Source organism: Bubalus bubalis, chromosome 12, assembly GCF_019923935.1.
Source record: "Bubalus bubalis isolate 160015118507 breed Murrah chromosome 12, NDDB_SH_1, whole genome shotgun sequence".
In the NCBI taxonomy this organism is placed as follows: domain Eukaryota; kingdom Metazoa; phylum Chordata; class Mammalia; order Artiodactyla; family Bovidae; genus Bubalus; species Bubalus bubalis.
In genome coordinates, this window is record NC_059168.1 from 96479670 (window position 1) to 96551758 (window position 72089).

Here is a 72089-nt window from a genome sequence, read left to right on the forward strand (position 1 = left end):
TCAAGGCCAGGCTCTTCCAGCCCTTTGGACATGGGTTTGAACAGCTCCCCGTGCAGCCAGCTGGCCTATGGCCAGTCCAGGTCCTGAAATATGCCCCCTTAACTCCCCCAACCCACTGTGTCCAAACACCCGTGCCCCTCCTGCTCCCAGAGCCAGCCCCCCCACCCCCATTTCTGTTGGATTTGACATTCGCCCTGTGGCCCAGACTCCCCAGACCCCCCCGCAGCCCTGCCTGGGGACCCTGCCCGGGTTCCAGCTGGCTGGCGAGCCCAGCCAAGCATCACGGCTCCCGCGACATCCCTGAGTGACAGGAAACAACTCGCTCCTTCCAAGAGGCGAAGCTCTGACAAACACTCACTAGGAAATAATAAAGTGGCAAAATAATTCTGCATCGGACACACTTACCAGAGCAGAAAGCGTCTGTGGAGGAGACAACATCTTGTACCATCTATCTTCCTTAAATCCCCACGCTGTGACAAAGTGGAGGGCAAAATCATGATGAATGATCGGACACATTTAGCCAGTACCTGTGTTCTGTAACGAGTGCGCCCGGGAAAGGGGCCCTAATGAAGATCGGTGCCCCCGCCCCAAACCGGGCCTCGTCAGAAACAAGTCTTTATTATGAAATTGGCGCCTGGTTTTCATCCCAGAAAGGATGGAGGCGCGAGGTGTGACATGAATTAACGCTGGCACCTGCAGGGTCAGCCTAGCCCTTGCTGGCGGTACAGAGACAAACGGGTTCGGCTCCCGCCACCACCCTGCGTCTGGTTGACAAGGCGCCAGTCGCCTTCCGATTGTGCGGGAACACGCCTGGGTTTTGTTCCTACCCGGCCCACCATCATTTATTCTGCTGCCTCATTTGAATATGATGAATACTGTAGTCCTTTATTTGTTCACAACAACCAAATAATTGTAGATCCATGGGCTTCAGGGCAATTAATCACATTTTTCCCTCCACCAATCCACTATAAACATGACATTGAACAATAAAGTACATTAACCTCTGCTTTGCACAAAACTTTGCTTATTTAAACACCGCAAGGTTATTTGTTTTCCTTCTTGCCAGGCCCCTGCCACCAGGGAAGGGTGGTGAGGAGAGAGGGCCCAAGCCATACCAGCCAAGCCATTCCAGCCCATCCTGGCCCCCAGCTCAGCCAGGAATGAGGCAGGGAGCAGGCAGCTATGGCTGCAGGTGTTGGAGTGAGCACCTCTGGGACAGAGTTTCTGGCTGTGAGCTTGTGTGTGTGTGTGCATTGGTGTGCCAGGTAAGGCTGTGGGTGAATGTGTGTGAATGTGTCTGCATCCCATGTGTATTTGTATACATGTATGTGTTTTTCTAAGTCTGCTCTCAGAATAGAGCTTCTGAGGACAAGGCCTGAGTGTGTGTGTTCATGTGTAGATGTGTATTGTGTGTATATATATACATATATGTGTGTGCTCAGTCACTGAGTCGAGTCTGACTCTTTGCTACCCATGGACTATATGTAGCCCACCAGGCTCCTCTGTCCATGGGATTCTCCAGGCAAGAATACTGGAATGGGTTGCCATTTCCTCCTCCAGGGGATCTTCCTGACCCAGGAATCGAACCCTCGTCTCTTGCATCTCCTGCATTGGCAGGCACCTTCTTTACCATTGCACCACCTGGGAAGACATGGATTTGTGTGTGTAAGAGTGTGTGCAGATGTGTGGCCTTTTAAAACATGGTTGCACAGTATTTCACATTTCTCCCATCGACAGAGGGGGTCTGTATTCTCCTCCCATGAATCTGGGAGGACTTCTGACTGTTTTGACTAAATAGGAGGACAGAAGTGATGCTTTGTGATTTCCAAGGCTAGGTCATAAAAGGTCACACCATGTTCACCTTGAGCACTCACTCTTGGAGTCCTGAGCTGCTATTTAAGAACCCCAACTACTCCAGGCCACCATGCTAGAGAGGCCACATGGACAGGCTGTGAGATCTCAGAGAAAGAAAGAGATGCCTGATGAGCACTCAGCCATTCAAGTGGTTCCAGGTGTCAGAGATGTGAGCAAAGATGCTTCCATTTATGGGATTCTTCCCAGCTAAGGTCTTGGTCATAGTGGAGCAGAAACAAGCTGTCCCTTGAGAGCCTACTAAAATGGTTATTGCTTCTTGCCACCAAGTTCAGGGTAGTCTTGCTGTGCAATCGTAGATAACCAGAATAATATGTATGTGTCACACACACGTATGTACTGAGTGTGTACATGTGTCCCAGTGTGTCTCAGAATACTCGTTCCTAGGGCAGGGTCTCAGAGAAGGCGATGGCACCCCACTTCAGTACTCTTGCCTGGAAAATCCCATGGACGGAGGAACCTGGAAGGCTGCAGTCCATGGGGTTGCTAGGAGTCGGACACGACTGAGCGACTTCACTTTCACTTTTCACTTTCATGCATTGGAGAAGGAAATGGCAACCCACTCCAGTGTTCTTGCCTGGAGAATCCCAGGGATCGGGGGGCCTAGTGGGCTGCTGTCTATGGGGTCACACAGAGTCGGACACGACTGAAGCGACTTAGCAGTAGCAGCAGTAGGGCAGGGCCTGAAAGTCTAAGCATGTGTGTAGGCGGTATGTTCATGTGGGCATGTGTATAGGAGCAAATGCTGTATATCAGCGTGTAGGTGAGTAAGGTGAGTGTGTATAAGTAAGTCAGTGTGAATGTCAGCGTGTATATTTGGATGCACTGTGGGCTCAAATGGATCTGGCGTTTTTGTAAATCTATGGACAAATATTTTTGTCCTTAAGATCCTGAGTGGGTATCTACCTGTAGATGCACATCGTTGGAGGGACATTGCTGGAGAAGCCAGCCTCCCTGCCAAAGGGCTTGTCATGGGTGGGTGGAATGGAAGTGGGTTTCATAGGCAGGGATGTGCTCAAGAAGCTCATGGAAGCAAGACCCCAGGGCAGGGAGAACCCATTCATGCAGCACCTCAAGGAGAAGGAGATGCCGAAAGTGGAGGGCCTCCCAGGGATGTGGGCTGAGCACCAGCTGTACCAGGTGGTGCCCGTGTGTCAAAACAGGGGATCGGTCAATTGACTGGGATGAGATGAAATATGAGATTGCCTTCAAAAATGGCATCTTCAAGAAAATTCTCCCCCAGTAACGATAAATGTAAATGGCAATTCTTCATAAAGGAAAGAGAAGCCATCAGATGCACAGCCGCTCCGCTCAGTCACCCAACATCTTGGTTACAGGATCTGTACTCTCTTCTTTCCCACCAGGTTGAACAGAGGAGCTGCCCTTTCTCTTTGAGGCAGCCTCTTCCCACCCCCCACCCCCAAAAGAATCTCATTCCACCTGTCAGTCACTGTGGTCCTGATTGCAGCTGTCATGCCAAGGGTGGTATCACTGGAGCAGATTATTAAAGCCTTAGGTTTGTGATGTGCGGCCATTGACTTGGTGAACTTCTTTTCTACTCCAATCCAAAAAGAGGATCTGAAACAGAACAGCAAACATAGTTATTTATAGTTTTGCCCCAGGGTAATATTGTCTCCCATCCTCTGTCATCAAATAGTCCAAGGAGTTCCAGCCTTCTTCTTGATTGCACAAAACATCTCATTGATCTGTTACATCAATGACATTATGCTGATACAGACAAGCAGAAAGTGGCCAGCTCACTGAAGGTTTAGGGAGGATACATGCATACCACAGGGTGTGCATGTATTTATAATTTATGTAAGTGGTATCCTATCTTATTACTGTTCTCTTATTTTTCCAATTGGCACTGTTTTTTAGGATCCATCTGTGTTGTTATCTGTACATTTGTTCCTTTGCTTCTTAATAATAGTGAGGACCAACCCAGATTGCTATTTTTTCCCTCCAAAAACCTGCAGCAAACATCCTTGTAGATTTCCCATTGTGCACATGTGTTAGAATTTCTTTCGGGTGTGTGTGTATGTGTGTGTGTGTGTGTGTGTGTGTGTTAATTTGCATAAGTAGTTTGGGATCTCTCTCCAGAAAGGCTTTACCAATTTACACTCCCATCGGCCATGTGTGAGGGATCCTATCTTCCTCATTTCTGCCATTAATTGGTATTACTCAGCTTTGTAGCCTTTGCCAGTCTAAAGGTGTAAAGTGCTATCTTGTTTTAATTTGCATTTCTTTGACTACTAATGAGTTTGAGCATCGCTTCATGTGCTTATTAGCTTTTGGGGTTTCCTTTTCTGTAAATTGCCTGTCATATCATTTGCCCATTCTTCTATTGGAGTTGATGTCCTCTTCTTGTTGCTTTACAGAGTTCCTTGTAGATTCTAGATGTTAATCCCTTGTCAGTTTCAGACTCTGAAAAAAATCTCAGTCCTATTGTCTGACTCTTAATTGGTCCACGTTATTTTTTTTTTTTTTGAACACAACCTCTTAATTTTGACATAATCCAATTCAGCAAATTTGTGCAGTATATGGTTTGTGCTTTTAAAATTTTGTAAGATAAGCTTCCTTACCTTTCCATAAGCCCAAAGATATCCTCCCACATTTGTTTCTATTAACCCTATGATTTTTAACTTTCACACTGAGATCTTTAGTTCACCTAGAGGCCGCTTAGCATGTGGGCTGAACAGGGACCTAGTATGATTTTCCTAACAGAGTTCGTTTTCGCTCCTCTGGGTGCAAAACAATCCATCCTTTTCCCATTGGTGTGCAGTGTCACGTCTTTTTGCCCTCTTAAGTTCCTATATAGACAGAGGTGGGTCTTTGAGGTCTCCATTTTTTTCTGTTGATTTGTTTATCTGTTCTTGTGCGAACACTACAGGTTTTTATTATTATTACAATGACTTTATCCCTGATCTTATTCCCTGGTGGCTCAGATGGTGAAGAATCTGCCTGCAGTGCAGGAGACCTGGGTTTGATCCCTGGGTCACGAAGATCCCCTGGAGAAGGGAATACCCACTTCAGTCTTCTTGCCTGGAGAATTCCATGGACAGAGGAGCCAGGTGGGCTACAGTCCATGGGGTCGCAAAGAGTGACTGAGTGATTAACACTTTCACTTTACTATTTTGTAGGAAGGTGTACCCCCTTATTCCTCCCCCCTCTTTTTTAAGTTGACTTAGTTCTTCATGTACCTTCCATTACTGCATGTAATTTTTTGGAGCAGACTTACCAAGTTTTTAAAGCAAACACACACACATATACACACATACATATATTAATATATATATGGGGCTTCCCAGATGGTGCTAGTGGTAAAGAATCTGCCTACCAATGCAGGAGACACAAGAAACTCAGGTTTGCTCCCTGGGTCAGGAAGATCCCACAAAGTAGGAGGTGGCAACCCACTCCAGTATTTTTGCCTGGAAAATTCCATGAACAGAGGAGCCTGGTAGGTTACTGTCCATGCAGCTGCAAAGAGTCAGACATGACTGAGCACGTATATATATGTAACTGTAATTATGATTGGGATTGTGGTGAATTTATGAATTAATCTGGGAAAAGCTGACTTGATTATAATGTTAAGTCATCCTATTCAGGTGGTCAATTACTCAAGTTTTAAAGTTCAAGTCATAGAGTTCTTATAGGTTCTTAGATTAATTCTTAGATACTAAATAATTTTTGTTGCGATTGTGATGTATTTTATTTTTAATTACATCCTCTTACATTTATGATTTCATTACATATTACATTTATTATGTTTTTTGGTCTTTCACTTTTTATATTTTACTAGTTGGCAATTTCTGGTATAGAAAATTCTGGGATTTTTATTTTGGCTAGGTAAATCTTGGGTCTGAGCAATCTTAACTGAGCTTTCATATTAGTTCTAATAACTGATCTGTTAATTATTGGTACCTTAGATGGGTAATCATATCTACAAATAATGACAGTCTTATGGCTTCCCTTTCAAACCTCACAATCCTACTGCCTTATAGTATTATTTAGAATTCCTAATATGAATACTAGTCAAATGATCTCAGTTATTAGGGACTTCCTAAAGTTATGACCAACCTAGATAGCATATAAAAAAAGCAGAGACACTATTTTGCCAACAAAGTTGGCACTGTTGGACTGTGAAGAAAGCTGAGCGCCGAAGAACTGATGCTTTTGAACTGTGGTGTTGGAGAAGACTCTTGAGAGTCCCTTGGACTGCAAGGAGATCCAACCAGTCCATTCTAAAGGAGATCAGCCCTGGGATTTCTTTGGAAGGACTGATGCTAAAGCTGAAACTCCAATACTTTGGCCACCTCATGTGAAGAGTTGACTCATTGGAAAAGACCCTGATGCTGGGAGGGATTGGGGGCAGGAGGAGAAGGGGACAACAGAGGATGAGATGGCTGGATGGCATCACCGACTCGACAGTGAGTTTGAGTGAACTCCGGGAGTTGATGGACAGGGAGGCCTGGCGTGCTGCATTCAATTCATGGGCTCACAAAGAGTCAGACACGACTGAGCAAGTGAACTGAACTAAACTGAATAGTACATAAAGATGTATACTATATTATGTATATTACTTGTTTGGGGATGTATAAACTTTATCAAATTAAGTAGATTTTTTTCTGCTCTAAGTTAAAAAAAAAAGTATCTATTTTTTGCTGCTGGGTCTTGACTGATGTATGCAGGCTTTCTCTAGTTGCGGTGAGCAGAGACTACTCTCTAGCTGTGGTGCTCGTGCTTCTCATTGTGTTGGCTGCTCTTGTGAAGAGCATACGTATTCTGGAAACGAAGTCTTAATTGCCCCAAGGCATGTGGAATCTTCCCAAAGCAGGGATTGAACCCATGCCCTCTGCTTTGTCAGACACATTCTTTACTGGACTACCAGGGAAGTCTTCCACTCCAAGTTTTGTAGGAGTTGTTTTTCGAATCATAAAAGAGCCCTGTAAGTTATCAAATGCCTTTTCTGTATTATTTGAGATTATCATATATTGTTTTTCTCCCCCTATTAATGTTGAATTAAATGGTAACTTTTTCTGATGCTGAATTGTCCTTGTATTCCTTGAATATGATTATTACTTTTAATACATTGCTGGATTTAGTTAGCAAGTAATTTGTTTTGGACTTTTGATCTGCCTATAAGTGAAATAGGCCTGTGATTTTTCTTTTTTGCTTTTTTCCCATCTGATTTTGGAAGTAGCATTGTATCACCCCAAAAAAATCAGCTGGGCCAAGTTCTCTATTTTTCTGTCTTCTGGAGCAACTTGAATAAAATAGAAGATAGTTTCTTAGAGGTTTAGGAAAATTCTTATGTGCATGCATTTAAAATCTTCTGGACCTAGGTTTTTTGTTGGGTGGAAGGGTAGAAAGAGAAGATTTCTGACTGCCTGTTCACTTTCCTTAATGTTTATTTGTTCAGGTTTAATATATCTCTTCAGGTTTGCTTCCTTTTGAACAAATTTTGGCACTTTATGTTTTCCTATATAGCTAAGTAGTTTTCCTATATACCTAAGTACTTGTTAGCATCTAGCTCTTCATAATACTCTTTTATTATTACTAACTTCTCTCTCTTTTAATTATTTTTTTCTAGAACATTTTGGTTTTGTTACTCCTCTCTGTTTTCTCTTAACTATTTCATGACTAATATCTCTACTGTTTTTTCCTTTTTTGATTTGTGCTGGTTTATTCTTATTCATTTTCTTATTTCTTGATAATTAAACATAATTTATTTGCTGCCATAAATTTCCCACGAACTATTGTACTTAGCTGTGTCCATGGTTTTAACAAGCCTTGCTTCCATTTTCATTTACTTCTGAGCACATCTTCAGTCCTTTCAGGGCTGTGTTATAGCGGCTAAAATTCAGGGGCCCCGGAGCCTGTCTACCTGGGTTTGAATCCCTCCTGCACTTCACTGGCTGTTTGACCTTGAGAAAATCACTTAACCTCTCAGTGCCTCACTTTTAAAAAAACAATTAATTAATTTTTGGTTGCGCTGGGTCTTCGTTGCTGCGCACAGGCTCTGCGTAGTTGCGGCGAGTAGGGGCTACTCCTTGGTGTGGTGGGCAGGCTTCTCATTGCGGTGGCTCCTCTGTTGTATAGCACAGGCCCTAGGTGCATGGGCTTCAGTACTTGTGGTTCACAGGCTGTAGAGCTCAGGCTCAGTAGTCGGGGTGCATGGGATTAGTTGTTCCATGGCATGTGGAATCTTCCCAGACCAGGGATCAAACCTGTGTCCCCTGCACTGGCAGATGGATTTTTATCCACTGTACCACCAGGGAAGCCCCATGCTTCACTTTTTTCATTTCTATAATGGTAATATTTACATGAGTACTAACTCATGTAAGGGCCACCGTAGAACATGCCTGCATATAGCAAGTGGACATTTTAGCCTTCCTTTAATTGTTCCACTGGGATAGTACTCCTAGACAGAGGACACTTTCCTAATTCCTCTGAGAAAGACAGAAGAGAGAAACTGTGGACCTGGAGGTATACAGGAGACGTTGATCTTCCAGAGGCTCAGTCCTTGTGGTTGTCGCATTCTCCCCCGAAGGTTTTTTTGTTGGGTGTATTCAGGAAGGCGGGCTTCCCTGGTGGCTCAGCAATAAAGAATCCACCTGCCAATGCAGGAGGCACAGATTCGATCCCCAGGCCGGGGAGATCCCCTGGAGTAGGAAATGGCAACCTACCCCAATATACTTGCCTGGGAAATCCCATGGACAGAGGAGCCTGGCAGGCTACAGTCCACAGGGTTGCAAAAATCTTGGACACAACTTAGTGACTAAACAACAAGCAGGAAGAAGACAGGTTGCTCCCAGGGTGCAAGACTGCAAAGTAGATGAAACAGAACAACAAATGCACAGGAATGTCAAGGATACGGACAAGAAAAGGTTCAAGAGGTGATTCATGAAAGATACAGCAAACTAAATGTGGGCCTTGAGGGAGAAGAGACAAGAATGACCCCAGATTTTTACAGCCAAGCAGACAGGAGTGCTGACCCCTGAGAAGGGAGACTAGGAGGAGGTGAGTGTGGAACTGGGGTTTTGTTTGGGACATGTGATGCTCGGGTTTGGGTTGGCCAGGGCCTGGGGTAAGGATGTGGAGCAGGAGAGAAAGAGATGAGAGAGGAGAAAAGTAGGCCGGCTGAGGTAACCCGTCTTATTATGCGAGAGTGATGGGAAGGGGAAGGGGTGGTGTTAAGAAGGAGGTGGGCATGGTTAATTCTGTGTTTTAGGAATACATTGACTCCAATATTGAGAGTGGGGTGTTGCAGAGAAAGCAGAGGAGGGAGACAAGGTGGATGGTTCACCAGACACTAGGCATCACCCAGAGATGGTTTCATGTGCTTGTATAACCTGTGTGATCACAGAGGGTCCTACACTGCAAAGGGGACCGTGTTTGGCTTAATGCTCTGCTTTTGCTATCCTAAGATTCTTAATGATTTTCTCTTTGAATCTGCTTTTTGTAAGTCAAGTCTGATGGGACTTGAGCCTGTGCATGAGCGAAGGAGACTTGCCCAGTATGTCCATCTGCACTGGTCCTCATGATGTCCATGAGCACAGAGTCTTTGTAGACCCACAGTCCATGGGGTCTTGCACATTCATAACTATTTGATTGGTATTCTTTATATTTGAAGGAGAATTTGCCCTAATCTAAAGTCTTTGGCCATTCCCCTCCCCGCTTGCTGCTGCTGCTGCTGCTGCTAAGTCGCTTCAATCGCGTCCGACTCTGTGAGACCCCATAGACGGCAGCCCACCAGGCTCCCCCGTCCCTGGGATTCTCCAGGCAAGAACACTGGAGTGGGTTGCCATTTCCTTCTCCAGTGCATGAAAGTGAAGTCACTCAGTCGTGTCCGACTTGTCACAACCCCATGGACTGCAACCTACCAGGCTCCTCCATCCATGGGATTTTCCAGGCAAGAGTACTGGAGTGGGGTGCCATTGCCTTCTCCATTCCCCTCCCTTAAATATCCTTAAAATGTTGATCCATTTTTAAAACATAAAATGGTACTGTCTAGATTCTTGATGCCATCTAAATTTTCTTTTCCTTAAAAGTAACTTTGGGGACTTCCCCGGTGGTCCAGTGGTGAAGAATCCGCCTTGTGATGCAGGGGACATGGGTTTGAGCACTGGTCAGGGAACTAAGATCCCATGTGCCACAACTGAGTACTAAGCCTATGAGCTACAACTCGAGTCCAAGCACGGCAAGGAAAGATCCCAGACAAAGCAATGAAGATCTTATGCCTCAACCAAGACCTGATGGTTACTAATAAATAAAACCCATTTGTTGGCCATAGGAAACCATTCAAGGACTTAAAAGAGTAACTTGGACTTTTAACTTGAATACCTAAAAGATTTTTACTTTAAGGAACAACAGTATCACTAAGCTAAGTGTTGGTATTGACCATTGTAGATTAATTCTCATAGGACTGAGTATGCCCTTTCAATATTTAGATTCAATCTTTTTTTTTTTAATATTTTAATTCAGTTTTAAAATACTTATTCTGCTTCTGTGTTACTTTTAGGGGCCTCAATTATGCGTTTGTTGGATCTCATTTGCCTTTTGCATTTGTCACTTTCTCTCAAATCCTTTTTAGCTCTTTTATTTCTGTTTTATTTTCTTCACTTCTATTTTGTATCCTTTACTACCCTTGTGTTCCTTCTAATTTAACTTCATCTGATTGCCCTCCCTCTTTATTTTCTGATTTTCTCAGATTGTTTAAAATCCTCCTGTTGTCCAGCCATCTCATTTCTGAGTGCTTCTATTTCTCATATGTGCTGTTCTCTTAAAGCTTCTCACATTTTCTTAATTACTTTCAATTCATTTAGCTTAGCATCCACATATGTTCTCTTTGTCTGCCAGACTAGTAGTCAGTTTGTTTCCATTTCTATTTTTTTCCCTTGCAAAAACCTTTCTGTGGAGTTTTATTTTTCTTCTATTTCTTCAATTTAAAAGGTGGGTTTTTCCCTAGGTTTTAAAAGAAGGTTGCTGTGGAAATGGCAGAAATGCGCCAGGTGTCTTTCCCTACATTTTTTGTTGTTACTGTTAAAAACTCAAATGGTAGTCTCTCTGTGTAACTTTTTTTTTTTTATTCTCAGAAGTGAAGTGAAGTGAAAGTTGCTCAGCCCTATGCCACTGAAGGAAAGTTACATGGGTCAAAATAGCCTGGAGTTAAAATTTCCCTCCAGGTCCTCCCCACCATTCTATGCAAAACAAAGAACTCTCTCACCCGAAGGAAAAATTGGACATTAGGTTCATTACACCCAGCTCCCAGCCGATCCAGCCTCTGGCCGATCTCCAAAGTTTCTTGCCCCAGCCATTTAAGAGATAACTACTCCCAACAACCCTGGAGAATAACAGGCCCCCTTACGACAGTAGCTTTCCACATACATGCTTATATATACTTACTCTTTTCTTGGATAAGTGCAGCAGCTCACTAATCTGACTGCTGCCCCTTCTCGCCTCATTAAAGGTGATCTGTTCCTGTAAAGTGCCCGTCTCATTCTTATTCTGAACCTCACCTTCTCTAACGCCCTTACGTTACACAACTCTTTGCAGCCTCATAGACTATACAGTCCATGGAATTCTCCAGGCCAGAATACTGGAGTGGGTAGCCTTTCCCTTCTCCAGGGGAATCCTCTCAACCCAGGTCTCCTGCATTGCATGTGGATTCTTTACCAGCTGAGCCACCAGGGAAGCCCAAGAATACTGGGTAGCCTATCCCTTTTCCAGCAAATCTTCCCGACCCAGGAACCAAACCAGAGTCTCCTGCATTGCAGGTGGATTCTTTACCAACTAAGCTATCAGGGAAGCCCCTGATTCTCAGAAGTTAGCCTGAATTTTTTCCTGGGTTTCTTATTGTTCTATGGGCCTTGTTCTCCAATCTTTAGACTCTCACTGTCAAATGTGGTAACCACTCTTGAAATGAGTCTAAGTCCAATTTGAGATGTAAAATACAGCTTAGTATGAAAAAAACAAAATAACACATTAATAATTTTGTATTGATTACATGTTAAAATAATATTTTGAGAATATTGGATTAAATAAAATACATGATTAAAATTAATTTCATTTACTTTTGAATATGGATACTAGAATATATAGGCTTCCCTGGTGGCTCAGTTGGTAAAGAATCTGTCTGCAATGCAGGAGACACAGGTTTGGTCCCTGGTTTGGGAAGATTCCCTGGAGAAGGAAATGGCAACTCGCTCCAGTATTCTTGCCTGGGAAATCCCATCGACAGAGGAGACTGGTAGGCTGCAGTCCATGGGATCACAAGAGTCGGACACGACTTAGCGACTACACCGCCACTCCTAGAATATATAAAATCACAAAAGCGGCCTGCGTTGGTGGCTCATGTCATGTTCCTATTAAACAGTACCACTTTGGACTTCACATTTTGCTCTTGCAATAACTGCAGAATTTGCTTCATCTGGACTACTTCCTTCCTATTACTTGAACCTTTGCTCTTACTTCCTCTTACCATTCTTTCCTTGTTCAATTCATTTTTGGTTTCTAGCAATTTCCTTTCAGGCTTTAACACCTTGGAGTGTGTTTGTTCTGGATATTTATTAAATCCTTGAGAACTTAGACCCATCATAGAATTCACTTTTCTGTATCACCTTTTCTGTCCTCACCTATAGCCTGCATTTCAGGAGGACACATCCCAGATTATTCAGTGACTCTCAGATCGCCTTGCTCAGAGGATGGCATGTTCATCTGCTCAGGATGGATTATTCTCCTTTTGAGTATGCAAATATTTTAGAGATCTTTGGGGCTCTGTGCCATGGGTGGTCGACTTTTAGTCCCTGGTGCTCCTGATCCCCAGCTCTCATGTACTTCCTGTTATTCTCAGTGGTTGGGCCGCATCTGCTCGTACACTGGCATTCATGGAGGATCTTTAGCACTCAGCTGGTTCACCCCTCCCTCCCTCTCTCCCTCCTGTCCTTCCTTCCTTTGTACCCTGCTGTGTGGCATACAGGATATTAGTTCCCTAACCAGGGATCAAACCTGTGCCCCTTGCATTGGGAACACGAAATCTTAACCTCTAGGTTTCCAGGGAAGTCCCTATCACCTAATTTTATTGAAGAAATTGAGTACAGATTTTTTTCCCCTTTTGCTGCTGTGTTGATTTTCAGGGAACGTTTTAGGGATCATTGAAAAAACTACACAGATGCCATAGTCTCAGGATGACTAGACTTCCCTCATTTTTTTATATATACAATTATGTAATCTATCTGGGATTAATTTTGATGAACAGCATGAATTGGGGGATCTAACTTTATTTTTTCCTTTTTAAAAAGAGCAATTCCTCTTTTTCATATTATAAAAGTTATATGTATATATTGAAGAAAACATACAGTATGGAAGAGCAAAAGAGAAAAAACTAATTATAATCCTTACACCCAGAGAGAACCATTTTAACATTTTGATCTATAGGCTTCCAGGCATTTTTAAGTTGGCTGACCTTGAGCAAATTACTTAACATCTTTGAGATTCAGTACCATAATCTATGAAACTGGGGAAATAACATATTTCACTGAAACTAGTATGCCATCAATTGTAAGAATTACCTTTTTTGCCACTAAGAAAGAAAGAAAAAAAAAACACTGCCAATTAAACTATGACACACACGCAATTAATTTTAGGTATGTTGATATATAAAAATTTAATCTTAGAATCACTTGAAAATGGTAATAATGACCTTACAGGACTGTTATAGAGATAAGATGATATAATGTGTATAAAGCATGATAAATGGTAACTACTATCATTCCATTCTATTAATATACTGAAAGTTTATTTATCTAGCTTCCTATTGTTGACTATCTATGTTGTATCTATTATAAACATTAATGATTCATTAATAGATAAGTGAAAATGATAAAATATTAAATCTTAATGCTAGCCAAGAAATGCAGATCAAACAACAATACTATTTAGCACTTTTCAAATTAATAGGATTCTTTCACACTAAAGAAAAATTAGGAAAACCTCAATATCTGACAATACAACATAACTAAATAAATTGTGATTCAGTGGTATTCTTAGCCATAAAAAAAAGGTGATTTACGAAGGTGAGCAATTAATAATGTCAAACGCTACAATTCATAATGAAAGCCCAATTATGTATATCCATGTGCTTATACATAATTGTTCAACAGGAGATAGAAGAAGAGACAAAGACAGACAAATTAGTAGCCGGAGGCTTTAATTCACCTCTAAGTTCATGACATTTACATTAAAGAGTAATAATATAAAACACCTAAAAACATAATTAATGAGGTAGGTCTAAAATATAATCACATCGACTTATCCTTAAAAACAATGACTGCACGTTCCTTTCAAGTGGTCCTATTAGTTTACAAAACTGACAATGTATTCATTCAAAAAGAAAACAAAGGTAGGAATAGTGAGACAACATTCTCTTATCACAATGCAACATAACCAAAAATTAATAAGATGCAAAAAGCATTTTCCTGCCTATAAAATTTAGCACTTTCAAACAAGTTTTGAGTCAAAAGAAATCAAATTCCAAATTTCAGTGTTTAGAAAATGTGTATGTGCCCAGTCATGCAGCCTGCCAGGCTCCCTCCTTTGACCATGGAGTTTTCCAGGCAGGAATACTGGAGGGGTTGCATTTCCTACTCCAAGGAATCTTCCCAACTCAGGGATGGAAACGGTATCTCTTGTGTCTCCTGCACTAGCAGGTGAATTCTTTACCACTGCGCCACCCGGGAAGCCCATGTAGAAAATAGTGACAGTGAATATCCTGAATATTAGACCTATAAGATAGAGGTAGGACCGTGGTAAAACAAAGGAAAATTCATGGTCTTAAAAAATCAGAAGGAAGGAATCTTAAAGAAAAAAAACAAAAAACAAAAAACCAATGAATTAGAAAAGAAAATATTTAACACTGATAAATCCAGGTGCTAGTTCTTTAGGGCAAAAACAATAATATATCAGTGCTTTGGTGACCTAATAAAAAATGAGAAAGTACAAATGTACAAAATTTGTACAAATGTACAAATGTAATCATGCCAAGTAGAAAATAAATACAAATAAATAATTATAAGCATTGTAAGCACTCAATATGCCAGCAAATTTGGAAAACTCAGCAGTGGCCACAGGACTGGAAAAGGTCAGTTTTCATTCCAATCCCAAACAAAGGCAATGCCAAAGACTGCTCAAACTACCGCACAATTGCACTCATCTCACACACTAGTAAAGTAATGCTCAAAATTCTCCAAGCCAGACTTCAACAATACATGAACCGTGAACTTCCAGATGTTCAAGCTGGTTTTAGAAAAGGAGGAGGAACCAGAGATCAAATTACCAACATCCACTGGATTATGGAAAAAGCAAGAGAGTTCCAGAAAAACATCTATTTCTGCTTTATTGACTATGCCAAAGCCTTTAACTGTGTGAATCACAACTGGAAAATTCTGAAAGAGATGGGAATACCAGACCACCTGACCTGCCTCTTGAGAAATCTGTATGCAGGTCAAGAAGCAACAGTTAGAACAGAGCATGGAACAACAGACTGGTTCCAAATAGGAAAAGGAATACATCAAGGCTGTATATATTGTCACCCTGCTTATTTAACTTATATGCAGAGTACACTTTCACTTTTCACTTTCATGCATTGGAGAAAGAAATGACAACCTACTCCAGTGTTCTTGCCTAGAGAATCCCAGGGATAGGGGAGCTTGGTGGGTTGCCATCTATGGGGTCTCACAGAGTTGGACACCATTGAAGTGACTTAGCAGCAGCAGCAGCAGCAGCAGAGTACATCATGAGAAACGTTGGGCTGGATGAATCACAAGCTGGAATCAAGATTGCCGGGAGAAATATCAGTAACCTCAGATATGCAGATGACACCACCCTTATGGCAGAAAGTGAAGAAGAACTAAAGAGCCTCTTGATGAAAGTGAAAGAGGAGAGTGAAGAAGTTGGCTTAAAGCTCAACATTCAGAAAACTAAGCTCATGGCATCCAGTCCCATCACTTCATGGCAAATCGATGGGGAAACAATGGAAACAGTAGCTGACTTTATTTTGGGGGGCTCCAAAATCACTGCAGATGGTGACTGCAGCCATGAAATTAAAAGACTCTTAATCCTTGGAAAGGCTTACCTGGTGGTCCAGCGGTAAAGAATCTGCCTGCAATGCAGGAACCACAGGCAATGCGGGCTTGATCCCTGGGTCGGGAAGGTCCCCTGGAGTAGGAAATGGCAACCCCCTCCAGTATTCTTGGGCTTCCCTTATAGCTCAGTCAGTGAAGAATTTGCCTGCAGTGCAGGAGATCCGGGTTTGATCCCTGGGTCAGGAAGATCCCCTGGAGAAGGAAATGGCAACCCACTCCAGTGTTCTTGCCTGGAAAATCCCATGGATAGAGAAGCCTGGTGGGCTGCAATACATGGGGTCTCAAAGAGTCAGGCACGACTGAGCACCTAACACTTACTTACTTAATCCTTGGAAGGAAAGTCATGACCAACCTAGACAGCATATTAAAAAGCAGAGACAGTACTTTGCCAACAAAGGTCCATCTGGTCAAGGCTATGGTTTTTCCAGTAGTCATGTATGGATGTGAGAATTGGACTATAAAGAAATCTGAGCACCAAAGAATTGATGCTTTTGAACTGTGGTGTTGGAGAAGACTCTTGAGAGTCCCTTGGACTGCAAGGAGGTCCAACCAGTCCATCCTAAAGGAGACTAGTCCTGGGTGTTCATTGGAAGGACTGATGTTAAAGCTGAAGCTTCAATACTTTGGCCACCTGATGCAAAGAACTGACTCATTTGAAAAGACCCTGATGCTGGGAAAGATTGAAGGCAGGAGGAGAAGGGGATGACAGAGGATGAGATGGTTGGATGGCATCAACGACTCAATGGACATGAGTTTGAGTAAACTCTGGGAATTGGTGATGGACAGGGAGGCCTGGCGTGCTGCAGTTCATGGGGTTGCAAAGAGTCGGACATGACTGAGTGACTGAACTGAACTGAACTGAAGAGACACTTTACTTTGTGCATAAACTTTTGACAACTAGAAGAAATTGATACTTCTATTAGGAAAAAATAATTTGTCAAAATTGACCCCAGAAGAGAAAGAAATAATAAACAAATTGCCATAGAGGAAAGAGAAAATGGTGTTAAGTATTTACTCACTTTTTTGAAAAATAATTCATCCCAAACAGTTTTACAGGGGAATTCTACCAGTGTTTTAAGGGACAGATAATTCTAATGATACTTAAACTGTTTCAGTGCCTAAAAGAAAAAAATGTTTAATGTTCAAATTGATTTTGTCAAGCAAAGATATACAAATGTACATACTCATGTACATACATCTCTGAATACTGATATAAAGGTCCAAATTAAAATTGTAGCAAATAAAACAACAACAGCGCTTCAAAACAAAACTAATACACTATGACCAAGTATTTTCTATACTAATATATGAATAATTCAATATTGTAAAATCTAATAGAATTACTTAAAATTTATTCAAATCAATATTTAAAATTATTACCTATTATGTAATAAAGCACATATAGTAGCATGTTAATGGAGGAATGTAGATGGTAGATATATGCTTGTTCACAATGTAAGATTCTTTTATCTTTGGTATTTGTTTGAAAATTTTCATAATAAAATGGGAAAATATCTATTAATATAATTCATCATATTAATAGGTCTAAGGAGAAAAATCATAAGACCATATCCATGAACATTGAAAGGCATTTGACAAAATTCAATATCTGTTCTTAATTTTTAAAACATTTAATAAAATAGGAAGAGATAATTATTTCTTTAACATATCAAGTAGACTCATTTCACCCCATAAGCTAGCATTATACTTAGTGGGAAAAAACACTAACAGCATTCCCATTAAAGTCAGGATAAAACAAAAGTGTTCAATATCTTATTGAACTATTATTTAGCATTGTTCTGTAAGAAGTAATCAATGTAATTAAGGAAAGACATTAGAGGTATGAAACTAAGAAAATGGGACATTATCTTTATTTGCAGATGATATGATAAGATTATATGATTGTATAGCTGTAAAACCCGAGAGACTAAACTGCAAAACTTATAAAAATAACATAGCTCAATGTTGGGTACAAAATTAAGAGTCAAGAGTTGTGTGTGTATACATTCTTGGTACTTAAAATAGTATTTTATCATAATGAGAAATATGTGATATTTATATAAATAAAACTTTGAAATACTAAAGATCACAAATGATGACTTTAAAAATGAAAAGTTTTTGAACAGAACACTCACATTTAGGTGTCAGTTCTTTTAAAATTCATTTACAATATTATGAGATCCCAACAGTATTATTTAATGAAACCAACTGATTTTAAAGTTCAGATAAAAAGAAACCAAAATAGGAAACCAATTTTTAAGTGTCAAGAAATTAGAAGGAAAGAGGGCGCCAGATAATAGAATATTTGAGCTACATTAAGTGCAGCACAGCAGTGACAGTGCGTGCAGGTATAAACGGGTCAGTAGTTCAGACCAAAATTCAGAATTAGACCCAAAGATGCACAGTGGTTTAGAGTGCAACAGAGGTGGCATTTCAGCCCATGTGGAAAAGATCTTTCAGTAGTCAGCCCTGAGGTAACTGCATAGTCTCTTGGGAAAAAAGTCAGATCCCTAGTTTGTACTTTATACCAAATATATTTCAGGTGAGTTAGAGATTTAAACTTGGAAATTGAAACCGTAAGTTGCAGAAGAATGTTTTTATAATGTTGGAATAGCAAAGGCCTTAGTAAGTATGACAAAAGCTCAGAAGCCATAGAAAGATTGATAAATTCAACTATCTTTTAAAAAATCTGTAAGGCAAAAAACCACCAGAAGCCAAATCCAAAGAAATTGCAGACTGAGGGGAATTATATGCAACTCGTATCACAAAGAGCTAGGTTCTGTAACATACAAAACAATCCTAAAAAATGGAAAAAATAAGAACAACAATCCCAGAGGGGAAAATGTGCAAAGTCTCAAAAGTGCACATTCTCAGTGGGTGTTAACAGGCCTTCAGGGGCCAAAAATGAATTCTTGGGAGGTAAAATATCCTGGATATTACAATGGATTGTGACCCTCCAAAGCTCACCTCTAAGGAATAAACCTTATTCCTTAAGACAGTTTTTAAATTAACTAATACAGTTAATTAAATTTTTCTCCTTATGGAGTTGATAATGAAAAATTGTTGAGAAATATGAATTTAAGCAAATAGTTGACAGAAGGAAAATATAGATGGTTGTTGTGTTTTCAGTCTCTCATTCGTGTCCAACCCTATGCAACTTCATGGACTGTATCCCTCCAGGCTCCTCTGTCCATGAGATCTCCCAGGCAAGAATATTGGAGTGGGTTGCCATTTTCTTCTCCGGGGGATCCTCCCGACGCAGGGATTGAACCTGTGTCTCCTGACTCTCCTGCACTGGCAGGCAGATTCTTTACCTCTGAACCACCTGGGAAAAATACTCTCACACGAAAACTTTATGTAAGTGTTTGAAGCAGCATTATTCATCATAGCCAAATGGTTGAAACAGCCTCAATGTTCATCAATAGATGAATAAATAAAGAAAATGTGATATATTCATGCAGTGAAATATTAGACATGCAAAAGGAAATGCTGATACATGCTACAGCACAGATGAGCCTTGACAACATCATGTTAAGGCAAAGAAGTTGGGAAAGAGACTGGTCACAACAAACCACATATTATATGATTTTATTTATATGAACTGTCTGACTCTGAGACCCCATGCACTGTAGCCCACCAGGCTCCTCTGTCTATCAGTTCAGTTCAGTTCAGTTCACTCGCTCAGTCGTGTCCCACTCTTTGTGAGCCCATGAATCGCAGCACACCAGGCCTCCCTGTCCATCACCAACTCCCGGAGTTCACTCAGACTCACGTCCATCGAGTCAGTGATGCCATCCAGCCATCTTATCCTCTGTCGTCCCCTTCTCCTCCTGCCCCCAATCCCTCCCAGCATCAGTCTTTTCCAATGAGTCAACTCTTCGCATGAGGTGGCCAAAGTACTGGAGTTTCAGCTTTAGCATCATTCCTTCCAAAGAAATCCCAGGGCTGATCTCCTTCAGAATGGACTGCTTGGATCTCCTTGCAGTCCAAGGGACTCTCAAGAGTCTTCTCCAACACCACAGTTCAAAAGCATCAATTCTCCGGCGCTCAGCCTTCTTCACAGTCCAACTCTCACATCCATACATGACCACAGGAAAAACCATAGCCTTGACTAGACGAATCTTTGTTGGCAAAGTAATGTCTCTGCTTTTGAATATGCTATCTATGTTGGTCATAACTTTCCTTCCAAAGAGTAAGCGTCTTTTAATTTCATGGCTGCAGTCACCATCTGCAGTGATTTTGGAGCCCAGAAAAATAGTCTGACACTGTTTCCACTGTTTCCCCATCTATTTCCCATGAAGTGATGGGACCGGATGCCATGATCTTCGTTTTCTGAATGTTGAGCTTTAAGCCAACTTTTTCACTCTCCACTTTCACTTTCATCAAGAGGCTTTTTAGTTCTTCTTCACTTTCTGCCATAAGGGCGGTGTTATCTGCATATCTGAGATTATTGATATTTCTCCCAGCAATCTTGATTCCAGCTTGTGTTTCTTCCAGTCCAGCGTTTCTCATGATGTACTCTGCATATAAGTTAAACAAGCAGGGTGACAATATACAGCCTTGACATACTTCTTTTCCTATTTGGAACCAGTCTGTTGTTCCATGTTCTGTTCTAACTGTTGCTTCCTGACCTGCATACAGATTTCTCAAGAGGCAGGTCAGGTGGTCTGGTATTCCCATCTCTTTCAGAATTTTCCACAGTTTATTGTGATCCACACAGTCAAAGGCTTTGGCATAGTCAATAAAGCAGAAATAGATGTTTTTCTGGAACTCTCTTGCTTTTTCCATGATGGATGTGTTCCATCTATCCAGCAGATGTTGGCAATTTGATCTCTGGTTCCTCTGCCTTTTCTAAAACCAGCTTGAACATCAGGAAGTTCACAGTTCACATATTGCTGAAGCCTGGCTTGGAGAATTTTGAGCGTTACTTTACTAGCATGTGAGATGAGTGCAATTGTGCAGTAGTTTGAGCATTCTTTGGCATTGCCTTTCTTTACGATTGGAATGAAAACTGACATTTTCCAGTCCTGTGGCCACTGCTGAGTTTTCCAAATTTGCTGGCATATTGAGTGCAGCACTTTCACAGCATTATTTTTCAGGATTTGAAATAGCTCAAGTGGAATTCCATCACCTCCACTAGCTTTGTTCGTAGTGATGCTTTCTAAGGCCCACTTGACTTCACATTCCAGGATGTCTGGCTCTAGGTCAGTGATCACACCATCGTGATTATCTGGGTCGTGAAGATCTTTTTTGTACAGCTCTTCTGTGTATTCTTGCCACCTCTTCTTAATATCTTCTGCTTCTGTTAGGTCCATACTGTTTCTGTCCTTTATCGAGCCCATCTATGCATGAAATGTTCCCTTGGTATCTCTAATTTTCTTGAAGAGATCGCTAGTCTTTCCCATTCTGTTGTTTTCCTCTATTTCTTTGCATTGATCGCTGAGGAAGGATTTCCCAATTAAGAATACTGGAGTGGATTGCTACTTCCTCCTCCAGGGGTCTTCCCCACCCATAACAAATACCATTTTATCATCCTCAGAGTTTTGGAGTCCCATCTATCTTTTTTACCTCCTTCCCCCAAGGACATCATTTTCCTTAACAATGGCATCATTCCCATATGTTTACAACACAAGTATATATCTACAAGTAACACACACAATTCTTTGGGATATTTTAAGTTTACATGAATAGTAGCATAATTGTCTATATCTTCTTTTTAAATTCTTTTTTAGATTTTATGTTTAGGTCTATGATTTGTTTTGCATTAATCTTGTTTACAGTGCAAGGTATGATCAGTGCATACCTTGGTATCAGTGCATACCTTGGTGCAAACAAGGCATGATTGTTTTTTGCACAGAGGTATTCATGTTTCTAGTACCATCTCTTATTCTGCACTGTACTGCGTGTGAAATCTTAGTTCTCTGACCAGGGACCAAACCCAGGCCCTCTGTGTTGGAAGGCAAACTCTCAACCACTGGACCTCTGGGGAAGTCCCTGTCCATATCTTTTCAAGCCTTTTTCTGAGATTTACTCATGTTGATGTACAGAAGTTTAGCTTTTTCATTTTATCTGCTCTGCTGTATTTCATTGTATGAATAGTCTTCCATTTCCCTTCTAAGGTATAGTTGTTTCCATTTTTAAACTATGACATATAGTACATGATAAACACTCTTATCCACGTGTTCTTAGTACACAGGAAAACATTTGTCTTGGGTAGCTACATGAAAATGAAATTGCTGAGTTGCAAGGCAGCTTTAACTCAACTAGGTCCAGCATTATCAAGCTTACAGGCCCACCAGCAATAAGAGCGCTTATTTCCGTACATCCTCTCTATCACCAGGTGTCATATGATTTTGAGATTTGCTGCGTGATGGCTGTGAGATGTATCTCACTGTTGCTTCAGTTGCATTTTCTTGGTTACCTGTGAGGTTGCAGAGCTTTTTACACATACTTATTTGCTTTTGGGTTTCCTCTTGGAATTGCCTGTTCCTAGCCTTTGTCCATTTGCCCATTTTCCCCTCACTGATTTGTGAAGGTTCCTTATATATTGTGGACACGAATATTTTGTTGCAGGTAGTTTCTCTCAGACTGTGGTTGGTCTTTCACTTTGTTTGTAATATTTTTTATTGTATACAAATATTTTTTGTATATACTAAAATGTATCCATGTTTGCCATTATGGTTCATGTTTTTTTCTGTCTTATTTAGAAAATTTTTCCCACTCCAGTGTCATAAACAAATGTTCCTGTATTTTTTTCTTGAAGTTTCAAGATTTTGCAGCTTATTATTAGTCTTTAATCCACCAAGAATTAATTTTTTATATGATGTGAGGAAGGGATCTAATTTTATGATTTCCTCATAGGGATAACAAATCATCCCAGTGTTGTTCTTCCTTTTCATTTTAGAAAATTGCAAACATAAAAAATAATATAGCGAAAAAGATAGTAAACTTCGTGTCTTCATCAATTAGCTTCAGCAGTGATCTAATCATGGCCAATCTTATTTCATCCATACCTTCAATCATTCTCTCTTCTAAATTATTTTGAAGCCAGATGTCATGTAATTCATCTCTAAATATTTAAACGTGAATCTTTAAAAGATCACTTTTTAACCCCAATAACACTATTACATCTAAAAAGACCCCAATAGTTCTTCAACATCAATAAGCAAATTTCTACATGTTTTATCAGTTTTCTTTTTGCAGTTGATTTGAGTCAGGATCCAAATAAAGTCCATATTTAAAGCTGGTTAAATGTTTCCTTACTCTATTATATGAGTATCTCCCTCCTCCTTTTTTCCCCCTTGATATTTGTTTATTAAAGAAACTAGACTTGTTCTGTACAGATTTCCACATTCTGGGTTTCTCTGATCGCACCTTTGTGGTATCATTTAGCATCTTCCTCTGTCGCTGTGTTTCCTGTAAAGAGTTACTCTAGAGTCGTGACCAGATTCAGGTTTGACATTTGGCAAGACTACATCAATAGGATTTTTGTACTTTAATGAGCAGGTACATCAAGTCTAACTTCACATTTGTGGGGGGAAATGTTAAAAACCACGGATGTGCCTAGATCCGTTATTTCATTAGGGTTTGAGAAATGGCAATATTCTAATTGCATCACTTCTTTATCATTTATTATAGCATCATTTATTCGAAGAAGGCAATGGCAACCCGATCCAGTACTCTTGCCTGGAAAACCCCATGGATGGAGGAACCTGGTGGGCTGCAGTCCATGGGGTCACTAAGAGTTGGACACGACTGAGCGACTTCACTCTCACTTTTCACTTTCATGCATTGGAGAAGAAAGTGGCAACCCACTCCAATGTTCTTGCCTGGAGAATCCCAGGGACGGGGGAACCTCGTGGGCTGCCGCCTATGGGGTCGCACAGAGTCGGACATGACTGAAGCGACGTAGCAGCAGCAGCATTGAGCTATATTAATAATTGACATGTAACACTGTGTAAGTTTAAGGCATTCCATGTGATGACTTGAAGCACATATAATATTGCAAAATGATTATCACAAAAAGGTTAGTTAACACATCCTCACCTCATATAATCACCAGTTTGTACTAGTTTTTTTTTGTGTGTGTGTGGTGATGGTAAAGCATTTTAGATCTATTCTCTGAGCAGTTTTCAAATATACGATACAGCGTTGTTAACTGCAGTCACTGTGTTGTACGTTTGATCCCCAGATCTTACTCATCTTACAGTGAAAGCCTGTGCCCTTTGACCAGTAAGCACCCTCATGAGACAATGTGAGCGAGCTTACATTGCCGCGGTGGACGGGGCTACTCTTCCCTGCAGCGCACTGGCTTTTCACTGCAGTGGCTTCCCTCGCTTGGAGCACAGATTCCAGCTGCTCGGGCTTCAGCAGTTGTGGTGTGCAGGCTCAGTAGTTGTGGCTTGCAGGCTTTGTTACTTCTCAGCACGTGGGGTCTTCTCTGACCAGGAATTGAACCTGTGTCTCCTGCATTGGCAGGCGATTTTTAACCACTGGACCACCAGAGAAATCCCCCTTTTCATTCTTAATATTGTTTATGGGTGCTTTCTCTGTTTTTTCTGGATAAATTACGCTTGAAATTTGTATATTTTATTAAATTTTGCAAAGAACCAATTTAGGGTCTTTTTAATTTCGTTATCAGAGTATATCGTCTGCATGATACTGGAGTTTCTGAGACTAATCTGATCTGGTGGTTGGCTGTTTTTATAACTGTTCCACGTACTGTGCTGTGCTAGGTCGCTTCAGTTGAGTCCCATTCTTTGTGACCCTATGACTGTAGCCCACCAGGCTCCCTTGTCCACGGGATTCTCCAGACAAGAATACTGAAGTGGGTCCTGTGCCATCCTCTAGGGGATCTTCCTGACCCAGGGATCGAACCTACGTCTCTTATTTCTCTTGTGTTGGTGTATATGCTTTGAAAAATTGGCTGTTCTCTAAAGTTGAATGCAGGGTTCTAAACAGCTTTATAAGTTTGAGCTTGTTAATTGTGTTGTTCAAATCTTATTTATTACTAATTTTGCTTTTCATCTGCTTGACATATAAATAAGAGACAGTACATTAAAATCTCCCTGTTTGTGGATATGGCTACAATTTCAGTAGTGTTTTGCTTTATATATTTTGAGGTTGTTATAGACGCATGTAGGTTTACGATTCTTGCATTTTAATTGTTTCTTATTATGCAACACTGCTCTTTATCTCTATTAGTGCTTTTGCCTCAAAATCTATTTCTCCAGATCTTAATATAGCTATGTGCATGTGTGTGCTCAATATGTCCAATCCTTTGCAACACAATGGACTATAGCCCACCAGACTCATAAGTCCATGGAATATTCCAGGCAAGAATACTGGAGTGGGTGAGTTTCCTCCTTCAGGGGATCTTCCCAATCCAGGGATCAAACCTGTGTCTCTTGCATTGGCAGGTGGATTCTTTACCACTGTGCCACCTGGGCAGCCCTAATATAGCTACATCAGCTTTTAAATTGGCTTTCCCTGTGCCTCCGTGGTAAAGAATCTGCCAGGAAGTGTAGGAGACTTGAGTTTGATTGCTGGGTTGGGAAGATCCCCTGGAGGAGGGAATTGCATCCCACTCCAATATTCTTGCCTGGGAGATATCATGAACAGCAGCCTGGCAGGCTACAGTCTGTGGGATCACAAAGAGTCGGATACAATTGAACATGTATGCAGCTTTTAAATTATTTTCAATTAAATTTCTCTGACATAACTTTTTCTGTTTTTTTATTTTAACTTTCTGAGATGCAATCTTTTACTATATGTAGCTGTCTACTCTCCCCACCTCCCATCCTGCCCCAATCTAAGTATCTTTGTTTTTTTAACTGGCAGGATTAGTCCGTTTATATTTACTTTGAATACTAATGTATATCTTACCATCTTATTTTGTGCTCTCTGTTTGCCATATTTTTTCTTTATTTTTCTTTTCCCCCCTTATTCTGCCTTCTATTTTATTGGTGAGATTTCTTTGTTTCCTCCCCTCCCTTTTTGTCCTCAGTGGTTTGGAACACTATTTCTCTGCTTTCAGAAGGTATGCTTAAGTTTTTGTGATGCATGCTTGAACAACCAAAGTCTGAAGTTAGCGAATACCCTTGTCTATGTTGTTGCTGCTCAGTCGCTAAGTCATGTCTGATTCTTTGCAATCCCACGGACTGCAGCAAGCCCAACTTCCCTGCCCTCACCATCTCCTGGAGTTTTCCCAAGTTCATGTCCAATCAGTGGGGCCATCTAACCATTGCATCCTCTGTTGCCCTCTTCTCCTTCTGCCTTCAATCTTTCCCAGTATCAGGTCATCATCCCAGTGAGTCAGGTGTTTGCATCAGGTGGCCTAAGTATTGGAACCTCAGTTTCAGCATCAATCCTTCCAAAGAGTATACAGGGTATATTTCCTTTAAGATTGATTGATTTGATCTCCTTGCTTTCCAAGTGATTCTCAAGAGTCTTCACCAGCACCACTGTTTGAAAGCATCAATTCTTCGGCACTCTGCCTTCTATATTGTCCCACTCTCACATCCATATATGACTACTGGAAAGACCATAGCTTTGACTATACGCACCTTTGCCAGTAAAGTGATGTCTTTGCTATTTAACACACTGTCCAGGTTTGTCACAGCATTCCTGCCAGGAAGCAATCGTCTTCTGATTTCATGGCTGCAGTCACCATTCACAGTGATTTTAGAGCCCAAGAAGAGGAAATTGTCGCTGCTTTCACCTTTCCCCCTTCTATTTGCCATGACGTGATGGGGCCAGATGCCATGATCCTAGTTTTTTTAATATTGAGCTTTAAGCTGACTTTTTAACTCTCCTCCTTCACCCTCGTCAAGAGGTTCTTTATTTGCTTTCTGCATTACAGTGGTATCATCCACGTATCTGAGATGGTTGATATTTCTCCTGGCAAACTTGATTCCAACTTGTAACTCATTTAGCCCAGCATTTCTCATGATGTGCTCTGCATATAAGTTAAATAAACAGGGTGACAATTAACAGCCTTGTCATACTCCTTTCTCAATCCTGAATCAGTCAGTTGTTCCACACAGGATTCTAACTGTTGCTTCTTGACTCACAGACAGGTTTCTCAGGAGACAGGTAAGATGGTCTGGTATTCCCACCTCTTTAAGAATCTTCCGCAGGTTGTTATGATCCACACAGTCAAAGGCTTTAGCGTAGTCAATGAAGCAGAGGTAGATGTTTTTTCTGGAATTCCCGTGCTTTCTTTATGATCCAACAAATGTTGGCAATTTGATCTCTGGTTCCTCTGCCTTTTCTAAACCCAGCTTGAACATCTGGAAGTTCTCAGTTCACATAATGCTGAAGCCTTGCTGAAGGGGCTTGCGTAACTCAATGAAGCTATGAGCCATGCCATTCTGGGCCACCCAAGATCGATGGGTCGTAGTGGAGAGTTCTGACAGAATGTGATCCCCTGGAGGAGGGACTGTCAAGCCACTCCAGTATACTAGCCGTGAGAACCCCATGAACCCTTGTCTATATCCTTTCTCAAACTGTTCATGGGTCTGATCACCACTCACTCCTTCCTACATTGTCCATGTTATTCTTATCTAGAGATTTAATTTCATATTGTTTTTTTTTCATTTTAAATGAAAGCTGAAACAGATTTATTCAGTAATCTAAAGTAGATTATATAATGCAACCAATTAATTTTATTGAGGTATAGTTGATTAATTCCACATTGTTTTGAATCTCCAAATTAAAATTCTGTAGCATCTAGTTTCCTCACCTCAGGGCTACTGAACTTCAGTTTGTACAGACCTGGCTTTTGGAAATCTCTATTTCTTACAACTTGACATTCATTTATGTGTATTTGTGTTTATGGGGAGTGATTGACTAGGTCTCTATTTTGAAATATTATAGAATATTTTATATAAGATTTCTAGAAAGATTCTAGGTGAAAGCAAAAAGGGATACCACATCATCTCAGTTTGCCATGCTGAATGGCACTTCAGATTTTTTTGGCATTTATGTATGTCAACTTAGAGAAAATACAGTTTGTGGATTTTTTTTTAACACATATCATACTGCATATGTGATACTGCATCTTCTGTGAATTATAAGCATCTTTGCCATCCATTTCTATACATCAAGCAGATTCATTTTTAACTATTGTGGTGTATTGCATAGTATGGACTTAATGTAGTTTATTCAGCTGCATTCTGTTTGATGGACTCAGGTTATTTCCAGGTTTTGCTTTTCTAGGGGAAACTGAAAAGTCAACATTCATGCTCCCTTGAAGTACGTACCAGTGTTTCCCCAAGGTAGAAGCAAAGATGTGGCATTATTATGTTATAGAATACATTTTTTCTTCTGGTCCCGCCCAAATGCCCTTCAAAGTGGGAATGGCATTTTATATACATTTTCAAATATCCATTTTATACTCCTCTCATAACATAGGAATGTATTACCCTTGTCCTGCCAGTACTTGTGATACTCTAACTTAAAAAAATCTGCTAAACTAATGAGTAAAAAATAGTATCTTTTTATTTTGCTTTGCAATTAGTCGCCTGATGACTAGTGAAGTGAAAGATCTTTTAAAATATGATTACTGACCATTTGTATCTCCTTTTCTGTGAATTGCCTGTTCATACCCTTTGTCCAGTTTCTATTAGATTGTTCATTTTTTTTTCTTATTGACTTGCAAGAATTCTTTATTCATTCTTGGCCCTAATTCTTTGTCTCTTAAAGAGGTTGTTGATATTTTTAACACATTTGTCCCTGTTCAGAAATTTTGTGGTGTCATCTGTCACACGGAACAATGGCTTATAATGTAGTCAATGTATTAAACTTTGCGTTTATGGTCTTGTGCTTTATTTAAGAAGCAGCACATACCCCAAGCTGTTAACATGTTCTGCTGTCTTTTTTCTAACACAGTTGTTTTGTGTTTATCTTTTAGAACTTTTGTCCATTGGCACTTCTTCCTCGTGGATGGTGTAACACTGTGTGAAAAGTCGCTCAGTCGTGTCCGACTCTTTGCGACCCCTGTTCTCCAGGCCAGAATACTGGAGTGGGTAGCCTTTCCCTGCTCCAGGGGATCTTCCCAACCCAGGGATTGAACCCAGGTCTCCCGTACTATAGGCGAATTCTTCACCAAGTGAGCCACAATGGAAGCCCTTTTGTAAGGTAAGGATCTAATTTTATTTTTTCAAAATGGGAGGCAATTTTTCTAATATCATTTATTGAATAGCACATAATTTCCTTATGCATTTGACATTGTATGTTATTAGATTAATAAGCCATTGGACAGACTATACCTGAATTTTCTGCTCAGTTCTGTTATCTGTCTATTTGGCTTTTCCTACTCCAATGTCATGACATTTTAATTTCTATAATCTTACAAAGTCACGAATCTTGTAGAACATTATGTTTAATACTTGTCAATTCATATACATCTGCTCTTCCATATTAATTTTAGAATCAGCTTATATAATTCTGTGAACATTGTATTGAGCTGCAATTGATATTACATTGACTTCTTTTTAAAAATTTTATTGGAGTATAGTTTATTTACAATGTTGTATGAGTTTCCGGTATGTAGAAAAGTGATTGTTATACATATAGTCATTCATTTTCAGATTCTTTTCTCTTATAGGTTATCACAGAATACTGAGTAGAGTTTCCTATGCTATACAGTAGGTCTTTGTTGGTTATCTATCTTATATACAGTAGTGTGTATATGTTAGGGCTTCCCTGGTGGCTCAGATGTTAAAGCATCTGCCTGCAATGTGGGAGACCTGGGTGTATGTTAATCCCAAATTCCTGATTTATCCCTCCTCTTGCCACTGTTTCCCCTTCGGTAACCATCAGTTTGTTTTCTATATCTGCAAGTCGATTTCTGTTTTGTAAATAAGCTCATTTGTATCATTTTTTAAAAGCAGATTCAACATATGAGTGATACCATATGATATTTGTCTTTCTCTGCCTGATGTACTTCACTTGGTATGATAATCTCCAGGTTCATCTATGTTGCTGCAAATGGCATAGTTTCATTCATCTTTATGGCTGAGTAATATTCCATTGTATATATGTACTATATCTTCTTTATCCATTCTTCTGGATGGACTCTTTGGTTACCTCCATGTTTTGGCTATTATAGTGATGCAATGAAATTGGGGTGTGTGGGTCTTTTAGAAATATGGTTTCCTCTGGATATATGCCTAGGAGTGGGATTGCTGGATCATATGGTAGCTCTATTTTTATTTATTTATTTATTTTTAAATTTTATTTTATTTTTTAAACTTTACATAATTGTATTAGTTTTGCCAAATTACTTTCAACATGTACACTTTATTATATGACAAATATATCTCAATAAAAGGTGTTTAGAAAATTTAATGCAAAGAATTGCATGCATAATATAAAGGTGTAGATTATTTTGAAGTCTGCATGTATTTTTAAAATTAATTAATTTATTTTAATTGGAGGTTAATTACTTTACAATATTGTGGTGGGTTTTGCCATATATTGACATGAATCAGCCACAGGTGTACATGTGTCCCCCATCCCGAACTCCCCTCTCACCTCCCATCCCATCCCTTTGGGTTGTCCCAGGGTACCGGCTTTGAGTGCCTTGTTTCATGCATCAAACTTGGACTGGTCATCTATTTCACGCATGATAATATACATGTTTCAATGCTATTCTCTCAAATCATCCCACCCTCTCCTTCTCCCACAGAGCCCAAAAGTCTATTCTTTATATCTGTGTCTCTTTCGCTGTCTCGCATATAGGGTCATCATTACCATCTTTCTAAATTCCACATATATGCATTAATATACTGTTCAGTTCAGTTCAGTCGCTCAGTCATGTCCGACTCTTTGTGACCCCATGGACTGCAGCACACCAGGTCTCCCTGTCCATCACCAATTCCCAGAGTTTACTCAGACTCATGTCCATTGAGTTGGTGATGCCATCCAACCATCTCATCTTTTGTCGTCCCCTTCTCTTCCCACCTTCAATCTTTCCCAGCATCAGGGTCTTTTCAAATGAGTCATTTCTTTGCATCAGGTGGCCAAAGTATTGGAGTTTCAGCTTCAGCATCAGTCCTTCCAATGAATATTCAGGACTGATTTCCTTTAGGATGGACTGGTTGGATTTCCTTGCTGTCCAGAGGACTCTCAAGAGTCTTCTCCAATACCACAGTTCAAAAGCATCAATTCTTCAGAAAGCACTCAGCTTTCTTTATAGTCCAACTCTCACATCCATACATGACTACTGGAAAAACCATAGCATTGACTAGATGGACCTTTGTTGGGAAAGTAATGTTTCTGCTTTTTAAAATGCTGTCTAGGTTGGTCATAACTTTTCTTCCAAGGTGCAAGCATCTTTTAATTTCATGGCTGTAGTCACCATCTGCAGTGATTTTGGAGCTCAAAAAATTAAAGTCTGTCACTGTTTCCACTGTTTCCCCATCTAGTTGCCATGAAGTGATTGGACCAGATACCATGATCATAGTTTTCTGAAAGTTGAGTTTTAAGCTAACTTTTTCACTCTCCTCTCACTTTCATCAAGAATCTCTTCAGTTCCTCTTCGCTTTCTGCCATAAGAGTGGTGTCATCTCCATAACTGAGGTTATTGATATTTCTCCCGGCAATATTTGTGTTTTCCTTTCTGACTTTTCACTCTTTATAATAGGCTCCAGTTTCATCCGCCTTATTAGAACTGCTTCAAATGCGTTCTTTTTAATAGCTGAGTAATGTGCATATATGCCGCAGCTTTCTCATCCATTCGTCTGCCGCTGGCCATCTAGGTTGCTTCCATGTCCTGGCTATTGGAAACAGTGCTGTGTTTTAGTTTTTAAAGGAACGTCAATACTATTCTCCCTAGGGGTTGTACCAATTTACACTCCCTTGAAGAGTGCAGGAGGGTTCCCTTTTCTCCACACCCTTTCCAGCATTTATTGTTTGTAAGCATTTTGATGATGACCAACCTGACTGATATGAGGTGATTCCTCACTGTATCACCTCAGAAAAATGATTCATTTGTAAAATATACTAAGTGAAATGTGTTAAAATTATTCTCTACATATAGATTACATATTTTTAAATGTATCTAGTAAATCATCCTATTAATGAAATTATTTATATCTTCCATATTTTTACTTCTTTTTGCCTAATTGATTTGACAAAGACAAAGTGATGCAATAATATTAAGGTATCCTATTAAGACTGTAATTTTTCCATATTTATCTTGGTATTTCTAATTGCTTTTGCTTTGTATATTGCTGTTTAAAAAATACCATTAATTAGATTTTTTAATAAAGAAAATGTTAAAGAATATCCCATAATCTCACCATCAACATAATACTTAACAACTCCCCAAACACACTAAAACGCACACATACCCACATGGTGAGGAAATTCAAACTGTACAGAAAGTCAGAAAACAAAAACTCAAATTTCCTGCTTCACTCTCCCTCCTCCCAGAGGTAACCAGTGCTAACACTCTGGCAAATTTTTTGCTGAGATCACCTTCTTTCCTTTCAGCCTTATTCCACAGATCCTTTTGTTTCTGAATTCCCAGTTATAAACTGAACGTGGGCCCTCTACGGTGGTCCAGCCTCTGCTGGTGTCTTGGAGCAGGTGTTTTCAGGGCTCCTGTTGCCAATGCCTCTTGCTCTGAAGCTGCTTAGGCCTAAGAAAGCTGCCTTCTAGAGCAGTGCTTCTTAGATATTTGTGTGCACACAGATCCCTAGAGATACTGATAAAACAAAGTTCAGTGGGTCTAGCGGAAGACCTGAGACTCTGCATTTGTAGCAGGCTCCCAGGTAGCACACAAGGTTGGTAGTAAGACCCTGTCTTTTGGCTGCACTTGGGAACCCCCTGAGAAGTTTTATACAATGTGGATGCTGGGGTACCAGCCCCAGAAATCCTGATTTAATTGGTTGGGTTGTGGCCTATGCACAGGGCGGTTTGAAAGCTCTCCAGGTAATCCTAACACTCAGAGAAGTGTGAGAACCACAGTTCCTGACCAGCTTTCTTCCTCTTCAGCACACTTCGCTTTTTCTGCAAAATTGCTCTCAGCAGTTGCCTGAGCTTAAGCTGCAATTGAAGCTTCTGTAACCTGTTCCCCTGGGGTCCCAGTGAGATCCAAGGGCTCTCCCATGTGCTTGCAAGGCACAGCCTTCGCTTTGGGCTGGTCCAGCCTCAAGGAGACTTCTTTGATCTTCTTCTACAGTCATGGGATCTGCCCCTACAATTGCATGCCCCTGTGTTTGCTTTCTCCTTTCAGCAAGGCACTGTTTTTGTCCCCTGGTATCTCCCAGAGCGAAAGACAGTGATAGCAAAAAGTTGTAGCTGTGCTAAAAGTGTCCATTGAGCAAACACGTGTTGCCCCATTTTCACATCCAGGCTGGACAATGCTGCCAGTTGTGTTCCATCAGCCAGCATCTAACCTAGGCCTGGCTCCATCTGTCATTATCCCACCTGCCCCACTGCTTCATGTATCTTTACGTCTGCAGTGCCTTCCCTTAGAAAACGTGGCTCTCAGGGCCTTCCTGGTGGCTCAGTGATAAAGAATCCTCCTGCCAGTGCAGGAGATGCAGGTTCCATCCCTGGTCTGGGAAGATCCCACATGCCGTGGAGCAACTAAATCTGTGCGGCACAACTTCTAAGCCTGTGCTGTGGAGCCCGGGAGCCACAACTGCTGAAGCCTGAGTCCCCTGGAGCCTGTGCTCTGCAACAGGAGAAGCCACTGCAATAAGAAGTCTGTGCACCCCAACTGGAGAATAGCCCCCCATTTGCTGCAACCAGAGAAAAATCTACCCAGCAAGAAAGACCCAGCACAGAAAAAAGTAAATAAATAAGTAAAATGATATAAAAACAAAAGCATGACGTCCCTGGGTGGCAGCCTCAGCATCACTCGGGAATTGGCTAGAAATTCAAAATCCTCAAGCACCACCTGAACCCTGAGTGTGGGACACGGAAATCAGTGTTTTATCAAGCCCTGCGGGGGATTCTTATGCCTACTCAAGCTTGAGAGCCCTTGCCCAAGACCATCAGTCAGAGGTTGACGGATTTATTTGATCTGGGTTGGTGCTCAAGCGTCACTATCTTGAACAGTTTTCCCAGGTGATTCTAATGTGCAGCCAGGAGTGTGCACCACAGCCTTTGAGAGTTCTAATTCCTTAGATTTATCAGGCCATTCTCTCAGGGGCTAGGCAATAACTTGATCTCCAGCGACAGTGGTCCTATTACCTTGAGATTCACCTTGTGATACTTCTAGTATTTTATGCCGATTAATTCCTCTTCCCTCTCCAATTTGCATGGATTCTCTGTAACTCCTGGGTTTAGATGCTCCTAAGGGGAGAAGTCTCAGTGGCTCCAGTGATACACTACTCTGTGTGTGTGTGTGTGTGTGTTCATGTGCGTGTGTATGTGAAGAAGAAGCCATCTCCCGATCATGTCCTGGATATGATAACCTTAGGGAGACTCATTCTGGTCTCCCTCTGAGATCGTGCTTCTCTTCTCTGGTAAGTTTCTTCAGGCATTGTTTCTGGTGTAGTCAAGGCATGGGCCTTCCTCTAATGCTGTCTTTACGTTTCCTTTTCGTATTCGTCTATTCGGCTTCAGGATCACATTTGCTGTCTCATATCCATCTAGTCCTTGAAAGTGAAAGATGCTCAGTCGTGTCTGACTCTTTGTGACCCCGTGGACTATACAGTCCATGGAATTCTCTAGGCCAGAATACTGGAGTGGGTAGTGGTTCCCTTCTCCAGGGGATCTTCCCAACCCAGGAATCGAACTGGTGTCTCCTGCATTGCAGATGGATTCTTTACTAGCTGAGCTACCAGGGACTCCATCTAGTCTAGTCTGGTCCCAAGGTCTTAATCTTTCTCTTCCTCCAGCTTAGTGGGGCTGTTTTAAATTCTTTCTTTTTTTCCCACTGCTCCTGATCTGATAGTTTGGGGATACTTCTATCTGTATACCTCAGTTTTCTGGACAACTTAGTTCTGAGAGACAGAGTCGTCCAAGAGCAGACTTCTTTAACTCCTTCTGTAGTCTTGAATTTGCAATACTTTTTGAGCTTCTTCTCTATGAACTTAAGAAGATAACACCTCTCTTTTTAACAGATTCCCCTTCCCTTTTTATTTGTATATTAATAAAATATGCTGTTCTTCTGAGAGTAAGTCCTCGATTTGGATCTCTAAAATTCAAGGCCATGATATTTCAGAGCCAACTTTAGACCACATGGTGGGGTATGTGACCCCTAAGAGCCTATGCAGAAGCCACATAAATGCACAGCTTTCTTCAGCCCTAAGTGTACCAGCAGATAACATAAAACCACTTGGGGTTTTGGCAGCCTACCTACACTGTCTATCTCAGCCTCATACTAATAGTATAAAGGTGAGGGCTTACACATGTGCATTCATATAACATGCATGGAACTTGAAAGAAAGTGAAAGTGAGAGGCGCTCAGTTATGCCCGACTCTTTGCGACCCCATGGACTATATAGTCCATGGAATTCTCCAGGCCAGAATACTGGAGTGGGTAGCCAGTCCCTTCTCCAGGAGATCTTTCCAACCCAGGGATTGAACCCAGGTCTCCCACATTGCAGGCAGATTCTTTACCAGCTGAGCTACCAGGGAAGCTGAGCCATACATGGGACTTTGGTGCAGGATAAATTTTATTTAAGAAACAGTAAAAGCAAAAAGTAATTGTTCTCTTACTGTCTAAAACGTCAGTTTGGTAGGCTGAATGATGTCCTCCTAAGATGCTCCTGCCTTAGTCTCCAGCACCTGTGACTATGTTACCTCACATGGTAAAAGGGACATTGCAGATGTGTGAAGTGATGGATCTTGGGATGGGGAGATTAGATCATCCCAGTGGGCCCTAAATGCAATCCCAAGGCTCCTTATGAGAGGGAAGTTCAGGGTAAAGAAAAGCTGATGCAGCAACAGAAACAGAGGGAGAGAGATTGGCAGATACTACACGGCTGGTTTTGAAGATGGAAGGAGGGATCATGAGCCTAGGAAAGCAGGGGGCTTGTAGAAGCTGGAAAGCGAGGGAAGCAAATTCTTCCTGGAGCCTCTGGAGGGAGCACAGCTCTCATAACACCTCAAATTTTGGTCCAGTGAAACTCATTCTGGACTTCTGATATCCAGAACTACAAGAGAGTAGATTTGTGCAGTCTTCAAACATTAAGCTTGTGTTAATTTCTTAGAACAGCAATCAGAAACTAATACAGTCTATATAAGGATAACTATACTTTTTCTCCTCTATAATAAAAGCGTCACCCTGCAATACCTGTCCACTGAGAACCCACAGCCTAGTGTGTGTGTACATACATATCCTAAGAGCAACCACATGAGTCACAGCCTGTTATTATCCTCGTTTTCTTGATGAGGAAACCGAGGCTCAGGGAAGCTAACAGTTTGCTCGAGGTCACGGAGCTAAAAAGTGACGGAACTGGGGTTCCACGTCCACGTTTACCTCCGCTGCTAAAGTAAGCGGCGGGAGGGACAGACGGATCGGAGCAGACCATGCTCTTTGCAAACATCCTGCTTCCAAATAGCACAGGAGAACAAAGATCAGCTAAAAGCATGTTTAGTCTTCTGTGTGACCCTGAAAAGACGCAGGCAGCCTGCCTCTTAGCTCTGGTTGGCTGAATTGTAAAGAAGCACTGGGGCAAGGGAAAAAAATAACTTTTTATAGTATATTATAGTTGATTGTCTTAGATATGTGACGTACATGCATGTTTTCAAAAACTATTTCATAGACAATTAACATTTAATGGGTGAATGAGAGTTAAATGCAATGTGATTTTATGCCAAGATTTTGGCTATTTTTTACGCATTTAACAAACAGTAGCATCTTCTCGCCATGTCCTCCCCTCACGGTAGCCGTGATTGTCCAAATGCTGCCGAGACACTGGGTCTTGGCCCAGATCCGTTCACTGATGTGTCCTGGTTTAGAGGAAGTGTAATCAGTGTCTGACACTTTCCAGGATTTAAAAGAGTTCCCCTTAAAGAGAAAACAAAATGGCCACAAGAAAAAAACAAATCAGGCGTGTGGCCCCATAGAGAACAGTGGCCAAAATGTCTGTAATGTTATATTGTGAATTAGCCCCCTAACTTTCAAACCTTAAAAATAAGAGATAGAGTGATGAAATACCTTTACACTTTGTGCTTTTTTAAAAAATGAGACAAGTCAAGTTTATCAGCATAACACCAGCTACTAAAATAATTTTGAGTTTCCAGCCAACTCATTTAGCAGGAATCTGTTCACAGGGTTCTTGAGTTGACCCCACATGACCCTCCTCCAGAAACAAGGGCAGCCTTGTGTTGGAGCTCTAGTGAATGCTGGACTGGAGAGCAGGGGGTGGTCAGCTTTTCTTTCTCTTTTTCCCATCTGCCTTCAAAGTCATGGTCTGTGTAGCACTCTGTAAGGCAGGAGGGCCCCAGATTAGGAGAGCTAACCTGAGAGCAAGCCATCTCGCCATACATGAATCTTGGGTAATTCAGGACGAAGGTCAGCCTGAAACATTGCAACTGAAAACAAAGTCTCGTTATAGAAAAACAGATCTGACATTGTCACTCCTCTTCAGAAAATCCTTCTATGGCTTCATGTGGCTCTAGGGGAAAATTTTATCTATTGATGATGGCCTGTGAGGCTCTGCTGGGTTGGTGCCTCTTCCCCTCATTTCAAACCACCTTCCGATTTCTTTTTTTTTTTTTTCAATTGAATTTAGAAATTTATATCAAAATTCATGTATGTGATTTAAAACAATAGTCCCTAAACTTTTTGACACCAGGGACTGGTTTTGTGGAAGACAGTTTTTCCACGGACTGGGATGGGGGAGGGGGGAATGGTCTTGAGATGATTGAAGTGCATTATATTTATTGTACACTTTATTCCTATTATTATTACATCAGCTCTACCTCCGATCATCAGGATTAGATCCCGGAGGTTGAGGACCTCTGATTTAAAGAATCAAATAGCAGCGAAGGTTTATAACAACAACAAAAAAATGGTCCCTACTGCATCTTTAATTTCTCCCTTCTAAGAAACAACTTTGAACTTTGCGCAATCTCTTTGCTATTTGCCATCATATTTCAAGACGACTATGTACATTGCTAGTTTCACATTACAGAAAAGGCTATTGACTTTCTGGTAAGAAAGATGAGGATTTAGTTCTCTTACATCATACCACACACTTCTCTTCCCATTCTTCTAACATAGTTCCATCACAATTTTTGACAATTCAATATCCATATAATTAGGACTATGTAAATATTGGTCACAGTTGAGCTAGACAGTGCTATTAATGCATTCTTTTCTTGTTCAATTTTTGTTTTTCCCAGAGTTAATAATTTGCCTAGTTTTCTATGATTCCTCACCACTTCAGCCTCAAACTTGCCAATGAACTATTAAAAACCCTTCCCAGTATGGTCAGATTCTCCAGGTAATCCAGCTTTTTTTCCTCCCCTGGACACAGTCCTGCTGTGGCCTTCCATGTGACTGCCACAGTTCAGGGTGACTTGTCTCAAGTCTTCCTGGTATTCACTGTCCTCCAGATGCACTTGGTTCCCATCATTCCAGGTCTCCCCTTGGTCTTCCTGTGCATCTCACTTCCCATAGCCCACGCCCTCATCTTTCCTAGTTTTCTCCCTTGTTTAGCTGAAGCATGTCTTCCAATAGCCTCCTGAAAAGAAATGCAGAGAAGCTAATATTTTTTTTTAAATCTTGCACATCTGAAAATGTGTTCATTTTTCAGTTAATTGATAACCAGGTAAGATTTAGAATTCTTGGTTGAAAAGTGTGTTCGCTTATAATATGTAAGTCTTTGTTCCATGTTTTCTAGTTTCCAGAGTTGTTTTTTTTGGGAAGTTCAATTCTCTTCTGGTCCCCAGTTCTTTGTATGCAGCTTTCTTCCTTTCTGGAAGTTATGAGGGTCTCTCTTTATTTTTGATGTTCTAAAATTTCACAGTAACATGTCTAGTTGAGAGTCTTTTTTTCATTGAGGTGGGGTATTTCCTTTCAATCTATAAGTTCATGTCCTGCAATTCTGGGGAATTTTCTTGTATTATTTCTTTGATAATGCTCTTTTCTATCTCTCTTCTCTTTTTCTAGAACATCTTTTGCCATCATTCTAGATGTCTTGCACTGATGTCATTTATTCTCTATTTCTTGATCTCTGATTAGGTGTATGTTGGATCTCCTGGGTTGATCCTCTGATTTTCTCATTATCTTATTTTCTATTTGAAAGAAATTCTTTGTATCTTTTATTCAAATTTCTGGGTTTAATCTTAACTTTTTCTTCTAACCCTTTCATGTTCTCTCAATATTCCCTTTAAAAATACACACATAACATTCTAATCTTGTTTTATAGCTGCAATGCCATCTCTTATCTTTCAGAGAAAATTATTTATAGGTGTTTACTTAAATGTTTCCCTGATCCCTGTGCTATCTCTCTTTCTCCTAGTTGCCTTTCCCTGTTCACCTGAATCTTTTGTCTCTTGTCTTTCATTCTAGAGTTGTCTACAAATATTTGGTGAGAGATGACTCACTCAACATATTTCAAAGTGTTGTATAAAGAGCTGAGTGGAAGCTCTTTACACATGGCACCCCACTCCAGTACTCTTGCCTGGAAAATCCCATGGACGGAGGGGCCTGGTGGGCTGCAGTCCATGGGGTCGCTAGGAGTCGGACACAACTGAGCAACTTCACTTTATTTTTTCACTTTCATGCATTGGAGAAGGAAATAGCAACCCACTCCAGTGTTCTTGCCTGGAGAATCCCAGGGACGGGGGGAGCCTGATGGGCTGCCGTCTATGGGGTCGCACAGAGTCGGACACGACTGAAGCGACTTAGCAGCAGCAGCAGCAGCAGGGGTCACCCAAGGGTCATTAGGCTGACACTGTTTCACTGGAGGGACTTGGAAGGTCTCTGTAGACCTGTTCCTTTGTACTAGGCACTTGCGAATAAAAAAAAAAAAATTCCCTGACCTGAAGGGAGAAGGAGGCATGGAGACAGCCCTCCGCCCAGTTGCCAGCATCCTGTGGGCAACCTGGGGAGATAGAGGTCTGGGCCTCATCTTGGCTGAGCTAATGCCCCAGGTCCAAAGTCTTCCTGTCACCTTCTGAGAGGGTGAGCTTCTTGTCTCCAGCAGTAGGAGGTGTGGTTGGTCCTCTGGCTGAATGAGGCCCCTCCCACTCTCTCATGCTCCTCCCTCCCAGCCGCCTTCAGAAGCAGCCAGCTTCCCACCCCTGAGCCCATCCCAGGCCCGTGGGGCTACTTGGTTTGCTCCTAGTTCCCCTCACCCCATCCTGTAGACTCTCTTTTCAGTTTTGCCTACTCCGCAAGTCAATTACCATTATCCATCTTCTTTCTAGCTTCCAAAATTTGGTTAATAGACCTTGTCTGCTTTTGTCTTCTCTCCTGTTTTCTTTGTCCTATGAATTTATACATCTTTACATTCTATTTAAGCCCATGTTGGTTAGGTTTCAGGAGTAAATGGGAATAAACACATTTTCTACCACCACCCACTTTATTTATCTTTCTCTGTGACCATTTTCTTTGCTTGAGCCATCTCTCTCTCTGATATGCTAAGTTCCTTCCTGCCCCTGGGCCTTTGCACATGCTGTTCCCTCTCCTGGAGCACTCTGCTTCTCTCTCACCAGCTTGTCCCCTGGCTAACTGTGACTGAGCAAACATGTCTCAACTTAAAAGTCGCCCCCACAGAGGGACTTCCCCAACACGGGCCTTCTAGCTACTCAAGCAGCTCTAGGGGCTTCTCCTGCACAAACCAGAGCTGCTTCCTCAGGATCTTCTGTGACCTCCCCGCTCCATGCTCTGCCCAGACTCCAGAGGTTTTCAGAAAGAGGGAGAAAAGAAAGGAGGAGAGCTTCCTTCCAGAGCCCCCTCCGGCCCGGCCGCAGCCTCATCCACCCTCTGACCTTGTGTCCGCTGCCCTGAGGGGCTTAGCTGGTCTCTGGGATCCCTCCCAGCTGCTGGTCAAGAGCCATGATCAGCTGACACACACATCCCTTTGTTCTCTCGGCCTACCCCTCATCGGGGACTTTTTACTACCTGCTTGCTTGCTCTGCTCCGTTATTCAGGGTCTGTGTCTCCGTGGCTCTCCGGGTCTCCATCTCAATGTCTGTCTGGGTCTCTATCTCAGTGTCTGTCTGTTCCTTTCCCCCTCTGGCCCTTCTTCTCTCTCCACTGCTCTCTCTCCCCCTCTCCCCTGCCCCTCCACCTTTTCGTCTCCCATTTTCTCTCCCTGTGTCTCTTCCTGTCCACCCACCTCATTTTCCCTTTGTCTTTCTGCACATCCCTCCTGCGCTGTCTCTGGCTCCCACTCTGAGAACGCCCCTCTCTCCCTGGCACCCACACACTCAGAGGGCTCTTCGGGGTCCCTGCCCTGCCTCTCTCTGGGTGCCTGGGTGGTAGGGGCCTTCCTGCGGTGGGGCCCCAGGTGTGGTGGCCTTCCTGGTGGCCGGCCGGACCGCCGGCTGTCTAACACTCTTGTAAGGTTACTATTTATCTAGTGCAACCAAAGTTGGCACACACATCTGGCGCCTGGTACTTAGTGCAATTATTTATGATTTCCACCAAGATTTAAAAGCTCATCGCCGGCCTTGTAATGCGGTAACTGATTGCGCTGCTAATGTAATTAAGAAAAGATTATGATGTCCACGTGGCGTACCAGATGGTGGCATTCATAGTAATCGGCGTGCACAACTGGCAGACAACTGCACAAGGGCAGCCGAGCGGAGGCAGCTGGAGACCAGCGTCCTCCTCCAGCCACTCGGAGGGGAGGGGAGGCTGCTGGGGTGCTGGTCAGTGCAGGGTGGGGAGGGGCGGAGGAGGGGGCGAGGAGGACTGGCGGTGCGAGAAGGGTCCGTCTCCCCTGATCTGCTCCCTGAAGTTGGTCTCTTTGTTACTACTCACCCCCTCCCCCCCGAAACACACATACACTGAAAAGTTTTACTTGTATATGGACAGGCACACACAAACAGAAAAACACACTCAGACTGCCATAAGTAAGGGATTCTCTCCCTTTATTCAAAACTTTTGATTAAGCGACTCCTTCTGCTAAGTCCTGGGACTGTATTGATGAAGCAGACATGGTATCCTTCCTTGCAGAGCTCAACAGACTTAGAATAGGGATAAACATCCATCAAAGAACCACAGGAATTAGACATGAAATTGAGTAGAGTTCTGTGTTACTATTCAGAGGCTGGTGGTGAGATGAGGGCTTCCCCAGGGCATTTGACCTGGTCCAGGGGGCCCAGGGAAAGCTTCTCTGAGGAAGTGACAACTTAAGGTGTCATCTGAAGAGTAACCAGGTGATGAGAGGAGGGAAGGATGCTTCAGCAGAAGGAACATGTGCAAAGGCCTGGGGGTTGGAGGAACCATGGCAAACACACGCATGTAAAAGGAGGCCAGTGGCCAACAACAGCCAAGGCAACTTGAGGAGGAGAAATGAAACTGGATGCCAAGAGTCTTAGTGAAGCTGCAGGAATTCAGGCAGTGTGGTATTAGTGCAAGGAGGAACAGACTGACCCATGGAACAGAGGCGAGAGCCTGGAAACAGAGCAGTAGACACAGGCGCACCACATTTAAGACAAAGATGAAGTGGGAAGGAGGGGTCTTTTCTGTGAATGGTGCTGGGCCAATTCAACACTCACATGAGAAAAAGCATGTCTCAACTCCTACCTCACATTATACACAAAAATCAACTCCAGACTATTTGCAGAGCTAAATGTGAAAGGTAAAGCAGCACAGCTTTTAGAGGAAAACCTTGGAACAGGCAAATATGCCTTAAACAGGACACAAAAAGGCTAACTAAATAAGACAAAAATTATAATTTGAACATATTAAACCCGAGAAATTCTGTTCCTAAAAAATACCAGCAAGAGAGTGCCAAGCTAACTAAAAGACAGGGAGGAGACAGCCACAATTCACATATTTCACAAAGAACTTGGATTTAAAATATATATTTTTCAATGCCTACCAATCAATAGGAAAACAAAACAGGCAACCCTACTCTTTTTTAGATTGCAACAGACTCCTTACAAATGAAGATGTTCAAAAGGCCAGAAAACATATGACAAGGTGCTCAACTCTGTTAGTCAGCAGGGAAACACAAGCTAAAATTAGGAATGGCTAAAATTAAGAAGTCAAAGTATTAAGTATGGAGGATGTTGTCAAGAACAGGAAGTTTCATGCACTGCAGGTAGGATATAGATGGGTACTTCAGCGGATTGTTGGTTATTATCCAATAAAAACAGTATATTCTTGAAACGGAGCAGGACCCTACGGTCCTTGCCCCCCAGCCATGTCCTCTGCCTGCCTTTTGCCTGTGGAAAACTTTAGCCAAAGCATAAGTTTAATCAGAGAAGTGAGAAGTGCAGAAACAAGGAAAACAGTCAAAGGAGACTGAATAATAATGATGCAGTCATTAAACATAGTCAAGGACCTCTAGTTCTTTCTCAAGGGCTATAGATAATATTCTGAACCATATCCTGTGAGCTGTCTTACAGACACCAAAACACCAGATGGAGAAGTGAACTACATGGTGACCTGACTGCACCCAGGACTCGAGCTGCCACAATTCTGAGAACTGACCTCAAAGAAATGGGAACAAATGGACCCTGGAACTGAAGATTAACTATACCTAAAACATTCAAGATGATGCTGGTCAGACCACTCATGACCAATCTGAAGATGACTGTCAGAGACGACTGTGCTGTTCCCGCGTGTAACGCCCCCTCCCCAACTCTGTCTGTTAAAGCTCTCACCCCGTGCTTGTCGGCCTTTGGGCATATGTCCGCCATCCTCTCCTCCCAGTTGCGGCATCTGAAATAAAGCAAACTTTCCTGTCCACCAACCTGGCCTGTTTGTTGGCTTTTGAGCAGCGAGCAGCTGGACCACACACATATAGTCTTTTGACGACATTCTCACCAGTGACCCAGCAGTTCCACTTTGGGATGTAGGGACGTACACCACACTAAATGTTTCCCAAAGACATGTACTGCGTTGTTCATTGGCGCACCACCCATAAGAGTCCAAGCCTCAAAACTGCTGAAATGCCTGTATATACCAGAATGGATACAGTTATCAAAATAGATAAATTTGGTGTATTTTTACATTGGGATACTATACAAAAAGGCAAATAAATGAGTGACTGAAACATTCGATGTGGATGAATCTCATAGATATACTTATGGATGAAAGCAGACAGAACAAAGGCATAGATACTAAGGACTTCCCTGGTGGTTCAGTGGCAAAGACTCCCCAGTCCCAATGCAGGGGACCTGGGTTCGATCCCTGGTCAGGGAACTAGATCCCACATGCAGCAACTAAAGATCTCGTGTCCCACAGCTAAGACCCAGTGCAGCCAAACGAATAAATTAAAAGAAAATATTTTTTCTTAAAGATGGTGTATTGAGCATGTGCATTTATCTCTTGTTTTTCTCCTAAGATGCCACCAAGAGGAGTGCAAAGAGGTAAAAAGGATATTCACTTACAGAGATTAAAGGAACTGGGAGAAGAGATATCCTGGACTAAACCTTTCACTGAATTTCTGGAAGCCAAAAGGTAGGTGGGGAAGAGATACGCTCTCAGGAGGAACTGTGGTTTCAATGCAATGCAGAGGCTCTCCTTCCAAAACAGTTTAATCCCACACAACCTGGGAGGAGCCTGGTCTCAAAGACATGCATGCAGAGGAAGATGGGAGGCTTAAAACAAGGAGATTCATTGGAAGCTGGTAGGAGAAGCCATCGATTTCTATACCTTCCTGCCCTACTCCTGCACATACACAATGCACAGAATAAAGACTGTCAAGTATCAAAGACTCTTAAGAAATTAAGCATTGAATCACTCAAATGAAAAAGTCAGTAGAATTAAAAGATGAATGCAATGAAATCTCCCAGAACATAAGACTGAAGAAAAAGAGGCAGAAAATATGAGAAGAAAATAAGAAAAATAAAGGATTTGTTTAAGGGTTTCAATAACTGACTAATGGTAGTTTTTGGGGAAAAAAAAATTAGTTTCCAAAAGTGGGTGGAAGAAAGAATTAACAAATAAATAATACAAGAAATTTTCCTACAAATGAAGAACCTGAGTATACGGAATAGACAGGCCCACTGAATACTTGATGAAAATAAATGCATCAAGATCCATCTATAGGGGCTTCGCTGGTGGTCCAGTGGCTAAGACTCTGAGCTCCCAACACAGGGGGCCCGGGTTTGATCCCCGGTCAGGGAACTAGATCCCATGTGCTGCAATGCCACAACTAAAGACCCCACATGCCACAGTTGAAGATCCGCATGCTGCAACTAAGACCTGATGAACCAAGTAAATATTTTTTAAAAGATGCATATATAGACACATTGTCTGGAAATGTCATAGAGCCACAAATAGAAGCTATTAAAAGCTTCAAGAAGCAAAAATACATGCTGCCTACAAAGGGCTGAGTACCAAAATGGCATCAGAGTTTCTCCTAGCAACATTACATGCAATATTTCCAATATCAAAATTTTGAGGGAAATGACTTTTGACTAGCATTTATATGCCCAGCCAAACCACTGATCAATGGGAAGTTAAAAGAAAGATTGTCTCAGAAAGTTTACCTCCAGCGCACCCTTTTTAAAGGGAACTACTTGAGAATGTGCTCCAGTAAAATAGTAGAATAAATCAAGGACAAGGAATGCATAGTGTCCAAGAAAGGTGGGACTAACTCAGAAAGACAGTGGAGAAATTCCAGCAGAGAAGCAACACAGCAATCCACACTGAAGATGGAATCTTCTGGAAAGGGATACTCCAGGGAGTAGCAAAACACAAAACTGGACGGGATGCCCGAAAACAATGAAAATACAGCCATGGCAAACAGTACTAGTGGGAAGGGCAGGTGGAGTTTCTTGGAGGGGGAAATGGTATTCAAAAAAGAAAGTGCTTCTGGGACGACCCAGAGGGATGTAATGGGGAGGGAGGAGGGAGGAGGGTTCAGGATGGGGAACACATGTATACCTGTGGCGGATTCATTTTGATATTTGGCAAAATTAATACAGTTATGTAAAGTTTAAAAATAAAATAAAATTAAAAAAAAAAAAAAAAAGAAAGTGCTTCTAAGAATAATATACTACTTGACTCTGCAGTGAACAGCATTTCCGTTGTGTTTTCTGTGAGCTAAACCCTCACCTATCACAGCAGGAATTCAATGAATGTCGAAGATTTATAAGAAACAGAAATGGAAGCATATTATTGGAAAGCATCAGGGCTGCTGTAAAGAATAGCTCCAGGAGCTGAAAGTCTGCCCTGGGGTGAGGGCTAGGGGCTCAGGGTACAGAGAGGGTGGAGAGCCATTGTTTTAAACCACAGCATATAACACTTGGGTATAATTTTTTTAAATTGCTGTTTCACTGTGGTTGCAGAGTGGAAATCTGATTGGGGGAGGTCAAATGCAGGGAGACTGGTTAGAATAGTGCAGCAGCACAGGCCGAAACAAAGGTTTATTGGACTGGATCGGTGGCAGTGGGAGTGGGGAGGAGATGATGGATAGAAAACTCTATTAGGTCACATTGACAGGACTTGCAGGGTGTTCAATAAAAGAGTGAGAAGGACAGGAATGACACCTGGTTTCATGCGTCTATATTTGAGTGGACAGTGGAGCCATCTGCTGAGAATCCTGGCCAAGAACTAGGTCATTAGGAGAGTGTAGTGAGTTCAGTTGGACACATGTTGAATCCGAGGTGCTTTGGGGCCATCGAAGAGATGTTAGGTGGACAGTTGTAAACATATCTCTGAGCTCAGGTCAAATATCCAGGGATAGGCAGTGACTGAAGCTGGTAATACAGATAAGACCTTTTGGGGGACACAGTAAGGTCCAGTTACACTGGAGGGATTGTGTAAACAAGAGAGAAGTAACTGACGGTGTAAGGTTGACATGAAGTCTCCAGTGAGATACATCTAGCCCAGAAGACACAGATATATCACCATGGGCACAATGTCCTCACAGGCTCATAATAACTCAGAGGCTCAAAATTGCCTTCTTTGTTGTTGTTGTTCAGTCACTAAGTCATGTCTGACTCTTCTGCAAGCCCATGGACTGTAGCCCCTCAGGCTCCTCTGTCCATGGGATTTCCCAGCAAGAAATACTGGAGTGAGTTACCATTTCCTTTTCCAGGGGATCTTCCTGAACCCACGTCTCCTGAATTGGCAGATGGATTCTTTACCACTGAGCCACCAGGGAAGGGAGCCCAGATTACCCCTTATTTCACATTGAAGTCAGAGAGTTCAAGTTCCTATCTGATAGGCTATAGGGTGTCTCCCCCAGTATTTCCAGGAGGGTCCAGGCAGATTCTCCTGGGTCGATAGGCACTGAAGCCGCCCTCACCAGTACTCCCAGCCCTTGTGACTCTGACCTCCAACTTTGGCCGTTCACACCCATTTCTATCCTGTTATTTCCCCCAAACAAAGGTTATTGTATGAACAGACTTACTGAAGGTTTGGAGCAGTGAGGGCAGTTACAGCACATAGCAGGAAGCAAATGGAAGCCCAGGATTAGACATCGCCATTTCTAGAAGACCAGCAGCTATATCTCACCATAGGGAATCTGCACTGGCCATGACCTTCTGTGGAATCCCTGCCTTGGTCCTGTGGGGTGCTCTTCCCACTCACCAGCCTTTCCTTCCACCTCCTTTTGGTTTGTATCTGTGCCTCTCATCCCCTGCCTCCCAGGCTGCCCCCAGAAATTCTGCTGGGAAATTCAGCTCTCTCTTTGTTGCATGCTTTGCCTTCCAGGGCTTGCGACTTACAACACCTAAGGGAACTAACAATATACTTTTCGAAGCAAAGTCCCTTCTCCCCTGAGATGAATTATGTGCACCCCCTACAATGGTAAACTGACTGCCTGCTGTTCAGTCTTTAAAAAATTCAAACTCACACACACTCACATGCAGACAGGCAGACAGGCATAGAGGACTTCGACATTCATTCACATACACACATGCTTATGCGCTCACCAACAATCATATACACATATATGGAGTGCGAGCACACACTTACAACTGCAGGTCCACACTGTGTGCACACACACTTTCACACAGGCTTGGACATGCAGATGCACTTACGGCTTTTAACAGCACCCAGCGGTCAAGTCTGAAGCCCAGGTTAATCCCACCCGGTGTGTGTGTGCATGTGTCTGTGTACACGGGTCTGTGTGTGTGCATGTGTCTGTGTACACGGGTCTGTGTGTGTGCATGTGTCTGTGTACACGGGTCTGTGTGTGTGCATGTGTCTGTGTGTGTGCATGTGTCTGTGTGTACATGGGTCTGTGTGTGTGCATGTGTCTGTGTACATGGGTCTGCCCTTTGCTGCTCTGGTCATTGAGCTGTCCTAAGGGAATGTTCTGTTCTTGGACAGGTGCCTGGCACCTGGGGAAGAGCCATCTCCTTTGACCAGAAACTAGAAAACTGAACTGATGAGCCTAAGGGTACTGGGACTGGGTTCTGAAGCAAGACCTTGTCATAACATCACCAAGGCAGTCCCCATCCTGAGCACATAGCCAGGAATTGGTGGCTCTGGTGGGTGGAAAAAAATGGTTCCCCCAAAATGTCCACATCTAAAACCTATGAATGTGTTACGTCACATGACAAAGGGCATTGCATGTGATCTGGCTAAGGATCTTGAGATGAACTGGGTGGGCCCAGTGTAACCACAATAGTTACAAGGAAAAAAGGGAGAGGGGAGAGTCAAAGGAGATACACGATAGAAGCAGAAGGCAAGGTGAGGTGACATTGACTTTGAAGAAGGAAGTGGTGATGAGCCACGGAATGCAGACAGCTTCTAGATGCTAGAAAAGGCAAAGAAAAGATTTACCTTGCTTTGTAGCTATTAAAATATACAGTAAAGCTATTAGAGGGCTTCCCAGGTGGCATAGTGGTAAAGAATCTACCTGCCAGTGCAGGAGACACAGGAGATATGGTTTTGATCAATGGGTTGGGGAGATCCCCTGGAAGAAGAAATAGCAACTCACTCCAGTATTCTTACCTGAGAAATCCCATGGTCAGAGGAGCCTGGCAGGCTATAGTCCACAGGGTTGCAAAGGAGTAGGACACAACTTAGCAACTAAACAACAACAAAGCTATAGAGTCTGATAGTATGGTAATGATATAGGATTATTGGGTTGACAGAAAACTTTGGAACAGAAAAAAGAGTCCAGAAATATATCCCACTCTATGTAAGAATTTAATACATAATAAATGTTTTACTCTCAGTGAGAAAAAAAATAAGATTAATTGGTAAATGATGCTGGATGGAAAAAAGCACCTATCCAAGTAAGAAAATGGAGTTGAATCCTCATCTCATAACATATAATAAATTAAAACCAAATTGATTAATAAGGCTTAAATGAAAAAATAAAAAAGTCTTAGGGGGAATTTTAGGTGAATACATGTGTAATTCCTCCCTGGTGGCTCAGTGGTAAAGAACCCACCTGTCTATGCAGAAAACCTGGGAAATCCCTGGGTTGGGAAGATCCCCTGAATAAGAAAATGGCCACCCATTCCAGTACACTTACCTGGGAAATCCCATGGACAGAGGAGCCTGGTGAGCTACAGTCCATGGGGTCACAAAGATTTGGACACGACTTAATGACTAAACAAGAATGTGTAAATCAGGGATTGTAGGCCAGTAGTGGGGAGAAGAGTGCATTTTTATGTATAACAGGAAATACAGAGTCTATTTCAAAGGAAGATAATCATCTTTTAGTATGTAAAATTTAATTTCATCCGGCTAATTTTTAAATTTTAGATATTATATGCCTTGGTTCTAGAATCCTCATTCGCTTATTCTGATAGTTTATTTCTCTACTGAGGTATTCTACTTAATCATTCATTCCTAGCATATTTTCCTTCATGTCCTTGAACATAGTTATCACAGCTGCTTTAAAATTCTCATCTCTGAATCCCAAGATCTGGCTCACCTTGAAATTGGTCTCCATGATTGCCTTTTCTCTTGAATATGGTTCACATTTTCCTATTTCCTCCCATGTCTGGTAATTTTGGATTATATTCTGGATACTGTATTTGTGACTCTGGGTTCTTTTATATTGCTCTGAAAGAGTGTTGTTTTTCTATTTCACCAAGGAGTTCACTTGACTGAACTCAAACTCAAACTCTGAAATCTGTTCAGTTATTTTAGCCACAGTCAGACTTCTAGGAGTTTCCCCCACTTAATTCATAGTTTAAAAAAAAGAAAAACACTCCAAGGCTTGGATGAAGTTTATAAGCAGAATCGGAACACCCTCTCCATGAATTTCTCTTTCTGGGATTTCCTCCTTTACGTTCCAACTACCATGGAAGCCCTCAGTTTTGTTCTTTGATCCCTCCTCAAGTTAAAAAAAAATAATAATTAAGACCCTGATGCTGGGGAAAATTGAAAGCAGAAGGAGGAGAGGGCAGCAGTAGATGAGACAGTTGGTTGGTATCACTGTTTCAATGGATATGAACTTGGGCAAACTCCAGAAGACGGTGAGGGACAGGGAAGCCTGGCGTGCTGCAGTCCATGGGGTAGCAAAGAGTCAGACACAACTTGGTGACTGAATGACAACACAAGGAAAAATGCAGATCTCTACCCAATTTTTAGCCAAGTCATGTGGCACTGCCTGGGGCCTGCTCTTAGGCACAAAAATGTTACAATGAGAAATTCATTCACTGTTGTCCCTTTCTTTCAAACGTCAAACTCTCCAGTTTCTGCCAGACTTTGATTGTTTTCAGTGCCTCTACGTAGCCTTTTAAATATTTTGCCCAGAATTTATCATCGTTGTCTGTCAGATAATCTTTTATAGGGTATTCTGTCATTATCAGATGTGAAACTTTCTGACTGCATAAAATTTAAACTATTTTAGATGGATAAAGATACTCATAAACAAAGTTAAAAGACACACACTAAGTTGGAAAGATTATATTTACTGTGTCCATGACAGATAGAGTTAATTTCTAGTTCTTACAAATTGGTAAGAAAAAGACAAAGCAGCCAATAGAAAAATGTTCCCAGGGTATGAATAGGCTCAGAGAAGAGTAAACCCAAATGGCCAATAAACATGTGACTGAATCTCCCAATACTCAGGAAAATGCAAATTAAAGTAACTTCTCACCCATCAGATTGGCAAAAATTCAAAAGGATGTTACATCTACTACTGATGGGAGTGCAAGGAGAAGTATGTTTTCATATGTAACTGGTGAAAAAGAGAATTGGTATTGTCTTTTTGGAAAGCAATATGAAAAATATTTTTTTTTAATCATGTCCTTCAACCCAGCGATCCCACTCATAAGAATTTGTCTCATGGAAATAAAAGAGTGCATTCATACATAGGAATATATAAAGGTGTTTAGTGTTGCAATATTTGTAGTGGCCAAAGAACCAAAAAGAGTCCATCAAGGGCAGAGTGTCTAAATCAAAACACTTCATTCCATGGAGTAAAGATGTTGCCATTAAAAAGAATGAATTTACTTGCAAGGGTTTCCACAATATTATTAATTCAGAAATTCAAGAAGTATATGTAATATGATTCATTTTGTCAAACAATCATGATCAAGATTGGCAATCCCTATATATGTATATAACTATGGCGTGCTAAGTCGCTTTAGTCATATCCAACTCTTTGTGACCCTATGGACTGTAGCCTGCCAGGCTTCTCTGTCCATGGGATTCTCCAGGCAAGAATACTGGAGTGGGTTGCCATGCCCTCTTCCAGGGGATCTTCCTGACCTAGGGATTTAAACTGTATCTCTTGAATCTCCTGCACTGGCAGGTGGGTTCTTTACCACTAGCGCCACCTGAGAAGCCCAATATAACTATGCTGCTGCTGCTGCTAAGTCGCGTCAGTCGTGTCCGACTCTGTGCGACCCCATAGACGGCAGCCCAACAGGTTCCCCCATCCCTGGGAATCTCCAGGCAAGAACACTGGAGTGGGTTGCCATTTCCTTCTCCAATGCATGAAAGTGAAAAATGAAAGTGAAGTCGTTCAGTCATGTCCAACTCTTAGCGACCCCATGGACTGTAGCCTACCAGGCTCCTCCGTCAATGGGGTTCTCCAGGCAAGAGTACTGGAGTGGGGTGCCATTGCTTCTCCGCAATATAACTATATGAGCATTTAAAAAGAATATGGAAGGGGAACTTCTCTTGTGGTCCTGTGGTTATGACTCCATGAGTCCTATGCAGGGGCCACAGCTTTGATCCCTGGTTGGGGAGCTAAGATCCCACATGCCACCAGGCAGGGCAAAAAAAAAAAAAAGAGAGAGAGAGAGAAAATATGGAAAGATTAACACCAGATTTTAACGTTGGTTGTTGAAATGTTAGGGACGGAGTAAATTTTACAAAAATCAAAAGGAAAACTTTTAAATTGACTTTCTAAAATAATATGCAATTCAAAGCGAACATTTTGCAACTTGATCTCAGAGACAATAGGTATTTTTACTGTAATAGATCATGTCTCTCCTCATCACCACCATAATTATAAAAATATTATTACTAGATGTGTTTCTTCAAATAAGTCTTTTATAATTTCCAATAACTTCTCACATTTTTGCTTAATTATAATAAGTGAGATATATTGTTTAAAAATAAAGGAGACAAGCAAATTTGAATATGGACTGCATATTAAAAACTGTTAATTTTGTAAGCTGGGATAATGACATGGTTGGCACATAAAACATACTCTTTCAACTGGCAATGCATAATGAAGTATTTATGTGTGAAATGAGATAATGTCTGAAATTTGCTTACAAGATTGGAAAAATATGGATAATTCTTGAAGCTGGATAATTGGTTCATGAGAATTTATTATACTTTTTCTCTTCTGTATGCTTTAGATTTTTCACAATAAAAATTTTTTAAATGTCCCAGAAATGCCTGTGGAAAAAACATGTATGATACATTTATGTACAAACATACATATGAAAGAAGAATAACAGTAAGGTATTTGAGGCACAATCATCAAAATGTGAATGGTGAGGTTTCAAGAATTATAATTTGTTCTTTATACCTTTACATTTAAAAAATTCTTTTAGTCATATAAGAGAGAAATTAAAGCTGTTTTGATCACAAGTATAAGATTTTAAACTATAGAAGTTGACTTCTTCCCTAGGTGATGTTATCCAGCCCACAGCTACCTATATGTCAGTGACCTTGAATTTCCATCTCATCTCTAATCATGGTCTTAAGCTACAAGTTCATAGACCAGGATTGCCTACTCAACAATTTCATCTGTATAGGGATTTTGAGCTGGAGAGAGCCTGCATGGATGGCTTCATTCTCTCCCTTCCAAAGGGCTCTTGCACCAGTCTTTCCTATCACAGTAAATGCTAACACCATTTAACAGGTTGTTGTTGCTGATGTTTAATTGCTAAATCACTCTTTGCGACCCCATGGGCTGCAACACGCCAGGCCTCCCTGACCTGGAGTTCCCCCAAGTTCATGTCCATTGAATCAATGATGATATCCAACCATCTCATCTTCTGCCACGCTCTTCTCCTTCTGCCTTCAATCTTTCCCAGCATCAGGGTCTTTTCTAATGAGATGGAAAAAGTTTTGGAGCCTCAGCTTCAGCCTCAATCCTCCCAATAAATATTCAGGGTTGATTTCCCTTAGGATTGACTGTTTTGATCTCTTTGCTGTTCAAGGGACTCTCAAGAATCTTCTCCAGCAAATTAATCTGTTGGATGATACTTTGAAATTATGTGAATATTCTGTGTCAAGATTTTATCCAGTGGTTTTTAGCATCCATTAGTGAGCCTTGTTTGAGTCAATAATTATATTGGTAATTGCAAAGCAGTGATTTTTCTAATTTTACTATTTCCTCTATTTTCTAACTATTCTATGAAGTGAAGTGAAAGTCACTCAGTTGTGTCTGACTCTTTGCAACCCCAAGGACTACACAGTCCATGGAATTCTCCAGGCCAGAATACTGGAGTGGGTAACCTTTACCTTCTCCAGGGCATCTTCCCAACCCAGGAATTGAACCCAGGTCTCCTGAATTGCAGGCAGATTCTTTACCAGCTGAGCCACAAGGGAACCCCAATTGTTCTATAAAGAACTTTTTTTCCTGTCTTCTCCTTGAGTGCTGGTATAAATGCATGGGTTATTCAATTCAAAGTGCTCTAACTCATTACTTTTTTCATGCTCAAATTGTTCAGAATTGGGCCAACTCCATCAAGCCATCTTCCGTATCCTTTTGACATGTCCCCACCAGTCTTGCAAGATACCCTTGTTTTCTGGCACAACAGATTAGAGATAATTGGAGAAATTAAAACATAAACTTTATATTAGATATTATTTTATCAGTGTTAAACTCTGAGGTGTGATCATGGTGTTAGAGTTACGTAGGAGAATGTCCTTGCTCTTAGAAGATATTCTAATGTCTCTCAGGGTGAAATGTTGTGATGTTTGCAAGTGACTCTCAGATGCAGGAAGAGGGGAGTAAACAAATGTTGCAAAAAATTAACCATTCGTGAAGCTAGCTCTTATAACATCTATACCTTTCTTTCAACCTTTTTTGTGGGGTTGAACTTTTTCAAAATAAAAGCTGTGGGAAACATTTGTCCTGTAGCCAGGCCCTGGTCAAGCCCTTCATGGCTTCCATGCTGATTCTGCCCCTGGAGTTACTCACCTGCAGTCCTACTCGTCCTGGCTTCTCCCCCGCCGCTGCAGTCCTTGCTCACGGAGCTGCCAAAGCGTCTCAAGACTTGAGTCAGAACTTGCCATTCCCTTGCCTGAAGCTCTCCTTGATTCCTGAAATAAAATTCACATTCCACACCAAGATCTTGAAGGCCTTCTATGGTCTGGCCCTACCTGCTTGTTTTCCTAACCTCTCACGCCCTGCTCACTCACTCTCCTCCAGCTTAAGGTCATCCACACACGTGTTCCCTCTGTCTGAACACTCTTCCCTCAGATTTTCACATTTTCTTTTTCTCATCATTCACACTTCTGCTCACACTTTTATCCCCTCTAAAAGCCCCATCTGCCCACTCTTATTAAATAGCTTCCCCATTCCCACCCAAACTCCGTCCTTGACCCAACTTAATTTTCTTCTTGGTGCTTATTTGTTGTCTCTCTCCCCTGCTGGAATGAAACAAGCTCCCAAAGCAGAGACTTTCTCTATTCAACGTTGTATCCTCTGTACTGAGAACAAAGCTTAGCACATAGTAGGTACACAATAAATATTTATGGAATAAAACAATGTAGTCATTCACTGATGTAGGTACATGTACATAGACGTGCTGGTACCACCAATTGAGCGTGCCAATTGCACACTCACACAAACGCTTACTGAGGTACATGTAGAGAAACAGAGTCACAGAGAAACTCTATGAGCAGAAGTACAGTTATACAGTTCCTACAGACACAAACACACATACACAGTCATACAGACGTACAAAGACACACTCACACAATAACCCTCACTTATCTTTAGACCTTTATCCCCTGGTCCATATACATTCAAACATTGACCCGCATAGGCACAAACATGTTCACACAACCACACACATGCACAGAGACACAGACATGTAGGCGTGGGGGCATAAATGAACACCCGCACACACTCCTGTATGTATATGTGTGCATGCACACACTTCGCCTTAGCCCGGCCGGGCCTTTCATGTACTTGCTAAGCCTGGCCTGGGAGTGCCACAAACCTCCTGGCGAAGCTCCCCTCCCAGGACAGAGGGCCTGGGAGGGTGTGGAGGCTGCTGAAGAGGTGCCCCCTGATTTATGGCTGCTCCAAGGCCGCCATGTGGAGCAGCAATGTCACCAAGGCCATTAGCTGTCTGGGCAGAGCTGTAAACCACGCCTGGCTCGGTGCCCTGTGCTCCAGCCGCACTTGCCTTTGCAGTCACCTGTCTCTCTGGGAAGCACCCAGATACCAGAGGCAGCAGCCTCTCATAGCCACACACACAGAAAACCAGGGCAGCACGGAGAGCTCTGAGATGTCCACCTACATGGCTGCATGGGGGGAGGGGACCCTATGGGAGGGGGTGGATGCAGGGTAGTGGTCCTCAGCAATGCCAGGCACACTGGCATACTTTCCGCCCACTTACAGCTGGAGCAAGCAGGGCTGGGGGTGTGGAGAGAGCTGTGGCTACCAGGGGAGGGGCTGAGATGGCAGCTGCCCCTGCCCCAGGTGGGCTCTGCTGGTGCCAGGAACTGCCAGGGCACATTTGGTGCCAGACTGGGGAGCAGACCCACTCCAGGAGGAGCTGGGGCAGCCCCAGGCAGCACAGGACTCCAGTCTGAGCTCAAGAAGTCTTCAGAGGACTGGACTTCTTCCTCATTCCAGACACCTGGGATGGGAAGACCCTGGGGACACCTCTGGGCTCCTGTTCATATGGGACCTTTGGGTGACATCCTCTGCTGGGCTCAGGATGTGGGGGGCAACTCCCCAAGGGGTCCCAACAATGCACTCAAAAACTTAGAAACTGGAAGGGATAGTTTGTTCTGGGACTCCTCGACATAGCTGTGAACAGGACTGGCACAGTGGAGGGCCAAGGTGGGAGAGGTGTGCCCCAGGCTTGAGAAAAACCCAGGCCAGCTGGAAGAGAGAGAACGAGGAAGTGCACAGAGGGACAGGAGACCAGGGAGCAGGTGGAGGCCACACACTGAAGCCCTGAGACAAGGATTTGGTGCTTGAACCCAAAGTACTGGGGAGCCACAGATGGCTCTATAGCAGAAGTGGTGTGGTCTGGTTTGACACAGTATCCCTTGCCATCTCATACAGCACAGGTTGTTGTATAGTCACTAAGTCATGTCTGACTCTTGCCACTCCGTGGACTACAGCCTGCCAGGCTTCTCTGTCCATGAGGTTTCCTAGGCAAGAATACTGGAGTGGACTGCCATTCCCTTCTCCAGGGATCTTCCTGACCCAGGGATTGAACCTGCATTCTTTAGCTCTGAGCCACCAGGGAAGGCCCATACAGCACGTGGTTATCATTTTATTACAGAAGTGCAAGGGTGGACCAGAGAGGGAAGATATTTTACAGCATCGAGGACTGCACACCAGTCCCCCGTTTTCACCAATAAAAGGACTGCTTGCAACCAGTGTTCAAGAAAAGGCGGGTTTCTTCTCTTCATTCATGCGTTTGTGCATTCATGCACTTCTCCGTCATCATATAGGCTCATAGGAGAAATAAACCAGGTCTTTCCATCCAGGGGTGTCCAGTCCAATAGAGGAAGAGAAAAGGGAAGGGGCAGCAGCCGGGGTCAGCATTTATGGAGTGCCACTTGTATGCCTCCACTGAGGTGGGCATATGACACGCGTGATCTCCTTTTGGCTTCAGAATCACCCAGTGACGCAGGTGCTTCCCACCCCATTTTACAGACTAGAAAACTGAGACTTGGGGAGTGTGAGGCAGATGCTCCCCACCCCATTTTACAGACTAGAAAACTGAGACTCGAGGAGTGAAGCCATCGGCCTAAGTCCTCACAAAAGGCTCTAGCCCCCAACAGAAAGTCTCAGAGAATGATAGAGAACAGCCTGAGGCACTTCAAGGGTAATTTTCATCCTTGTCTTCAGGCCTGGTGAGGTTCTGAAGTTCCCAGAAAAGATGAGACCCTGGGGATTGGACCAGGGGCCCTGCGCTGCCTCCCCCTCGGCCCGTGATTAATGCCTGACAGTCCCTCCACTCGCAGGGAACTCATCAGACTAATATTTCCTGATGTGAACTCCGTGTCGCCCTCGAATGAGAAATCCCAGCCCCCTCGCATTCCGTGCCCCAGATGAATGGGCTCCCGTCCTGGGGCCGGTGAGTGATGCGGCCTGTGCCTGCAGAGGGAGGTCGATAAAGGCCCTTCATCAGCAGAACCGTGGCCTCTCCCCATTGCCCAGTGGGCCCTGCTTCCCCTCACCATGCTGCTCCCCCAGGGCTGGGGCTGGACCGCCCATCAGAGATGCGTAGGCAAGGTCAGTGCCCAGCAGATGGGGGCGGGGCTTGTGAACAGAGGGACAGGCCTTCTCCAGTCCTGCACAAGAGTCAGGGCCTGTGGAGATCAAAGGGAAGCGGCAGGATCTGCTTACATTTTACCTTGACTTTGAAGCTCCAGGGAGGGTGTAAGCATGTAGCCCAAGGCCATGAGAAAATGCCTCTGTAAGGAAACCTGGGACCTGAGAGGAGCCCCCTACTTGCTGTAACCTAGTAATTCTAGGGATAGAAATACCAGTGGTTGTTGCTTTAGTAAGATAAAATGGAAACAATAACCGGTACCATCTATCAAGTGCCTATGATGTGCCAGCGGTGGAGCCAAACATTGACGTGCATTATTGCACTCGGTCCTCACACAGCCTCATAGAGTAAGGTGGTATTAGCCCATCTTACAGAGGAGAAAAGTGAGGCCAAGGGCAGTTAAATGATACTCTAAGTAGTAGTGTCAGGATTAAACCCTAGATTTTTCTACCCGGAAACCTGTGCTTTTAGCCATTCATCATCCAGCCACTCAGCGGGTATTTGTGAATGACATCTTCGTGTCAGGCTCTGAGCGGGTGCTGGGAGCATGCTCCATACCTGCCGCCGTGGAGCTTGCCGTCCCGTGAGAGCCAACACCAGGCAAGGTGGCTGTGGTGCTTGGCTCAGAATGTGGCTGAGAGTGGGGTGCTCGGGAAGGCCTTATGCAGAGGAGGACAGAAGTCTTGTCCTTTCACAGGAAGAAACCAGTCCACCCCCTGAGGACAAGTCCTCCCAGAGATGCCAGAAGTGGAAAGAATCCAGGACCAGAGGTCAAAGCCTTGGAGGCCAAGGCAGGTCAAAGCCTTGGAGGCCAAGGCAGGGCAAAGAACAGCCCTCCTGTAAAGCAAGCGCCAATGAGAGAGGAGCCTGGCATGCTCCAGTCTGTGGGGTTGCAAAGAGTCGGACACGACTTAGTGGCTGAACAACAACAACAGCAACGGGCTGAAGCAGAAGGCGGCCTCGGGACGTGGGTGACCCGAAGGAAGCAGGGGGCCCTTTTGTGAAGGAGGCAGCCATCACGATCTGAGTGGTGTGGTCCCGGGGAAGGGTGGCATTTGGCCAGCTTAACGATGGAGCTCGAGAAGGACAGTTCTTCACACCTAAGACAGTGGAAAGGACATCCTCCTGAGGGTGTCCTTCAACAGCAGGAGATACTTAGAGTCAGATACACAGCAGCACCAAAGTGATCCGTTCATGCGAGGTCCCCAGCCAGCAGTCAGAAGCTCGGGGAGCAGTTGTGACTTTGAAGGATGGGAGCTGGCATGGTTTATGCGTGGGCTTCCAAGCCCAGCCCAGCAGGATGGGTTCAGGGCCGAGTTCGAGGCCCAGCAGGAAAGAGGAGACTCAGGGTGGAGACCAGAGCTGAGCGGATCCCGAGTCCACCTGATGGTGGCGCTGTGGCCGCCAACCTGCTTTCCACCCTGTCAGCCTAGGAAGGGTGGAGAGGCTCCGCGTGGCAGAGGCAGGGAGGCTGAGCCACCCCAAGCCTGGGGCTGCCAGGGTCAGTGAGGATGGGGAGGGCGGCAGCCTCAGTCCTGCTGCAAAAAGCTTGTCCGCCATCTGCGTTTTGTTAGCACTTTGGGCCCCAAGACTTGAGTTTGAGCAAGCTCTGGGAGATGGTGAAGGACAGGGAAGTCTGGCATTCTGCAGGCCATGGGGTCGCAAAGAGTCCGATGTGACTGAACAACTGAACAACAGCCTCAAGACACCAGGTTCAGCTTCTTGCATTGCAAAGTGTGGGCCTCTTAGACTCTCTCACCCCATACCTCCCTGAGGCCCTCCTGTTCAAGCCTCCACCCCGTTGCTGAGCCTGCCCTGAGCCTTGACCCTCAATTTATCCTTGACACTTACCCTCTCCCTGACTCTCTCCCCTCCTCCATGCCCCCTATTCAGTTCTCCCCGTCTCTGAGTCCTGCCCCACCCCTGCCATTTCACACCCATCCCAGATCCCTCCTACCCATTTTGCTTCTGGAATGGGGTCAAGACCCTGTGTGAGAATCCAGGAGGAGAGGAGGGGTATCTGTTGCTCATATTCCTTATAAAGTATTTTAAAGCCATGTGCGTGCATGCTAAGTCACTTCAGTCGTGTCCACCTGTTGACAACCCCACGGACAGTAGCCCACCAGGTTCCTCTGTCCATGGGATTCTTCAGGCAATAAAACTGGAGTGGGTTGCCATGTCCTCCTCCAGGGGATCTTCCTGACCCAGGGATCAAACCCACGTCTCTTATGTCTCCTGCACTGGCAGGCGGGTTCTTTACCACTAACGCTACCTAGGAAGCCCCATTTTAAAGCTGAGAGGTCCCTATTTTCTTTGGCGACCAAAAATTGGTGGGAATTTCAAGATGACCTCATTAAAATGCCACATACAAAATCAGTCCACAGCTTGAGATATCATAATAGTGCCCCCCCTCCTTGTGGAAGATGGGGGGCAGAGGCTAGAGAGAGGGCTGCTGCTGCTTCTGCTAAGTTGCTTCAGTCATGTCCGACTTTGTGCGACCCCATAGACGGCAGCCCACCAGGCTCCCCCGTCCCTGGGATTCTCCAGGCAAGAACACTGGAGTGGGTTGCCATTTCCTTCTCCAATGCAGGAGAGTGAAAAGTGAAAGTGAAGTTGTTCAGTCATGTCCGACTCTTAGTGACCCCATGGACTGTAGCCCACCAGGCTTCTCCATCCATGGGATTTTCCAGGCGAGAGTACTGGAGTGGGGTGCCATTGCCTTCTCCGAGAGAGAGGGCAGAGGGGGCCATTTGTACATTTCCGTCCTGTTTTTTGATCTGTGTGTTGGGTAGACAAGTGTGTTCATTTGGTGACCTTAAATCAAGCAATGGGATTTGTGCATTTAGTTGCGTCTATGTTATGCTTTAATAGAAAGCTTTTTAAAAAATGCAGTATGGGCATTTCAGGCCCTCAGGGCACCAGAGCTGGCATTGGGCTCCTGTAGCAGTTGGGACATGACTACCTAGAAGGCTGGTCGGGCTGATTCTGCCTTAAATGGGCCCTTGGAAAAGCGTGATCAGGCTCTTAGTCTTCCCAGGACAAGCTTTCAGCCCAACGGGATGCTGACAACAAGCCCCCACCCCCCGCCATGCACCCCCTGTCCACTGGGACCCTGCCTCGGTGCCAGCTGCCTTTCCTAGCCTAACAGCTGTATTTTTCAGGTACAATATGACAGGCTCAATCTATTCCTGTTATATATTTCCCAGTAAATGGACAAGGTGAAAACAGTGTCAGTTCAAATCACTATCATGACACTTAATTCTGATTTACTGTACCTTTTGCTGCAATCTTGAAAGTGCCCGCGACTGCGCTGAGCTGGATCGCCCAGCCAGGCCCCACGGGGTCGACGTTAAGATCAGCTTCAATAAAAGAATTTAGGGTAAGGCAGCCCCCGGTGGGCAGGGGGCAAGCCGGGGCCCAGAGGACGAGCCAGCAGAGACGCTGGAGCCTGGCTCTCCCACCTCCCTCCCGCTGACTCTTTGTCCCAGCCCTGTGTTTGCAGCAGCTGGGAAATTTATGGAGGCTCCATAAACGGGTTTTACAGACAGCTGTTAGAGCGTGCGGAGCAAGGCTTGGCTGTCGGGGGACCTAGTCGTAGGCTTACAGCCAAGACACTTAAATATTATGGCCCCACATATATAAAAAGTGTGCTGTGCGTCCTCTGCTACCTCCCTCCTCCTGACCCAGGAGCATGGGGTATGGCCAGAGAATAGCATCGCTCCCAGTTGCCAGCTATGCCAACCAAATGCCTGCAAACTCTCACTCCAGTCCCCGCCTCCCAGTCCAGGAGCCTCTGGCTGGGCAGACAGCATGCATGAAGGGAGACTCATCCAGACAGCAGTGCCAGGCGAGTGCCAGCCCCCAGTCCTGCCCTCCTGTCCCGCTGTGCCCAGGCTCAGCTCAGCAAATTCCTTTAGCCTCAGGACCTGGCTCCAGCTCTTTTCTCTGCCTTGAAAGCTTCCTGCCCACCCGCAATCTTTTCTTGCCCTGGCCAGTCCCTATCAACCAGAATTCAGCTGAAATCTTGCTTTCTCAGAGGCGACATCACTGCCTTTTAGAATCAGATACCCTGTTATAAATGCTCACATCCCCCTGGACTTCTTCATAACATTTATAACAATTGTAATTAACTAATTATTGGTGTCATTATCTGTTTAATGTCTATCTCCCCCACTGGACAATAAACTCTGTGGAAGCAGGGACTCTACTTGAATATATCCCTAGTGCCTTACACAGGGCCTGGAAATAAATATTGAATGAATGAATGAACAAATGAAGAAGCAGACACAATTCTCAGACCTAGTACAAGACAAAAGGTGCTCAGATCCTAAGAGCAGGTGAAAGGTCTGTGGGGGTTCGGTAAAGAGAAACCACTTTGACAAGGGGGAACTAGGAAAGGCTTGCAGGAAGAGGTGCCATGGGATCTCCTCTTTCATTCAGAAGTCCCTACTGTGAAACTTAAGATGTGAGTCAGAGGGCTATTTCTTAGTCTTGTTGAACCTCAGCTTCCTTGTCTTTAAAATGGGGCTAATGATAGTGATGCTGAAAGCTTGACCTCTCTGCACCTGTGCGGAATCAAATCTCAGAGCAGAATTTAGGGCAAAGCAGAAAACAATAGCATTATTGCTTTGCCAGGCAAAGGGGAACACAGCAAGCTCCTGCCCTTGAAAACTGTGTCCCAACCCAGGGTGTTTGGCGAGGAGTTTTATGGCAAATGGTTCAAGGGTGGGGGCTGTTGATAAGGGTCAGGTGTGGGCAGGGCTTGCACTCTTTTAATCTGGCCTCAGGTAATCTTCTTGATGAGCTTTTCTGGTTCCTTTAGCCTCAGGTGGTCTTCTCCAGTATGAAGAAAGCTGACATCTTCCATTTCTGGGTTTTAATTCTATAAAGAATCTGCCTGCAATGCAGGAGATGTGGGTTCGACCCCTCGGTCAGGAAGATCCCCTGGAGAAGGGAATGGCAACCCACTCCAGTCTTCTTGCCTGGAGAATTCCACGGACAGAGGACCCTGGTGGGCTACAGTCCATGGGGTTGCAAAGAGTCAGATATGACTGAGCAACTAACACACACAACTCTATAAAGGGCTTAAAGACCTTGTTATGTGTATCCTTTTCGGTAGAACCAGGACCCTGCCCTAAGGCTGCTCCTCTGTTGTCTTTGCATTCCATCTTTTCCCTTCCTGGGTTAGCAACTGTTCAAATCTGCCCTTTGGAACTTAGGGAAGGTCATGGAAGTTGGAGTCAAGAAACAGGGTCAGAAAGACTTCCAAGCCCCAGAGCCCCACAGGGTCCTGCTCGGTTTCGATAGTGCCTGTGTCATATGTTTGTTGCAAAGATTAACTGTATTCATAGCACAGCTCGTGGAATAAGTGTTCCTTAACGTACATGACTTCTGGAAATATATAGCCAGAACTTGGTAATTCCAGGCAAAGGGAATAGCATGTGTGAAGGTATTTATGAGGGATAAAAATAATTTACCTTGATGCCCTGTGGCTCAGAAGCCGTGTTTTGTGTCTCATAACCTTTTACAGAACATGGCTTGTGAGCCAGCTTAAAACTAAATATTAAAAAAGCTAAAATCATGGCCTCTGGCCCCATTACTTCATGGCAAATAGAGGGGGGAAATGTGGAAGTAGTGACAGATTTCCTCTTCTTGGACTCTAAAATCACTGCGGATTGCAGCCATGATATCAGAAGACTTTTGCTTCTTGGCAGGAAAGCAATGACAAACTAGACAGTGTATTGAAAAGCAGAGACATTACTGTGCTGACCAAGGTCTGTATAGTCAAGGCTACGGTCTTCCCAGTGGTCACGTTTGGTTGTGAGAGCTGCGTCATAAAGAAGGTGGAGCACTGAAGAACTGATGCCTTCAAACTGTGATGCTGGAGAAGACTCTCAAGAGTCCCTTGCACAGCAAAGAGATCAAACCAGTCAATCTTAAGTGAAATCAACCCTGAATACTCATTGGAAAGACTGATGCTGAAGCTGAGACTCCAATGTTTTGGTTATCTGATGCAAACAGAGGACTCATTGGAAAAGTCCCTGATGCTAGGAAAGATTGAGGGTGGAAGGAGAAGAGGGTGTCAGAGGATGAGATGGCTGGATGACATCGCTGATGCAATGGACATGAACTTGGACAAACTTCAGGAGATGGTAAGGGACAGAGAGGCCTGGCATGCTGCAGTCTATGGAGTCACAAAAAGTCAGACATGACTGGGTGACTGAACAACAACAAACATTATCCTGAGCAACTTGACAAGGGGAGAGTGTCTGACCAAATAAGAGCCAGTCATAGGTTGGCCAGTGACCTGTGGCCTGACATAGAAGACATGGAAGAATTGGCAACAGAGCCAAAGCTGAAAGTTCCGTGATGAAAACATCATGGCACAACAAAGTGGAAATTATAACTAAGCATGCAGAATCAGGAAGATGCCTCTGATGCCTCAGATTCCTCAGCTCCAAGCCTATCTGTAGCTTTATGATAGAAGTTGGTTTTGTTTTTGTTTCTTTTGCTTTTTTCTGTTTGAAAAGGCAGTGCAATTAAAATTTGACTTTTCAAAGACATATTAGCTGTGTGACCTTGGACAAAGTACTTAACCTCTCTGATCTTCAATTGCCCTGTCTGTAAAAAAGAGATCATAAAATCATTTATCTCAGAAACTTGTGCTATGGATTCAGTGAGATGATAAAGTAGATAGTGCTGACTTTAAAAAATATGCACAACATAGAGAGTTGTGAGTTAAGTTTTATTTCAGACAAAATGAAAACTATAGCCCAGGAGACAGCATTGCAGATAGCTCTGAGAAACTGCTCCAAAGAGGTAGAGGGAAGGTCAGTATATATATGTGATTTTGGTGAAAGGGGAATACGTGCAATCAAGCACATTATTTTTCCAGAAGGTTTCTGCTAGTCACAAGGAGCAGATGTAACCATGAAGGAATTTAGTGCTTTTCTAGATATGAGGTGATACAAGAATTGGGCTCATAAAATCAGCTCCTGAAAATATCTAACTATCTGAAGACCTGTTCTGCCAGTTTTTCCAGAGAGCAGAGGGCCTCATTTCTGCTCTCCACCCTGAACTCCCTTCAGGGGTGTTGAAGGTCAGCAGCTACAGCAGCACCTGATTTAATTCTTGTAGAGGTAGATGGCAAGAGCCTATGGCAAGTACCAATTTGTAGTTGACAATAGTGTTACTCTTCACCGATATTGTCCTCATTAAGAACAACCAGCCTGGCGTAAAAGAGATTGTGACTGATTAACCCCACCCTTTGGGCTCCAATCTTTGTGGAAAGAAAAAAGGCAGAAAAGTCTGCTCAACCCCCAAACTGGGCATTATTCTCCAATGCTCTCATCATAACGTGGAAGAGGAAAGGTTTAGTCGTATGAAATTGTCAACATTCAATTCAATGTTTTACAGACATCTTGGTCCATAAAAGTGGATTTCCATGTGGTTCAACCTCAGAAAAGGGAAGAACCCCTAAGAGCCAAGGGCCACAGGGATTACTGGACCCACACATTTCTCCCCAGAGATGGAACTGGGGCCTAATCAAGGTCTCTTCCCCAGGCCCTGGGAAGAGACCCCTGGAAATGTGTATGCCCAGAATGATTTCAGAATCTACAGAGCTGTGACTGCCATGTGTCTCCTCTTCTTGTCCCTTCAGAATGGAAATGTTTCTCTTGGACTCTCCCGTCCCATTTCACCACATATAGCGTGCCTGTGGGTGGCAGGTAGCTAGCCGCTTTGGTTCACAGATCTCCGAATCAAAACAAGTCAGTTCCTTCTTCTCTGATGACGAGAGTTCCAGGCATCACACAGGTATCTTGGGCTTGGAGCTTGAGCCAATGGGTTGCTTGCCTAGAGGAAAGAAGCTTCTACAAGTTGGGGGGGGGGAGGGTGGAGGGAAGCAGTATTGAATATGTGATGACCAGAAGGGCAGACTAGGGTAGAGTATTTTATTGGTCATCAATGTCCCAGCCCCTTGAAGCTCGTCTTGGCCAGGCAGCTTACTTTTAGCTAATGAAATGTGAGTGAAACTGACACGTCATTCTAGGCAGAAACTCTAAGAGCTAGTTTGTGCTTTGCCACATTCTTTCCTGCTGAAGTGACAACTATAACCAGGCAGAAGAGGCTCCGGAAGCCTACGTCCTGGAAGAACGAAAACATGTTCCCAAGCCATGACCAGTGCACCTCATGCAGGTAGCATGAGTGGGAGATAGTTTGTGCTTTGCCACATTCTTTCCTGCTGAAGTGACAACTATAACCAGGCAGAAGAGGCTCCGGAAGCCTAGGTCCTGGAAGAACGAAAACATGTTCCCAAGCCATGACCAGTGCACCTCATGCAGGTAGCATGAGTGGGAGATAGACTTTGGCCATTATAAGACCCTGGAATTTTCAGACTGTGTATTACTGCAATGTAGTGGGCCTATCCTGACTGATAAGATGGTACACAAAAGGTTTAGCCTGGCTCAGACTAAGTGCCATCATGATTTTTCTCCTATCTCTTGAAAGCCAAGGGATCATATTATTAATCAAAGGCCTGGAGGCAGAAGACATGATTTTGATTTGGTAAAGAATTTGACATACATGAAGGAGAGTAGTTATCAATGAACGTGAAAAAGGGGAGGCCAGATCATGGAGAACTTGGAATAGAAACCGTATGTCTGGCTTAACTAGCATAGAGGATACTAAACAAAGTCACCTTTTAACATTCCAGTGACCCTCAGACCCCATCTTCCCGGAGCAGAAAGATTGTCTTTCTTCACTTCTGAGAGCACTTACGCTATAGTCTCCCCACTCACCCCAAGTTAAGTCCGAGATTCTCAGCAGGCATCCATTGGAGTTACTGTTATCTCACAAAGAAGATCAGAAAAGTGAATCTGTCCACCAGAGGGAGGGCCTGTGTTTCCCGGCCTCACGGTCTCACTGCTGCAAACAGACTGGCCAAGAGGAAGCAGTATGAAATCAGCAACTGACAGAGCTCACTATGCTAAAATGTAACCCTTCAAATGACAACAGACACCACAAACAAGCTAAAAACAAGCAATAGCCTGGGAGAAAACAGTTGCAATTTATATAAGAGATAAGGGATTAGCATCCAGAATATATAAAGTATTCTAACCAATCAATAAGAAAAAGACAAATGGCCCAATAGAGCACTCTGCAAATAATAAAAACAAAACAAAAACAAAAAACAGTCGATTTATGGAAAAGGAAATTCAAATGGCCAATAAACTTGAAGAATGTTCGATTTCACTAGTAATCAAGGATATAAAGCATTAAAGTACCATGAACTATATTTTACTCATCAGACTGGGGAAAAAAATTAAGTTTGATATTAAGTGTTAGTGAGGGTGTATGGAAATAGGGCCTCTTGAATAGTGCTCATGACAGTTCAGATTGGCACAACCACTTTGAAGGCCAACCAAGTGGTAGTATCTCCCCAGAGAAAGTGTCTGCACACGCGCATAAGAAGGCCTGTGTTGGGTTGTTTACTGCAGTATTGTTCGGAAGAAGAAAAAACTGGAGAAAACCTAAATGTCCATCAACAAGGGATTAGCTAAATAAACTATAGCATGGCCATCCTATGAGGTGCTGAGACAAGAAGGGGTGGGGGCACAACCTTTAAAAGAATGTTATAGCCTGGAGACCGTAAACTGATTAGAACCAAATTGGTCCAAGATGGCAGGTGAATCAATTTCCACTAGACTTTGAGCCTCAGTATATGCTGAGTGCAGAAGAACTGATGCTTTTGAACTGTGGTGTTGGAGAAGACTCTTGAGAGTCCCTTGGACTGTAAGGAGATCCAGCCAGTCCATCCTAAAGGAAATCAGTCCTGGGTGTTCATTGGAGGGACTGATGTTGAACCTGAAACTCCAATATTTTGGCTACCTGATGCGAAGAGCTGACTCATTTGAAAAGACCCTGATGCTGGGAAAGATTGAGGGCAAAGGAGAAGGGGACGACAGAGGATGAGATGGTTGGATGGCATCACCGACTCAATGGACATGAGTTTGGATAAACTCCAGGAGTTGGTGATGGACAGGCAGGCCTGGCGTGCTGCGGTTCCCAGGGTCGCAAAGAGTCGGACACAACTGAGTGACTGAACTGAACTGATATACTCCTTGTAACACATTAGCATGTTTTCCTTGGAAGGAAAGCTATGACAGACCTAGACAGCATATTAAAAAGAAGATACATCACTTTGCTGACAAAGTTCTGTGTAGTTAAAGCTGTGGTTTTTCCAGTAGTCATGTATGAATGTATATGAGAGTTGGACCGTAAAGAAGGCTGAGCACCAAAAAATTGATGCTTTCGAATTGTGGTGCTGGAGAAGACTCTTGAGAGTCCTTTGGTCTGCAAAGAGATCAAACCAGTCAATCCTAAAGGAAATCAACCCTGAATCCTTACTGGAAGGACTTCTGCTGCAGTTGAAGTTCCATATTTTGGTCACCTGATGCGAAGAGCTGACTCCCTGCAAAAGACCCTGATGCTGGGAAAGATTGAAGGCAAATGGAGAAGGGAATAGCAGAGGATGAGATGGTTGGATGGCATCACTGACTCAGTGGACATGAGTCTGAGCAAACTCTGGGTGATGGTGAAGGACAGGGAGCCTAGAATGCTGCAGTCCATGGGGTTGCAAAGAGCTGGGCACGACTTAACAAGCGAGCAACAACAGCAACAAGCAAGCAAATGAAATGACAGACCTTGACAGTTCCAAGGCCAACCATAAAAGTCAAAAAGTGGGCAGTGGCCCAAGTCCTGGTAATCCCCACTCCTTCCCCCAAACAGCTGGAATACTCCCACTCCTTGGCCTATGAAATTACCCAGCCCAATAAAACTGACAACCCCATACCCTGTGGGGCCTCTCTTCCCTTTCAAGGTGGCTCATGCTCCGTCAATGGAGTGTGTTTCCTCCCTGAGTAAACCTTCTTTCACTTCACTATGGCTTGCTCTTGAATTCTTTCCTGTGAGAAACCAAGAACCCACACTTGGCAGCTGTCCCAGGGACTCGGATGTGACCTGGGATATGACCATTTTCTCAAGCCGCACCCTCTTCCCTGCAACAGTACTCTGCGACTGGTTATGGGAATGAGATAAATATATGACGTAACATGAAAGCATACCATTGGGTGAATAAAACAAGTGGCAAAAATGCATAAAGCAGGAAACTTTTTTAATGTAGAGATAGAGGAATAAATACACGTAATAATTTGTTAATAGATATAAATACATAAAATATCTGCCAGGGTGATTCAAAGGGGAATAAGAGTAGCAACTGCAGGAAAGGACCTTGTGTGGTGGTGATGGGAAGGTGTAGACAAGTGGTGGTAATGGGAAGGCGTCAAAGGGGACTTGAACTTTATTGTCAATAGTTCTGTGTTTTTTATGGAAGAGAAAAAGAAGGCATTTATGGACTGCTTATGTGATTAACAATGAATCATTTATAAAGGGAAAGACCAGCTATATGACTCGTGAACCCCCTCCCCACCAGCAGAAAGATAGTCAGGAACCAGGAGCACACAGTTCACCACCACTGAGGTGCTCATTCTTCAGGTGCCTTTCTCAAGAAAGGGGTGAGGAACTGTGGACCCCTCAGAAGGTCACTGCGATAACTAACACCACCACCATCTCAGTGCTTCAACACACCAGAAGTTAACTTCTCACTCATGTCACAATTCAGTGTACATGGGGGGCGGGGGGAAGCTCTGTTCCACACAGATGCTTAGCAACCCAGGCCCCTTTCAGGTTGTGGTTGTACTATCTTGTGGTCCCTTGTCTTCCTCGGCAATTGGCTGGTGACCCAAGAAACAGGAGGACCGCTCGGGAGACATGTAGAGGTCGGGCCCAGAAGTGACCATATCTCACATTCTACTGCCTGGAAATTAGTCATATGGCCCCACCTAACTAGTAGGGTCAGTGACTGCAGCCATGAAATTAAAAGATGCCTACTCCGTGGAAGCAAAGGTATGACAAACCCAGACCGTGTATTGAAAAGCAGAGACATCACTTTGCTGACTGGAGTCTGGTGTGCTACCATAAACGGGGTGGCAGAGTCCACAGGGTCGCAAAGCACTGGGCACGACTCAGCAACTGAACAGCAACAAAGCTACTAGGGAAGCTGCAAGCTGTAGGCTCGCTGTGCGCTTGGTGATCCCAGAGCAGTGTCTGCCTCACACCAGCTCCTGTTTACATAGGTGTCTTGGGACACACCTTGGCCTGCCTCTGGCAACACTCCCCCCTACTCCCCTGCCCCTCCCACTGTCAGCTTAGGAGGGGTTTCCATCTCTGAGCATTCTCTGAGTCTAGACCCACCCTCTGCCCTCACCTCAATGTCTTGGCCCTGGAGAGAGGTCCCTCCACCATGTCCTCCCCACCCCCATGTCCAAATGCCCATCCTATTCTTAGTCCAGTGGGATGATGGGGTATACATGTGAGCAGAGGAGACACCCACAATATTTGTGAACCCCATTCTTTGCCCCCCTGTTGATGCATAGTATTTGCAATACCATATAAGTACAGATTTCTAGTGGACCCACTTCATGCAATTAGAAGCTGCCCATAGCCCCAAGTGGTCACACTTTCCCTTCAAGTAAGAATTTGCTTGGAACATAGAAAGAAGGCAGTTGCATTCTAAGCAATAGGAACTCCCAAGCAACCCTGTCACATCCTTTGGTATTCAAGCTCCTTTCCGGTATTAGCCCAGCACTTAGGTTGTAAGCAGTGACTGGAAGGAAAAGATAGAGCAACCAGAGTTCCTCTTCTTCTCCATACTTCCTTCTTCCTCAGTAAGCTCAGGGTAGATAATGCTAGCAGAATGTGCATATCAAGAAGTAAATGAGAAGCAAAAACAGTTGAGCTTGTTTTGTGCAGTGTCCCTATTATTCTGGTAAGAAGAAATTCATCAGTGTATGACCAAATTTGTATGTTGCTGTTCAGTTGCTCAGTCATGTCTGACACTTTGGGACCCCGTGGACTGGGGGACACCAGGCTTCCCTGTCCTTCACTATCTCCTGGAGTTTGCTCAAAGTCCATTGAGTCAATGATGCATCCAACCATCTCATCCTTTGTCACCCTGTTCTCCTCCTGCACTCAGTCTTTCCAGCATTAGGATCTCTTCCAGTGAATCAGCTCTTTACATCAGGTGGCCAAAATATTGGAGCTTCAGCTTCAGCATCAGTCCTTCAAATGAATATTCAGGATTGATTTCCTTTAGGGTTGACTGGTCTGATCCTTGCTCTCCAAGAGACTCTCAAGAGTTTTCTTCAGCATCACAGTTTGAAAGCAACCATTCTTCAGTGCTCAGCCTTCTTTATGGTCCAAATTTCACATCCGTAAATGACTACTGCAAAGGCTTGGACTATATGGACCTTTGCTGGCAAAGTGATGTCTTTGCTTTTTAATACACTGTTTAGGTTTGTCATAGCTTTTCTTCCAAGCAGCAAGCATCTTTTAATTTCATGACTGCACTCACTGTCCACAGTGATTTTGGAGCCCAAGAAAATAAAATCTGTCACTTTTCCCCTGTCTATTTGCCATGAAGTAATGAGACCAGATGCCATGATCTTCATTTTTTGAATGTTGAGTTTTAAGCCATATTTTTCACTCTCCTCTTTCACCTTCATCAAGAGACTCTTTAGTTCCTCTTTGCTTTCTTCCATTAAAGTGGTATCATCTGTATATCTGAGGTTGTTGATTCTGCCTAAGAGTTAATGCTCTTATATATGCATTACAAAATATAAAGTAAAATTCATTCTAATAACTTTAAATTGTGTTATTTCTTTACCTAGAGCAGCATTAACTAGCAAATAAAAATATTTAAAGTCAAGAGAGATCCCACTGAAGAAAGAAAAAAGCTGTGTATTTTAATATTTTTTATTGCACTTTCCCCCTGTTTTTGGAACAAGGGGGCCATGTTTTCATTTTGCACTCACCCCTGCAAATTATTTTGCCAGCCCTAAGGGCAGAATTGTGCTTCAGGCCTCAAGACCAGGGAAAGTGTGTGCCCTGGGGGAGGCATTTGGGCTCACTTACTTCTTGACCAGGTGGTCCAACTCTTGTGTAATTTGACCCTGTCTCTGACTCTGGAGGTAGATTGCCCCACAGTTCGGAGCTAGG